The sequence below is a fragment of the Natrix helvetica genome (genome assembly GCF_964273705.1).
Source record: "Natrix helvetica genome assembly, chromosome: 1".
In the NCBI taxonomy this organism is placed as follows: Eukaryota; Metazoa; Chordata; class Lepidosauria; order Squamata; family Natricidae; genus Natrix; species Natrix helvetica.
The window spans coordinates 126,869,066-126,940,968 of NC_138548.1; the positions used below are offsets into that span (position 1 = coordinate 126,869,066).

General features: G+C 43.1%; 2 protein-coding genes and 1 long non-coding RNA gene across 3 annotated transcripts; 1 reads left to right on the plus strand and 2 right to left on the minus strand.

The window, feature by feature from the left end:
- Positions 1-20,266: 20,266 nt before the first annotated feature.
- On the minus strand, positions 20,267-33,484 carry FEV (FEV transcription factor, ETS family member). Its single transcript, XM_081939949.1, has 3 exons — positions 33,148-33,484; positions 32,614-32,688; positions 20,267-22,251 (listed from the first exon to the last, which is right to left on the minus strand). The coding sequence occupies exons 1-3, from the start codon at positions 33,194-33,196 to the stop codon at positions 21,749-21,751; spliced, it is 627 nt and encodes a 208-aa protein (XP_081796075.1). The 5' UTR covers positions 33,197-33,484; the 3' UTR covers positions 20,267-21,748.
- LOC309385449 lies at positions 32,931-44,354 on the plus strand. The gene is made up of 4 exons (XR_014174218.1): positions 32,931-33,154; positions 41,899-41,991; positions 42,774-43,023; positions 44,262-44,354. It is a non-coding gene; the product is annotated as an uncharacterized lncRNA (long non-coding RNA).
- CRYBA2 (crystallin beta A2) lies at positions 43,123-51,150 on the minus strand. Its single transcript, XM_081939950.1, has 4 exons — positions 50,928-51,150; positions 49,904-50,045; positions 44,299-44,441; positions 43,123-43,278 (listed from the first exon to the last, which is right to left on the minus strand). Exons 1-4 carry the CDS (start codon positions 51,080-51,082, stop codon positions 43,131-43,133), a joined length of 588 nt encoding a protein of 195 aa, XP_081796076.1. The 5' UTR covers positions 51,083-51,150; the 3' UTR covers positions 43,123-43,130.
- Between the last annotated feature and the right edge of the window lie 20,753 nt (positions 51,151-71,903).

The following is a 71,903-nucleotide window of genomic DNA, read 5'->3' on the forward strand; positions in this document are numbered from 1 at the left end:
CAAGGGATGTAAAGTCCAGTGCTCCCCCGACAAGCGCACTGAAGATGTCTCCTCAAATGGGGACAAAACATTTGTAACCAAATTGCCAAGCCTGGAGGTCAAACCAACAACATAACTACCAACCTGAGCTACTCATATTCAAAGACATGTCAAAGCTGTCCCTTTGCTGCGTGTAGAACATTCAATAATAAGTTGGAAGTGACCTCAGAGGTCTTCTAGTCCAGCCCCCTGCTCAAGCAGGAGAAACTATATCATTTGAGACATATGGCTGTCCAAGCTCTTTTTGAAAGCCTCCAGTGATGATACACCCACAACTTGTGAAGGCAAGCTATTTCTTTGGTTGATTGCTCTCACCATTAGGAAATTTCTCCTTAGTTATAAGTTGCTTCTCTCCTTGGTTAGTTTCCCTCCATTGTCTTGCCTTTTGGTAAGGATCACCTGCATGTACCTGTAGGATGCAGGTGAGGATGCTATTTCAGTCTCAGTCAGGCTGAGGAATTGTTTACACACCAAGAGATTATCAAAGCACTCCCTTGACCTTCTTTCTAAAAATACCCTGTAATTCTGTCACGTTTTTTCCCCTTTATTACTCAAGCAGAGTGGACTAATCCTTCTACTCAATGTATAAACCCAATAACTATATTGGGTCACACTGAGGTAAGGGAAAATGTATGAAAGTGCCAATCATGTGCCTTCATATAAGTGAATGGGGTAAGAAGCTTTTTCCAAGTGCATTTGCACAGAATGAAGTGATGAAGGCACCTAATGTTAAGCAAACATTGTCTGAGTTGGAGGACATTCTGGGGAACTTTTAGGAGGCGAGAATTGATATCCCCTCCCATAGTAGTGTCATCTTATTAAGGCTGAAATGGGGAAAGAGTTGTATGTGTCCCTGACCATGCAAGCATGACATGAACCAAGGACAACAAGTGCCCCACCTCACATTATCAAACCCTAAAAACTAGTTAGGCCCCTTAACAAAGCCTTCCCTGAGCCTTTTCTTGATGAAAAGAATGAAGCCTTTCCTATCATTAACAAAGCCAGAATGAAATTCAAAGTGAAATAATTTTGAATGAATTCAATGAATGAAATAATTCAAAACATGCTAAGTAAACCAAAAGATCCAGCAGCCATAGACAAAAAGAAAACAGGAGCCATTTAAAACATACTGGGTAATGACTGCAACAGTCCCTATGTAGGACAAACAGGCAGAAGACTGGCCAAAGGCATCCATGAACACCAACTGGCAGTCAGAAGACAGGATGAAAACTCTTTAATTTTGTAACACGTGGACAGGCTTAACCCTAGTTTCCATTGGGAAACTGTGATCATCCTAGACCAGGCCAAGTGCAAAAACCACAAGGGAATTTCTAGAAGCCTAGGGCACAAATTAGCCATCAATAAACACAGGGGCATATCTATATGCAAAAGAGACAACCAACAAGCCAAAAGGGAACAAAAGACCAAAACATCTCCCCACCAGCAATTAGCAGCCAGATGAGCATAGATTAACTCCAAGATTAACATCAAACTAACAATCAAGTAAACAATACCTCAGTCAAGGAACTGCCAAAAAGCCAACAGTGAACAGCCCAACCAAAGAATCTCTAAGGCCAGCCCAGGGCAAGCCACTAGAATGTAAATTGAGAGCAAACCCTGTTCCTTACAAACAGTGATGATGCTACCTAGTTTGGGTAATAAAATGTCTGCAAGAAAACAACCAAGCTCAGAGAGCACCAAGGACCCCTCAGAATGAAATTGACTAAAAGCAGTTGTGCAATTGACTAAGGCAGAACTAATAATCACATTGCAACAAAGTACTGGGTGATAAGTGCCTGATCCAATCAATGATTCTCTGCTTGCTAACAGGAGACAACTGTTATTTTTAACTGCTGCTCCTTTTTTAAAAAGGACATTTTTCTTAACAATAAAATGAGTTTCCTTACGCAAGGAAACTTACCTTGTTTTCTCCATTTCGTCCTAAGATCCTGGCCATGAATCAGAATCCCAGAATTCCCATTCTGCAATCCAAAATCCTTATAAAAGATCTTACTCTTCTATTGTTCTCTGACCTTCTCCTTATCAACCCAACCATTGCTGAAATAAATGGTTATTTCTAAATGTTATTCACTCTTCTTCTGAATTCCTTGACAGTCCATGTCTAATTTTTATTCTGCTGCTGATGCCTGACGAAACATGGATCTAGGTTGGGGGTGTCAAACTTGTGGCCCGCGACCTGGATGTGTCATGTGCTCGCCACACCGATCCCCATTTTAGTGAAGGGGGGGGAATCATGATACGTCACATGACTAGAGGTGAATTGGTCCCGGTTCAGCTGAACCAGTAGTGGAATTCAGGCTTGGGTCACAGAACTGGCAGTGACCCAGGCCTGCCATGCCCCCAAACCGGTCCCCTCATTGATGCTGGGCTGACACCATTTTGGATTTTAGTGACTGTGTGTGCGCAGTTCACTGTAAATTGTTCTGGGCATGCACTATTTATATTGAATAGTGCACGTGCACAGGTTGTGAACCAGTAGTAAAACTGGCAGCAACTCATCCCTGCACATGATGTCAGTTTGACACCCCTGATCTAGGCTCTCTAAGAGTTTACAGTCCTCTGCGCTTGTATCATAGTTAAGAACACATATTTTCTTGCTCCTGATGCAGTCTTGCATGTGCAAACCTATGAGATTACAAATATCCTGGTGTCAGGGAAAGGATGCAGTAATACAATACAATACAATACAATACAATACAATACAATACAATACAATACAATACAATACAATACAATACAATACAATACAATACAATACAATAGTAGAGTTGGAAGGGACCTTGGAGGTCTTCTAGTCCAACCCCCTGCCTAGGCAGGAAACCCTATACCGTTTCAGACAGATGGCTATCCAACATCTTCTTAAAGACTTCCAGTGTTGGGGCATTCACAACTTCTGGAGGCAAGCTGTTCCACTGATTTATTGTTCTAACTGTCAGGAAATTTCTCCTCAGTTCTAAGTTGCTTCTCTCCTTGATTAGTTTCCACCCATTGCTTCTTGTTCTACCCTCAGGTGCCTTGGAGAATAGTTTGACTCCCTCTTCTTTGTGGCAACCCCTGAGATATTGGAACAACGCTATCATGTCTCCCCTAGTCCTTCTTTCTCTTAAGATAGACATACCCAGTTCCTGCAACCGTTCTTCATATGTTTTAGTCTCCAGTCCCCTAATCATCTTTGTTGCTCTTCTTTGCACTCTTTCTAGAGTCTCCACATCTATTTTACATCGTGGCGACCAGAACTGAATGCAGTATTCCAAGTGTGGCCTTACCAAGGCATTATAAAGTGGTATTAACACTTCACGTGATCTTGATTCTATCCCTCTGTCGATGCAGCCTAGGACTGTGTTGGCTTTTTTGGCAGCTGCTGCACACAGCTGGCTCATATTTAAATGGTTGTCCACTAGGACTCCAAGATCCCTTTCAGTAATATAGGTTAATTCTGTAAAAATGCAAGATGCAAATACATGCAAGCAAAACTTGTTTGTACATACTTGGAAAAGTAGGATACGTTTTGAAATGGTCACCAGTTTTTTTGGACTTAGAACTGGAAGTAATGCAACTCAATTTTATTCATTCCACTTATTATCAGAGTTTTGCAGAAGCTGTGGATACTGAACGCTATTAAAGAATACAATAGTATTTTCTTTAAAGTGCATAAAAAGGGAGCAGATGCAGCTATCCGTGTATAGACAGTCTGTTTGTCTAGAGACCTTCTTAAAAGTGACGTGAGATTTGGTAAATGTGCTGGGGGTTTTTTTGTCCACAGATGTAATCCAAAAATTGGCCATTGGACAGTGACAACAGCAACAGGAAAGAAAGAATATATCCAGGTAATAGGATGATTTCTACCTAGTCGACAGCTGGAATGGGCAGACATTTATTTATTTGCTTGTTTGTTTATTATTGCCCTTTTTCTGGGCTTGAAAGTTAAACAAATTTGAATCTGGTTAGCATTTGGATGAGAATTTGAGAGTTGTAGCCTACCACACTGATGAATTGAAAGAACAAAAATCTAGAGAATAGCCAAGAACAAACATCCTCATTGCTGCTGGCAATGAAAGCTGCGTGATTATCTTTGCCCTACCTTCCCATTTTTCTCCAAGCAATTCAGTGTCCTGCACATAATCCTAGAGGATCCCTTTATCTTCTCAATCACTATGGGAAGGAAGTTATGTTGAGAGCCAGGTTACTTGGCTCACAGTGACCTCGGGAATTTTATGGCCATGTAGACAGTTGAACCTGGGGCTTATTCGCTTTCTTATACAGGCCGCGTTTTAATTTATCAAGGGCTGTTGGCCAAGGGATTGGAGGTTCCCTTTTAAATATAAATTTTTAATTGCATCGAGACCATTACAAATATGTGAGCAGACTGAAAACCTCTTGCAGGGGTTTTTACAAGGCTGTGCTGAAAGCGACGTAAGTGGTTGGTTACCTAGAAGAGAAGTCGGTGGCGTTTGCCCAATTCATATGTGATGCCTCTACAGTCCCGTGGATTATTCTAAATCCTACAAATTGCTGGACTCTTAGCTCAGATGCTGCTGTTCAGCATCTTTGCCTGCGTGCCCAGAATCAGTATGAGTAGATCCAAAGCCCATGGAAATGCATCACTTTAGCTTTGAAACAGGCCCTCTGGAGGGGTGTTTGAAGCTGACGGGGGAAGGTAGAGGTGAAATCAGAGGAGAATAACAGAAAAGGATGACAAAAATCCATGGATCTTACACCTGTTTTAGTCTATTTCTTTATGCCAGTGTGTGTGTGTGTGTGTGTGTGTGTGTGTGTGTGTGTGTGTGCAAATACTGTATGCAGCATTTAGTTTACTAATTTTATTTTATATTTTTTCCTTATCTTTCTTTAGAGTGTTCCCTAAAGCTGGAATGAGTACAGATGACTCTCTTTATCCAAAATTGCCTCCATTTATCCTTCCCTGGGATATCCTTTTCTAGCATTAATGATTAATCACTGTCACTCTCCAGGGACCTACAATTTTGCCTCAAATAGGCTGTGTTTGTTAGGCTGGTCGTTCTAGAGACCTGGATAATAGCCCTTGTCCCAGATATTTTCTGTATTTTACAGAAAGGCACAGAGACAAAATATGGGTCCTTATTAGGGGGGGATGATGTTTTGTGCAGTTCTTTAAAGCATCTCATTATATCCCATTCCTCCTATTAGCACCTTTACTCCCCTGAGGGTCTGAAAAAATCTTCCCTTTTTCCTGCAACCTCACTTTCCACTTAGGTAGCCAGATGTCACAGGCAAATGTGCCCAGAAAGACAAACCAGGCTCCTAACAAATATGGAGATGGGAGATGCCTCTTTCTATTCCATCTCCCCCCTCCTCCCTAAACGGCCATTTGTTTGCTTTATTGCTTCCTTGGCTATGGAGTAAGAGGAGCCCCGCCCTGTCTCCAGTCTGCAGTAGCTAATTGTAATAGGGCGGGGGCTTCATTAGGGATTCCTTTCTGAAAATTGTGAATAAAGCATGCACCACATGGCCGAGGGAGCGCCGGCTTTCTGATTGGCTGGATTTTGCTGCAGTCTGTTCCAAGCTGTCATTTACTGACTGAAACATGCATCATACTCAATGCCGTGGCTGAGTCAGTGGATAATGGAAGAGAGCCACGGACACATGTTAACGATGGGCTACTGCTGCTGAGAAAAAGCATGTGCATCATTGTATATAGGTGTACAGAAGTGAACGTGTCTGCACATATTTGTTCAAGGCTGTGCTTATTGAGCCTAACAATGGTTAGGATTCTTTAACTGAAACATCCTTGGTTCCTATGGTAACATCACCATGGTATCATTTCCCAGCATCACTGTTTAATTGGGTATCTCCTTGGCTTCTATCACTGAAATGCCTGAATGTCTCCTGGGTGCTTCTAATACAAACAGACCCTACAGTTCAATTGTTCCATGCACTCAGAAGCAAATGCTAACTAACTTGTCAGTACTCCAAAAGCTGCTATTCATATGTATTTGGGGTGTAGGTGGGTATTACAAGGTAGACTTCATGTCCAGTTGTGAGAAATCTTCTCTTTGTAGGGCCGTGTTGTTCTTAAAAACAATCCAAGTAGTTATTTCTAGAATGACAAAACAAAAGGCAGAAGTCTAATCCTCGGATTTATAATTTTAAACACTAGGTAAAGGCTTTTAAATGGGCGGATAATTTTCTTCATGCTGTGAATGTTTTTCCTGATTCATGGCTTACATAAGCAGGGGCTTTTCCCCCAAATAAAAAACCAAGTACCTTTGTAGCCTCAGCGGGATGCTAAAGAGAAAAGACGTTTAGTAGAGCCTGTCTCTGCTTCTTCCAGTTGTCCAGCTGACCCTTCCTTACCCTACTACATCCTCTTTACTCTGAGAACTGGCAGACACCAGCTGAGGGAGTGTCATTAAAGGCACATGTGGAGGCCACGTGGACACACAGATAAGATTTTCAGGAGCTGCTATCCAAAGAAGCTTCTGTCCATGGTGCTGACGTCCTGGGTGACCCATATCACTTAATCTCCGGACATATTTCCATCACGAAAGCATTTCCTCCCTGGCAAAAAAAAAAAAAAAAACCCCACCCACAACCCCGCAGAAGAATATCTGGCCTCTTTTCAAAAACAGTTGAAATGAGTAAAAGAAAAAAAAAGATCCTTATATTGAAATGCTAATCTGTATCAGACACACCTAAGCCTGTCTCAGACTGCTTAAGATGGTTTTAAAGGAGCCGAGAGATTTGGTTTAGTTTTAATGGATTGCGCTCAGAATGTCTTATTATCGTCTTCAGAATTATCTGATTTCTACAGAGCTTCAGCTCTTATGTTACTTATGCTCTCACAATGTTTTATTGATTTTTAATGGTTTGGAATTATTTTTATTTTTCTGCTTTTAGGCTGCTCTTGTTTTTTGAATCAATATATATCACTTTGATCTCTCTTTGAATTAAGGGATTACAATGTCGTGAGGGAATATTTATGGTTTCTTACCATACCTATGCCATTGGTTGGTTAAAAAATAAAGATAATAAAGAAATCACGATCCTGTTTTTTTATTAATTATATTGACTACTTCAGGCTCTATATAAAGAATTTTTGGTGGGTGGGAAATGTACGTTTAAAGGTATTATTAAGCCATAATAATCAAACTCTAGAAAAACAGCTCAGACATAACTGTATAGATTACCCAGAATAAAAATTCAGGAAGCAATTGCTTCTTCCTTTTTAATGTTGGGAAACTCATCCAGACCTGGTTCCTGAAATCCTGACTGAATCTGGTTTGAGAAGACTTTTCCAAGCTGAAATTGAAGGATGCCAGATACCTTTCAGGAATCAGCCCATTTACACTTATGTTCCCTGGGACTCACTCATAGCAGACACAAGGGACAAGATTATAGCCAAGAAGAAATAGGGCAGCCAAACAGGAAGCCCAGGTCAAAGGACTACCCCTTTTAGCTTTTTTTTCATTTTTCAGGAACAAAGCAGAACCTGGGGCATGTAGTCCATTCCCCCCACCCACCCACCCACCCACAATCTTTATTGCTGTTCAAGGTTTTTGTTTTTTTGCGAAAGCATACCAGCCTGGAGTTATCTAAAGCCCCTAGAACTTTATCCTGCCAGTTGCAGATACCTGGGGAACCTTGAGCATACCTGCTTGTGATTTAGGATAGTGAAGGCAGGAAGGAGACAAGTTTCAACCAAGTATCGGAGAATGATAGATTGCTTAGCAGATGCAAAATGGTTCTGTGATTTCTAAAAACCCAGTTCCACTTTAATAGTTCTCCCTCTCCAACCCGCAACCACATCTTTTAGCAAACAATATACTTTAGCAATAGCTTTTGCAGTTTTTTTTATCATTTGTGACTTGGTTTCTCCTATCAAAGAAGGACACAATCATATCTCAGAGAAAACAAAACTTCTCTGGCTGTTGAAGTTAAAGAAAAACATGTGTTGACTTTAGAGAAATCAAAAAAGAATCTGTCTATCAGTAAACCTCCCACCATCCTGTGTCATCACACTACCTAATGGGAGATGCATTTCCTTCATCTGTTACTTAGGTCTGTGTTTGGATTTGTCACATATAAGAGCAACATGTTCAAATTGGTTGATTCTTCACTGGTTTTCCTAAATCTAAGACCTGTAATCTGAAAAGAAAAAAAAATAAAGAAAACAGACAGTAGGGTGACAAAAGATAGAAACTATTTGTATAAATTCATGATTAAAACAATTTGATTTTGTTTCCATGTCTTTGAACAGGAGTTGTTAGGGAAATAAATATCTTTGCAAATTGCTGGAGTACAACTCCCGTCAATAGTAACTATTTTCCCATGCTGAATGGGAAAGCTGGAATTAGAATCTTAAAAATCTAGACTGCCAGATTTTCTTCACTTCTTCATTAGATAATTTGTTCCATTTTTACTTTATTTTTCCCCCATTTAGGAATAAAAGGTAGAACCCACTATGGTTACTCTGCAGATTATGTAAAAGGGAGAAGACATTGGGAAGCTCGATATAATCAGGTTCATATATATTAACAATTAATAATTAGCAATATGCATGTAGCTTATCCCCCAAAGTCTGGAATGCCTGCCCGCTCATGATGCCTGCCCCATACTAGGCTAATTTCAGTGACTTCTATTATTCTGTGCATATTTTAATCATCTTATTTGTTGGAATCAAGCAGGTATGATCTCTCTCTCTCTCCCTCTCCCTCTCTCTCTCTCTCTCTCTCTCTCTCTCTCTCTCTCTTTCTCTGTGGATGAGAGAGAAAGAGAGAGAGTCAGAGAGAAAGAGAAAGAGAGAACATATATGTGCACAGGGCAGAATTGAGGGATATCAAGAGAACCAGTTGTGATGTCAGCAAAAGGATAAAGGACATCAAAATTGGAATTTGTTTCCCCCAAAGGGGAGAGTGATCTGCAATGCATTCCTCACTTCCTGATGCAAGTGCATGCACCTTCTGTTTGAAGAACATCGTGAACTGGATTGTGTTGCTAATAAAACAAAAGATATGCTGGAGAATAAATTGAAATGTGCTCTGTAACTTACGAAAGTCCTAAAGACAGCAAATAACTAAAGGATTTTAAGGGTGGTAGAACATTTGAATTAGGCAAGTAAGGTAAATAAGGTAGATGAAAATCAGTAAAGGGCAACATGTTGTGTGAGATGAAATGGAGAAGATTAACGGAGATGATTAAGCTAGATGAGGCGTGTGATGAATCTGCTTCCTGTCCAGATTTTAACATCAAGTAGATCCTGAGAGGAAAGAAGGGGGGGGGGAGTGTGTGTGTGTGTGTGTGTGATATGTTAGGGATGATCAGTAAAGAGACATATTCAATAATATAATTATATCAATCAGAGACAAAATTACCAATCAAATACTTCATGAAAATAAGATAAAGGAGAAGATGGTGGTCATTTTTATTATTTGTTTGTTTGTTCTTCTGTGTGTTTGTTTATTTAGACTAAACAGTCTTTGCCTTCCCTTAATAATGATTGAGTCATAAATAAGGATTTTATGGAATTGGTGAATGATTGGCATTATGTAAGGAAGTTACCGCATATTACATATCACCAGTGCCCAGTTGCTAAGTGATGGAGATTGTTCCTTACGTGCCATATATGCACTCTGAGAAAATAGAAGGAATAAGCCATCCCTCTGGCTAAAAGTCATAGGATTAGCCAAATGGCGAGGTTATGTTATCATTCACAGCGGTATCAGTAAAACTCCAGTCCATCTGGGAGCCCAGCAAGATCTTACTGGAAATTAAGAATGGTGTTCTCTCTCCTGATCTACTCATGGGTAAATATAATTATTGATTGCAGGAGAGTTCAGTTAAAGGGGGGGTTGATTTATTGTCTAACGTGTGTACCAGGGGTGGCTCATGGCCATGCCGCCACCGCGTGGGCTTGATGCACACTGCGTACCAGTGACGTGCAGTCAGGTGAGGCAAGTGAGGCACAGCCTCACCGCTCTCATCATGAAAAGAAAAAAATGTAAAAGGAAAAAGCTGAGCTAGTTGCTGCCTCACTGTGGATGACTCTGCTTAACTGTTAAAAAAAGCCTCTAAAAAAGCGCCCTCTACTATGAGGCAGGAGAACTGCATGCCTCCTCTAATCTGACTTTAGGCGTTTTATGATCACTCAAGCAGAGTTAAGCAAGGGTTAAAAGCCTAAAAAATCCTGACGTAGTTGGGACACACAGTTCTCCTGCCTCATAGTAGAGAGCACTTTTTTAGAGGCTTTTTTAACAGTTAAGCAGAGTCATCCACGGAAGCCAGGCAAAGAGTCATGTAGTGTGTAGCACACACACTTTCCCCCAGCCTCTTTCTTTTGGAAGGCTCAGATTGGCTCCCCTCCGGCTTCTCTGCCTCTCCTCTCACCCCAGCCTGCCAGCAGGAGGTGAGTGGGTGGGCTTGATTGCGTTCCAGGCATTTCCCACCCAGACAGCAGGCTGCATTTGCAATGGTGGAGGTGTTTGGGGAAGGCAGCAGGGGAATGTGGGTGATGGCAGAGGAGCTGCTTTCAAGCCACTGGAAAAGATATCCAATCCAACTTGTGTGTGTGTGTGTGTTTGTTTGAGAGTGAGTGAGAGAGGGAAGGGGGTAGGAGAGATAGTCCAATCCAACTTGTGTGTGTGTGTGTTTGAGAGAGGGGGAGGAAGGGAAATAGAAACAAATGCTGTCGTTTTAAATCGGAACTGAGCATGCCTGGCTGTGGAATTCTGGGACTTGAAGTCCACAAGTCTAAAAATATTTGAAACCCACACTGTGTCAGTGCCTCACCAGTCATAAACCTCACCGCACGTCACTGCTACGTACGCATGCACAATGCAATAAAAATTACTCTGCACATGCGCAGAAGCCAAGAACAAGATCCGGGAGAACTGATTCAAAGGAATGGCAGGCCTGGGTCATTACCAGTTCTAGCACCCCAGGCCGCCAAACCACTACCGGTTCAGCCAAACTAGTCCGAACCAGTAGGAACTCACCACTGTTGTATACCTACCGTGTTTTCCTGAAAATACGACAGGGTCTTATTTTCTTTTTACTTACAAAATATGGCCTTGGACTTATTATAGGGGAGGGCTTATTGTTTTGGGGTTGCCGGGCGGCTGCTCACTTGCGAACTGGCTCCCGAAGAGCCAGGCACAGTCTCATGGGCGAAGCAGCCATGAAGTGACCAAGCTCACGAGCAACCGCCCGGCAACCCCCCTCTCCAGCCGGGCAGAGCGCCATTCACTGACCTAGGGGGTATCACTAAGGCGCCAAGCCATGTGGCACTCTGTCCACCCCCCAGCTCCCGCAGCTTGGCACATTAGGGATACCCGGTAGGTCAGTGCATGGAGCTCTGCCCGGCTGGAGAAGGGGGTTGCGCGAGCGCCTGTTCCGCCTCCAGCAGGCATGCCTCCTAGCCTCAACATGTCCGGGCTCAGCTCTCCCTTCAGCAGCAGCCGCCACCGCCACGCTCCGAGCATAACGTCTTCTTTGGTTCCAAACTCCAAAACTCGGCTGCCGAGTCTTCCAGCAACGGCCGCTCTAGGAGTGTGCTCTGTGGTTGTGGGTTGGCTGCTGGAACTCTCTGTAAGAGAATCTTCCGGACAGAGAGTCTTCCAGCAGCCAGCCACAACCATAGAGCGCACTCCTAGAGCAGCCGCCCGGCAACTCCCCCGTCCAGCCAGGCACAATGCCACTCCCCAACCTAGCGGTATCCTGAAGGCGCCAAGCAATGTGACCGCCTTTCTTCCCCCCCCCCGGCTCCTGCGGCTTGGCGCCTTCAGGATACCGCTATGTCGGTGAGCAGTGATCTGCCTGGTCAGAGGGGGGGGGTTGTCCTGGGGGGTTATTTTCGGGGGTGGGCTTATATTTTTGCCCACGCGAAAAATGTGGCAAGGCTTTAGTTTCATGACAGGTCGTATTTTCAGGGAAACACGGTATATAATTTGTTTTATATAATATAGGGTAATATTTATTCCCTAGTTTCAGATTATTCAGAATGCCTCCAGAAGTTGCCCAACCTATTCTTACTGGCTTAATTGTGAATAGGAAGGGTCTACGGAGGATATTATAGACTTCATGGGCATTTAGAAGTTGTGAATATTGCTGTCTGATTGCATGGCACACACAGATTACATATCAAATCCAGCCCCACTGCTAAATAAATAAAGACTCTCGCTAATTGGTTGCCCTTCGATACATACTGTACACAATGCTAACGCAGCCAGTCGTTCTACAGCCATTATGCTCCCATTAATAAATGAGGCCAAAAGTGACCAAACTCTATGATAGTTCTGTACCAAATTCCAGATTCATAAAAAAGAACAAGCAACCAGATATTTAATTGTTTATACTTTCCACCTTGAGAGGCCTGGTTCACACCACACATCAAGTCACAATATGGTTTAAGATTGGCATTTTGTATCCCTTCCATCATTGTGAACTTATTGAGTTATAGTTTATTCAATGACCAGTGATCAAAATCAGATCTCAGCAGGGTATGTGAGTCACTTGATAGCCAACAATGATTTGGGTGAATATTTCAGACAATCAGAGATGGACCCAGGGCTGTGATGGCAAACCTATGGCACGTGTGCCACAGGTGGCACATGGAGACCTCTCTGTGGGCACACAAGCCGTCACCCAGCTGAGCTCCACCGTGCATGCGACCCAACCGGCCAGCTGATTTTTGGGTCTCTGCTGCACATGTGAGAGATGCTCGCACATGTTCAGGGGAGGCAGGGGTCACGTGTGCATGTGCAAGGGTTGTGCATGCATGCGTGGGGGTGGGGTAGTGCAGTGCGCCCCTCCCATTTTTGGTTTTAGGAGGCTTCAGGGAAATCTGCTAGGCCCAAAACAGGCCATGGGGGGAGGAGGAAGCTCCACCCCCGTGCGCCATTTTTGGTCCCAGAAGGCTTCAGGGAGGCCAGGTTGCAGGGAGGGGGGATGCACACATGCACAGAGGTGGAGGAGCATGGGTGGTGTATCGCATTGTGGGTGCACATGTGCATGCTGTCACATACACACACACAATTTCGGCACCCAAGGACAAAACTGTTAGCCATCACTGACCTAGGGAATATGATCTCTTGTTGTGCTCATGAGGAGGTTTGGGTTGATGGAGACCTTAATAAATCTCCAGCTTCATTCACTCACTTCCTGAATATGTTTGACATTGCTTTCTATGTAATTATAGGTAGTCCTCAATTAGGACTGCCTCATTTAGCGACCATTTGTAGTTACAAAGGCTATGAAAAGTAACGTAATGACCAATCCTCACATTTAGGAACTTTGCAGGTCTATAAAGCAAAGGGAAGGTGAAAGTAATATCAGAAGCAAACATGTTTTCACAAACATGTTTTCATGTTTAACTGCTTCACTTAGTAACTGAATTGTGGGTCCCTATTGCTGGTCCCTCATTTAGGATATCTTAAAAGTAGTGTACAGATAACCAAATAAAAATATTAAAACAAAACAATATCATAAATTAATAATGGTACAAATACAATTTATTAGTATAAATATAAATATGAGAACATTAGTATAAATTCATGTATATTGGATAAAAAGATGCAAGGGGGGGAAAGTCATAAATTTCAGGGTAGCCCTGGGTAAAGGAATTCATTTCAGAAAAGGAGTACCTTCCAAAAGCTGCCCAAAGAAAAGGCAATGAGCTTTCAGAGACAGAGGAACCTCAATGGAACCCCGAGTCCTGTCTGGAGAGGGAGCGGCTAATAAATTTAAATTTATTATTATTATTTATTAATGCTGGCTAGAAGTCGGGTCCAGTGCCACATTTCATTCAAGAAACTGGTTTATAAGCACTCTGTCCTGTTTCCTTATGGAATGGAATGGAATGGAATGGAATAGAATAGAATAGAATAGAATAGAATAGAATAGAACAGAACAGAACAGAACAGAATAGAATTCTTTATTGGCCAAGTGTGATTTCTCTTTGGTGCATATATTCTCAGTGTACATAAAAAGACAAGTTACATTTGTCAAGAATCATGAGGTACAACACTTAATTATAGCCATAGGATACAAATAAGCAATAAAATCATACTACGAAACAATCAATATAAATCATAATGATACAAGCAACAAAGTTATAGTCATACAGTCATAAGTGGGAAAAGATGGGTGATAGGAACGATGAGAAGATTAATAGTAATAGTAATGCAGACTTAGTAAATAGTCTGACATTGGTGAGGGAATTATTTGTTTAGCAGTGATGCCGTTTGTGGAAAAACTGTTCTTGTGTCTAGTTGTCCTGATGTGCAGTGCTCTGTAGCGTCGTTTTTAGATCCAGTTTCCAAGAGAGGAATAATTTTCAAGAGCTGCCAGTTCATGCAGAAGTTGGAGAGACAGCAAGGAGAGCTTGATCAGCTTAGCAGTTAGCGCATCTGTCCCCAAGTAATGGCAGGCTTGATGCATTGATGGTCCCATGATTCTGGGTATTATTATTTATTATTATTTAGCACATTTAGAGACCGCTTATCTAACTTACAGAACAACTCTGAGTGGTGCACAATCACAAACATATAAAATATTACATTTTGGTCAAAAAAAACCAGTTTAACCAATGAGAGGATAATTAAAGTTAAAAAGGCAGGCTTCCAGATGCAACCAACTCCAAGGTTGCAGGCTGATCTACTCATCCCAGGTGAATCAACAGAGTCAGTTCTTCAAACTCTTCTGAAAGACAGGGGAGGCGGGGGGGGAGAGGTTGCCTCACCTTGATGGGGGACAAAGTTATTTTAAAAGATGAGGGTGATGACAGAGAAGGCTCTTTTTCTGGACTCTGCCAGTTGAAATTATTTAACTTTGAAATTAATTATTTAATGAGTGAACCGATAGTAAACAAAATTGAAACCCACCACTGGACTAGACAGTTTTGCAGATAACCTGGCCCACGCCATGTGGGACTTTAAAGGTCATAGCTTGAATGGGAACGAGAAGCAAGCCAACATCCAATGCAGCTCATGCAGCAGAGGTGTGATATGCACCATATTTGGGGTACACAAATTTGCTCACGCAGCAACAGTCTGTACCAACTGAAGCTTCCTGATATTTACCAACGGTAGCCCCATGTAAAGCCCACTGCAATATTCCAACCACAAAGTATAGCCAATACCTCTCTATGGTACTGAACAACAAACTGGCTCTTTGGGAGGCTGTTCTAGGCAGCTGTGGCCAATTGTCCCATTCCAGTTCTAAGTAAAGGGACAATATGTCTCTGCTCTTCCCCTCTCTTGCAGAATGATTTGGACAACCAGCGGCTTTTGGCTGAAAGCCTTAGGGAGTCAGAGCATCTGGCAGGGCGCCAATTACCAAAGTCGCACAAGGAGAAATTATGTCAGCTCCAGGAAATCCAAGGATGAGCCCCATGCCCTGATCCAGGCAACAAGCTAGTGGATGCAGGAAAGAGGAAAGACAGTGACTTTTGCTCAGGGAGGACCTATGAAGAGCAGAAAATGTGAAATGCGAGCACTGGGGGGGAAAAAGCTGGCTTGCATATGCTTCCCATTTATTTGCCAATGTCTATAGCTGAATTCTATCAATAACATTATATATTTCTGTCTGGAATTGAACGGAGTTAATCCCTTATCAGTCAGTCTCTGTATGCATCAGAAAAATGCAGATTGACAATGATATCACGTTTTAATCAGTTGGGTTCCTCCGCTTTTGCTATTTTGATGGCTGAAACTGGCAGATTTAAAAGAAGAAGAAAACGGAAAGGCGTTTGCAAGAGTGATTTCAGCGTTGACCTGAGATGCTAAAACAGAGATATAAGTAAAGACGTACAGCCCTCCATGATACAAAATGCAGCAACGAAACTAAAGAAAAGATGGGAAAGCAGACTCTGTGGAAGCATGCCAGGTAATGTGGTGAGACGGAAGGGTAGAATTTCAAAGCAGAATGGGATAGATGGCACAGTCTGCACTTACACAGACAGAAAACAGAACGAGCTGAGGTGAATTCCATCGTAGCCAGACACTATTATATTATGGCAGTCTGTGGCCAGAGATGGAATGCACAAGCTCTATTGTTTGGTTTCGCCCTCATCAATAACAAATCCTTTCCTGAATTTATGATGCTCTGATAGTGGGACATCGTGTGGTAGGTTCTTGCATCACACCTGCATTGCTCAGAGCATATAGCAAAAGCTGGGAGGCAATTTTTGATCAAGATATGTTGTGTGTCTTATGTGAAGTGCTGTTTCTCTGCCTTTGCTGCCTTTTTGACTGTTTACCACATTCCTTCTACTTCCAGGGTTATTAAAAAGGGCCCCCATTGTTTTCCGTTCATAGCAGCAACAGAAATTAAAATATAAAACATGAAAAAAATGTAGTAGTAGCCCAGACTGCTTGTACAGATTTACCTCAGGGTTCTTGGGTCTCAGAAAAGCTCTGCGCCAAAATATAAATCACAAGTGGTAAAGACCATTCACTCTGCATTCTAGGAAAAACATTGATTAATGCAATGGTCCAGAAAAGGAAGGTGCCTTGCTACATTTATAATTTTTTGTAGGATTAGACTTCTCTGAGGCGGTTAGTGATTAGATGCTTCTTGGGAAGTATACCAAGATGACTGCTCGAAGAACTTTCCAATGTGTAATTTCAAACATTTATTAAATTGTAAATAATAATTTTCCTCCGTTGAGTTTAAAAGAGTTGCATTAATTTGTGAGGTAACTGAATTTTATATGTACAGGACTACTTTTAGTCCTCATGGTATGTCAGAAAAAGGCGATATGGTAGGGTTTTTTTCCTAACCAGATGAAGCTTTTATAGGGTAATGTTCTACTTAAAACAGAATTTTATGGGAAACTCAAAGAATGGGGGCACTACTCCTAGAATATAATCTTTTATTTCTAATTCTGATTCAACATGCACCAACAAGAAAAAAAATCATTTAGGACAAAAACTGGAATCATCTTTGATTGGTATTATAGCAACCACCCATTGTATTGTATTGTATTGTATTGTATTGTATTGTATTGTATTGTATTGTATTGTATTGTATTACATTACATTACATTACATTACATTACAATACTATACTATACTAAACTATACTATACTATACTATAATAAATATAATAATATAATATAATATAATATAATATAATATAATATAATATAATATAATATAATATAATATAATATAATATAATATAATATAATTAATATAATATAATATAATTAATATAATATAATATAATATAATTAATATAATATAATTATAATATAATATAATTATAATATAATATAATATAATTATAATATAATATAATATAATATATATTATAATATTATTACAGCAACCATACATGGAATCAAACTGCAATGATTTATAAGAATAACCTGGAGGAAGAGGAATAAGAGAATTTATTTGATTGATTGATTGACTGATTGATTTCTATTTGAGAAAACATCTGGCTTGACCATCCACAGTTCTCTTTAAAATAAAGGCAGGGAGAGGGGAGACAGATTGAAACTTACAAGACTGATCTCAGCTCTTTGACATAGACCAGCTCTTTCACGTACAAAACACCACAATCATAAATACCAAAACTACTTTTATTATTTATGTATTACTTAAAGGGTGACAGTATCAGAATCTTACAACTCTGGATGTGCCTCTCCATCTCTTTATCCCAAAGAGAACCAGAAAGGTTCAATTCTGAGATGCTTTCTCAAATTCCATTCGTCCTCTTCCTCAAGGTTTTTTCTCCTGGCCCATTACACTTACCCACTATCTCCAATTGGATCATTTTAATCTTTAAATTGTCTTCTTTCCTGATGATCCATCTGCTTTATTCTTATTCAAACTTTTTCCTTCTTTTAAATTACGTAGAGATGCTGATATCTGGAATTTGTCATAATTTAATAGTATCTTGGGGAGAAAGAGAGGAGGGTAGTGATGTGGCACTACTGCTCCCTGCTGGACAATCAAATCCAGCAATTTGGCAAAACAGAAGCCATTCTCAACAAAGAAGCAATTCTGAACCTGAGTACAAACATTTAAAAATAGAAGAGCAGCAGTTTAAGGTGTTGGTGATTAGAAGCTAAAGAAAGAGCGTGTAAAACACACCATTTCATTGTTATTCTTGTTCCCAAGCATGCCTTAAAAAAACCCCAACATTGCTTGCCCAGAAGAATGCCCTCTGGTTTAGTGCAACTGGAACCCATATTAAAACATGGAAAATGATCCAGACTGCTTGCCAGTTTTAAACCCCAAAATTCTGAGGTGGATGAACTTTTGCATTGCCTTCCAGAGATTGCCAGAAAGGAAAGAGGTTCCAATTCCCAATCACCAGCATGACTGTGGAAAAGTATCCACTGGGAAAGTTATTAAGTATATACTGGAATCTATGATAAAATAAAAATGGCTCGCTTGCTGTCTCTCTGTCTGTCTGTGTGTGTGTGTGTGTGTGTGTGTGTGTGTGTGTGTGTTCCAGCATAACTCTGAAATGCCTCAAGCAATTTCAACCAAACTTGGTACACAGATTACTTATTCTCTGGAAACAAATACTGGAGGGGGGGAGAGAGAGACCCCTAACACCCCCCTCAGGGTGCATGTTAAGATACAGCCTGTTGTGCCTTAAAATGACTTCTACCGTACTGCCTTAAAATGACTTCTACTGTACAGCGCTGTGGAGTTGCCATGGTAACAGCTTCACAGTACTCCACAAGGGGGCTCCCTATGGTAAGGGGGAAAAACCAACATTAGAAATTGCAGTGACGAAGGACGGTTGGAATAAATAAATACCTGGGCAGCGTTGGGTTATCAGCTAGTCTACGATAAATGAAGAGAGAATACCATGCTAAATTTAAAGGACCATCACTGGAAACTTGTGTCTGAGGATCCTATAGAGGAGATGATGGGGAAACAGAAGCAGCAAGGAAGACAAGTTGCAAGGGATCCAAATAGGTGAAGGCCCCAATGGGTCCAAGCCAGGTTGGACAAGCAGGAGATGAATCCCACCATATGGCATGAAACAAGACTCATTCAAAGGATCATGAAATTGCTTCTGTCACTTGATTATTTACAAAGGAGACATGGTATCCTATACTTTGGATCAGGGGTGAAATTCAGCAGGTTCTGACAGGTTCTGGAGAACCAGTAGTGGAATATTTTGAGTAGTTTGGAGAACCGGCAAATACCACCTCTGGCTGGCCTGCCCCCATCTATTTTCTGCTTCCTGACTCCCAGCTGATCGGGAGGGAATGGGGATTTTGTAGTATCCTTCCCCTGCCACACCCACCAAGTCACGCCCCAGAACCGGTAGTAAAAAAAATTGAATTTCGCCCCTGCCTTGGATAGATAAATGTGTAGACGAGGATGGCAAGCTACTAAGCCTGCAGAAATGCTATCTTTTAATTTAATTAACCATTAAAGTATTAGAAACACCATCTTCTTTCAAAGCAGGGCTTTGAATCTGGGGCTGCAGAAGGAAATTACTTCTTGGGAATGGAAACAGAAGTCAAATTCCAGCACTCTTGAAAGGTACCCTTGACTTTGCAGAAAGCCTGAGCTGAAAAAACCCTAACTTGGAAATGGCAAGGAGAAAAGTGCTCAAGACTATAACTTAATTGGTCATGCAGTTAAGAGATAGTGCTGAGTCTGTTGAAGGAACCATTTCAGCTGTGAAAAAGATGGAAGCCTCTATACAACGTGCTTTGGAGTTCAGCATTTTCTAATGATCAACAAGGGCCAGTGTTCATTCCCAAAGGCTCCCGGTCCCACTTTTCTTTCTGCTTTCAGCCCATTCACTGGCCTGCTATAAAAGACAAGAGGCCCCTTCCTTCACTCTCCTAGCATCTGTCCCTCTCCTAATGACCTCAAAGGGAAGGACCATGGCAGAAGTAAGGAAGTAGCTGCTTGAAGGGGTTTGCCCAGCTGCTTCTCTGTCCTGATCCTGCAGATGTCACTGTAGGATCAAGCAAAACCAAAGCAGAAATCAAAGTAATTTCATTCATGGGAATGGGATTTCTATCCAGTACTAATTAGTCCTGTGGGGCAAGTATTCACAAAGAGAATTCTTCTGTTCCCCGGACTTGTATTTAATATCACACTGGTATTTATCAAAAATCACTGCACTTTTAAAATTTGAGTTTTGCCTTTTCTAAACTGAGTTTTTGAATGTTCTGCCTTTTTTTAATTGAGTTTCTTTTTTTTTAAAAAGGAATGACAGGTAATGTGTAAATTCATAGATATGATTGCAATTTAATCTTTAAATAATTCAGAGTAAATATTTTAATGTCATTTCTCCTCAACCTTCCAACACATATACATACACACAGAAACCTGGAACAGTATTTTTATCTTACATCAAGGGAAACAGTGTGAATGTGTAAATGCCCATCAACCTAAGAATGGAACCAGTGGGGATGGTGTTGTGAAGGGGAAGATCATAATCCAAAGCCAGAGGGGAAAAATAACAGCAAAATCATACTTTGAATAATAATGTCCAAGGAACGGGGTCTTTTTTTTGTAAAAAGAAGTATCTCTAGCATTAAAAAAAATGAACATGTGAAGAACAGGAAGCCTTAATTTGACTTTTTGGGACCTAATAGAAATTTGTCAACCAACCTTTTAATACTTGAAGTTTTCTAACCCTTTCCAATTTCTGATTGAACTTAGAACAGAAAGCAAAGGCAAGATGTTTATGATACATTCTTGCCAACGTAGGATTTATTTTTTATTAAACTCTCATGAAGTCCCACATGGGAAAGCACCTTGTTTAAAAGGGCAGCATTTATTTGTCTGTTGAGCAGGAAAGTGGATCATTCTAGTTATAACCATGTAAGTCTAGGCATGTTCTTCCATTCGACACAACTGTAAGCCCTAAAGAACCAGTTAACATTTAGAAATTGAGGAAAATAAAAAACATTCGTGTAATTTGAATTTTGTAAGGCGTTGACCTCTAGATCAATGTTTGGTAAATCTCTGTTTGAAATTGAAAGCCAAGTGGTGGTATATACTTGACAGTATTGTATATGATCTGTGTGAATTATAATAGAATGGTCAGAGATAGCTTCGCCCATTTTACCCAGAGATATTCAGGCTTAAATGGATATCGCTGTCAGAGTAAAGTATCTTGCTGGTTCTGATGCTTCTCCATCAGTCTCTTAGGATGTTTGATTACATCTATGTAACTTTGCAGGGGCAGAGGATGTGGGCTGTACAAATTTTCACAGTTCCAAAAGTTCCAAGTACAAGACAGTTTCAGAATCACTCTAATATATTGTGGGTTTTTTAAAATGAAAAAAATGGGGAAATTACTTAAATGTTCCCTGGAAAATATGGATTCATTGGGGTGAGAATCCAGTCCAAAATGGCTCTGGGTGGATTCAACTCCTGTGCTGAGATCCAGACTGTCTCAATAAAGTTTATCTTTCCACTTTACAAAATAGCTTAGATTCAGCCATCTGCCTAACCCCTGGTCTGTTTCACTGTTGTTATTGAATAGGTCGCAGTGGCTGGATTGACACATTGTGCTATGCCACAAACCATAAATAGCTGGTTTCATGTATTACATGAAACCAAAACCAGGCAAAAACTACTTTGTGTTTTAGCACGATGGGTGAAGCTAATAAATATTCTTTTTTTTCCTGCACTGGAAATGTCTTAAGCTGAAATTTAGGGGTCACAAACTTTATTCTCCCAGCTCCTCACCACACCCCATGCAACCAGAAGAGGTCTAGTGATAATGGCTGTTCATGTTGTTGATATGGGATGTTGCCATGGTGCCGAAGGGCGTTGAAGCCTGCAAGCCATGGCTGGGATACAGGGCAGGGGCAGAGCCTGGCCAGTAGGAGAAACTGGTTGGGGTCACTCCTGAAGCCATGATGTTGAGTTTGGAGATGCCAGAGAAGGGAAGGGGTGCCTGGAATTTGTACAAGGTGTGGTCAGGTGTGGCTGGCTGGCAGACCTGGGCCAAACCTTGGAAGTCAAACTTGTAGGCATAGCGCTTGCCATGAACCTTGGTCATGATGTTCTTGTCGTAATAGTAGCGCAGGGCCCTGCTCAACTTGTCATAGTTCATGTTAGGCTTGCTCTTGCGTTCGCCCCAGCGCCTGGCCACCTCATCGGGATCGAGCAGCTTGAATTCGCCATTGGTGCCCTCCCAGGCAATGCAGTTGAGGTTGGCCCGGTCCGAAAGCAGCTCCAGGAGAAATTGCCACAGCTGGATTTGCCCACTGCCTGTAAAACCAAGGGAGGGGGTTAGAGAAGCTCCCCCTCTGCCCCCTTCCACTCCCCAATGAACATAAGAACCAAACAGAATCAGACACTTTGCTGCAAGTCCATCTTATTCAGGTTGACAGCCAGAACAAGATATTCTGAAGATAAATAAGAAAAATATTAGTTGGAAAAGTTACCAGGGGAGAGGGGAAAAAGTGGAGGGGGAATTTGGAAATATGCCTAACCATATGTATTTAAAGTTACAACACGAGACCTAAAAATATGGGGGCTTAATGATGAATAACTATGTAATAGTATCATGAGGATAGCTGGAAACCTGAATCTGTCTCATACTTCAGCCAAAAAAGAGGCTTGGGGGGTGGGGAGGAAACAAATAGAACTCGTATATAGGTATACCTTTAAAAAGAGAAGCTATGTAAAATTAGTAATATGGAAAATAGTTTTTTGGAATATAATTATTAATGCCACCGATACTGAATGGGGTTTGCTGAAATGTTGAAATACACCAGGCAAAATAGAGATTGGAAGGGAGAAAAAGAGAGGGAAAGAGAGAGAGAGAGGAGACAGGAGAGAGGGAAGCAGAAGGGAGGAAGGAGAGAGGGAAGGTGTGGAAAGAGGGAGAGGAGAGGAAGAGAGCAAGGGGAAGTAGAGATGAGAGAGATGTCAGAGAGAAGAAAGAAGGTAGGGAGGAGGAGAGAGGGAGAAGAGAAGGGTTGAATGTGATTTTAAACCAAATACAAACATAGTACAAAAATAGTAGACCAGGAAACAAAGTCATTAATATACACAGGGTCCCAGGCCTGGACACATAATCAGGTCTTATAAATATCCATCCGGATCACAACCAATTAATCTCAGGAGACAGGATGTGTTGAGGGGGAAGGAGCAATAGCAGGAAAGGTACATCTGCTGTTCCTTGGCAGCTGACATTCCTTGGCTGATAGGATCCAAGAATGCTCATCCTAGAGGACCAGAGTGGATGAATAGAAACCCCAGGAGAATATAGTATCTCAGATATTCCCATGCCACGAAGGGCTTTAAAGGTGACAACCAGGATTTAAGTTGCTCCCAGAAACACACTGGCAACCAATGCAGTTCATGAAGCAGTGGTGTTACATGTGTTGAATAACTGGCACCATTTACTTACCTGTGCTATTCTGCACCAGTTGAAGCTTCCAAATACTCTTCAAGGGAAACCCCATGTAGAGTGCATTGCAGTAGTCTAGATGGGAGGGTATGAGGGCACGAGTGACTGTGAGCAGAGGCCTCCCAGGCCAGGAATGAGTGCAACTGGCACACAATACAAAGGTGCACAAAGGATACCCTAATCACGGCTCCCACCTGCCAGTATATATATTTGCATGTGTAAGCTTCTACTCTACTTTGGATCCTCAAAATAAGACTTCCTGCTTATGGCTTCCAGACTATCTTAATATGGGAATTAAAGAACTGATTTTCATTCAGCACACTCCCATATCACACTAACTTCTGCACAGTGCACTTTTATTGCATACAATACTGTACTACACCACAGCTGTGTTAACACAGTAAGATTCCTGGGCAACCTCTGGCTCTGTCTGAAAACCAACAAATAGCATAGACTTTTCCCAGCAATGATGAGATTTGAACCTGAGACTTCCTGAATGCAAAGCACGTGATTTCTGATGAACTGCACTAAATTAATTTATTCTAATTTCAGTCGGCATTATAGGATTAAGGCAGTGCTATGTTTCAACCGGCTAAGATGATTAAACATCTAACTAGGATTTAATTTGATGCTTCTAATTTCTACCCAATGTTTTGAATAGGATTATTCCATTTGTTTATCATTTTTATTTTTGACGTCCTGAAATTGTACCTAACATTTTGCAAAAGCATTTAACAATTTCAGACAAAGAATTATAATATCACTTACTATTTAACAGTTTAATGTATAGCCTGTCCTACTATTATGGCAAATTTTTAAGGCAGCCAAACAATAGTTTGAAAAGATTTTAAATAATGTTAGGACATAGATTACGATAAACATGAAATTAGATACTCCAATCATTTCACAATGAAAAGCTGGCAAAAGCGATACAGCATGACTAAGAAGAGGGTAGGGAGATGTGAGCAAATTCATTCCAGAGCTAGAAGAGAAACACACATCCTTCTGTGGAAGCATATTTTTAAAAGCTTCCCTGAGTGTTTTTATCGTTGGATGCATTCTGCCATTCAGTAAACCCATTGTTCAGGGTCTTTCTTTCTTGTAATGAATGCAATAAACATGGTTTTTTATCCTCACATGGGTTTTGCTCTGTTCTTCTAAATTTTCCATAACAACTATTACAAACTCAGGTAGAGAGTTACTCTCTAGACTTACATGGGTTGCGGCAGTGGTGGGTTCCTACTGGTTTGAACTGGTTCAGCTAAACCGGTAGTGGTTTGGTGGCCTGGGTCGCTGGAACCAGCAGCGATCCAGGCCTGCCACGCCCCCGAACCGGTTCTTCGGGTGGCGCTGTAGGCTCCGCCATCTTGTTCTTCAGTTCTGCGGCTGGACAGAACAATTTTAATTGCACTGCACATTCGCGCACTGCACATGCCTGCACAGCGCAAACATAAGCGAAACGGCAGAACAGCCTTCCGGAACCCACCCCTGGGTTGCTGATATTAATTTAAGACAGAAATATGCAGCTGCCAGATCCGGCTTTGAAACCTGGGTCTATTCAGCATTTTCTGTTTGGCACAATCACGTGCCTTTTTCTTCTTGGAAGAAGCAGCATTACTTCAGAAGCATTCCTTAATGGCGAAGGAAACTACTGACACTTTAATGGTAACAAAGTTACATTTTGTGTACCTTTTGAGTGTGGAAATAATCACCAAGTACTTTGTTATTTTCTTCTTTTTCTTCTTCTTTTTCTTCTTCTTCTTCTTCTTCTTCTTCTTCTTCTTCTTCTTCTTCTTCTTCTTCCTCCTCCTCCTCCTCCTCCTCCTCCTCCTCCTCCTCCTCCTCCTCCTCCTCCTCCTCCTCCTCCTCCTCCTCTTCCTAGTCTATCTTCCAGCATTGAGTATTGATAGGTTTTGCTCTTACTTAGCTTTATATGAGATAACTAGAGACTGGACATGGTGACATATAGATGAATATATGCTTATAGCCTGCCTGCTTGCCTGCCTATCTTCAACTGTATCTACCTATTTACAATAAGGACATGGTTTACAATTATCTGCTTCCAGAATTTTGTTTTCTTTTATTTCTCTAACCTATGATCCCAACCCCATTTAACTTGAGATTCAACAGACAGGTGAGCTGTTCGAATTATAGAAGATACAATAACTTTTTGATATAATCTCCAAATCTTAAAACCAGAGGTGGTATTCAGCAGCTTCTGACCAGTTCTGGGGAACCCATAGAGGACATTTTGAGTAGTTTGGAGAACCAGTAAATACCACCTCTGACTGTCCCCATCCCCATCTATTCTCTACTTCCAGAGTCCCAGCTGATTTTACAGTATTCTTCCCCTGGAGTGGGGAGGGAATGGAGATTTTACAGTATCCTTCCCCTGGAGTGGGGAGGGAATGGAGATTTTACAGTATCCTTCCCCTGGAGTGGGGAGGGAATGGAAATTTTACAGTATCCTTCCCCTGGAGTGGGGAGGGAATGAAGATTTTACAGTATCCTTCCCCTGGAGTGGGGAGGGAATGGAAATTTTACAGTATCCTTCCCCTGGAGTGAGGAGGGAATGGAGATTTTACAGTATCTTTTCCTTGCCACGTCCACCAAGCCATGCCCACCAAGCCAGGTCCATCAAGCCATTCCAAGCTCTCTGAACCAATAGTAAAAAAAAATGAATCCCACCGCTGCTTAAAAACCATTTGTAGGTGGGAAGAGCTGACAATTGTAAGCATTTGCAATATAAAAATCAGAATAGGTTTTGTCCTTAAGATTCCTAACTTCCTGTTGGATGCTTGAGGTGATGACAATTCTTAGCAAAGGGAATGGGATTTTGCAGTATCCTTCCCTTGGAGTAGGGGGGGAATGGGGATTTCCCTTCCCCTGCCATGCAAACCAAATTACGTTTGGTTTGGACATTTTCCACCTATAAATAAATACCCAGACAACACCGGGTTATCAGCTAGTCATTAATACAAATAACTAATAACATTCATTGTTAGATGAAATTTTAAGGCCTATACAATAATACAATACAATAGTAGAGTTGGAAGGGACCTTGGAGGTCTTCTAGTCCAACCCCCTGCCTAGGCAGGAAACCCTATACCGTTTCAGATAAATAGCTATCCAACATCTTCTTAAAGACTTCCAGTGTTGAGGTATTCACAACTTCTGGAGGCAAGCTGTTCCACTGATTAATTTTTCTAACTGTCAGGAAATTTCTCCTAAGTTGCTTCTCTCCTTGATTAGTTTCCACCCATTGCTTCTTGTTCTACCCTCAGGTGCCTTGGAGAATAGCTTGACTCCCTCTTCTTTGTGGCAACCCTTGAGATATTGGAACACTGCTATCATGTCTCCCCTAGTCCTTCTTTCTCTTAAGCTAAACTATCTTGAGTAAGGATAAAAACAAAAAGCCCACCACATCAAACCAAAATCTTGCTAACCAGACTAAATAATAAAAAAATTTTTTACTGCAACCATGGAAAAAAAGAAGTTCAGCTACCAAGGGACAAAAAATGAAAGAGTTTATGGTCGAGAGGCATTGGGGAAGCTAAGTATTAATAAATGCGATCAATCCAATCCTCCTGATATGGAAGTTGGATTGTCTCTTGGCTTATTTTTCTAGGGCTGAATCACACATTACTAGGGCCTTGAAGCTTCATTGCCACAGCTATGGGAGTAACTCATGATGGTGGGTTAACTCACCCTTAAACCAGCAATTTTCACCAGGAGTATTTTGAAATAATGTGAATTTTAATAGGGGGTATTTAAGCTTTCAATTTTTAACTCAAATCTAAACAAAGATTTTCAGGCTTGTAACAGGATGAGTAGGTGGAATTTCACAATGGATGTAAATGAGAAAATGGCCTTTAAAATCTGAGGGCATCTTTTAAACTTCTGTGTACCAATAACAATAATGAAAATGCAAGTAGTCCTCGACTTACAACAATTCATTTAGTGACCATTCAAAGTTACAATGGCAGTAAAAAAAGTGACTTATGACTGTTTTTTCCACAGTTACCTTTGCAACATCCCCATGGTCATGTGATCAAAATTCAGATGCTTGGCAACCGGTTCATACTTATGACCGTTGCTGTGTCCCAAGGTCACATGATCCCCTTTTGCGACCATCTGACAAAGTCAATGGGGAAGCCAGATTCACTTAACAATGGGGCTGCTAACTTATCAACCGCAGTGATTCATTTAACAACCGAGGCAAGAAATGTTGTAAAATGGGGCAAAACTCATTTAACAAATGTCTCACTTAAACAACATAAACTTCCATTGCGGTTGTAAGTCGAGGACTGCCTGTACTACGTTAGGGGAACGGGTGAGCCACCTTTTCACTTCTGATCTATAGGTTAGTTAGTTGCAACTCTTCCCAATGAATAAATGAAAGAGAGGAGTGTTGGGTGGGACCTCTTCTGCAAACTCCTTATTTGCTTGTGCAAACCAACCCCAAGATGTAGGAAGGAAAGAGCTGCCCTTTCAGAAGGTCTGTATCACCTCTACTTTTGGAGAACCACCAGCCCTTTTGAGGAACCAACACAGTCACCAAGCTGGTGGACCACGGGTGGGTTTCAAAAATGTTTACTACCGGTTCGATGGGCATGGCTAGATGTGGGAGGGGGGTATGTGACTGAGTGAGTGAGGCCAACTTGACGTCACTCATGCACACTCAGTCACATGACCCCCTCACCAAGCCAAGCCCACCGAAACAGTGGCAAAAGGTTTTGACAAGTGGGGGGGGGGAGAGTCCAGCCTCACCAGAGCTAAGGGAGCACCTGCAAACTATTCAGTAAGAAAAAAAAGTTTTTGTCCTCCCTGGCCCCCAGGAATACTCTGTAAGCTTCCACAGGGCTGGGGGAAGGGAAAATGCCCGTTTTTGCAAAAATGGGCAGAAAACGGCCTGTTTTTTTGCAAAAACGGGGACATTGTCCCCTTCCTCCAGTCCTGCTGAAGCCTGCAGAGTGCTTCTGGAGACTGGGGGAAGGGAAAAACACCTCCGTTTTTGCAAACAAATGACCCATTTTAGCCCGTTTTTTTGCAAAAACAGGGGCATTTTCCCCTTCCCCCAGCCTTGCTGAAGCCTGCAGAGTGCTTCTGGAGGCTGGGGGAAGGGAAAAACACCTCCATTTTGTGAAAAATGGCCCATATCTAGGACCTCTCTGGGACTGGCATGCACACACCATTAAGGAAGGGGGGGGGGATTACATTTTTTTCAATGAAGATTGTTCTGCGCATGTGCGGAACAGAAAATAAAGATGGTGGCGCGTTTGCCTGTCTACACATATTTTACACTCAAGGGTACTGTGTGTGCTTCCTCTTTCCCCACTTAAAAGAGAAAAAGAATAAACCAGGTCCAGCCAATGGACTCCTGGGCCTAGAATCAGCCCAAATCCAGGAAATGCCCCCACCTCTTGGCGGATGGAGCAACCTGCCCAATTCAGGGATTGGGAGGGCGGGAGCTAGTTCAAGAAGGAAACGAAGGGAGGGAGCGCAAAACATTACTCAGAGGATAGATTTTCCCCCCCCATCCTATTGTGAGTTTCTGTCGGGGATATTGATGGTAGTTTTAGCATGGTTCTTGGTTGTCTCTCTTCCAGAAGGATTCTTGAGGGTCAGCCAGGTGTGAGCTTGGAGAACTTGTCTCTGGAGGAGCCAGGAAAACAAAAGCAAATTTCAACTTCTCCCAGCAGTCGCATGTCTCCTCCTTCCTCCTCACTTTCCGAGGCAAAAAAATTCCAGGCTAGCTGGATGCGTGGGAATCGGTCGCGCTGGAAGCTGGAGGGTTTCTTCCTCGCCGAGAGGGGGGGGTGGGCTGCGCCCGTTCACACGGAGCCTTTCCTAGACGTCGCCAGCCGACCTGCCTTGGGCATAGCTGACCTTCCTCTTCTAACCTTCGTTTTCCCGGTTGGAGTGGGGGGGAGATCCTTTCAGCCGATTTTTGAAATGCTTATAAAAGATCTACAAATGGGAAAAAGTCGCGTTCGAGGCAGGGGTTCCGTGAAAGGAACTGTTTGCTGCGCGGCTGCTTCTTCGGATGCTGCTGACACTGAAGAAGAAGACGCGTCGTGGTTGCTCGGGGAGCAATTTCGGTCAGGGATGGGGAAAGGCGGAGAGCAAAGCCTTCCAAGCGGGGATGGCTGGCGCTGGTCTGGTTCCTACGCCGCCGCTTGATCCGGGAGCATTTTCTCTGCGGGTTCAAGTAAGAGGAGAGTTTTCGACGCCCTTCCATACTTTTGCAGGGCCATTTCTTGCGACCCTGGCTGGCCTCGTCGGAAGTTCATTTTGAATGGTTTCCAGAAGGAAACCTTAGTCTTAGGGAACCTTAACATTCTCCCCGTGTCTCTTTGCAGGAGCGATCACAGCGCGCCGGTCAGACGCAGGGAAGTAAAGAAACCCCATTCCAACTGTAGATTCTGGTTTCTTATCTTTAATCCAATTTAGCATGTCTCGGTCACACCCAGCTGCAGACGACTCTCTCGGCAACCTTTCCCCATTATTTTTCTCTTCCTTTCCATTCACCCACCCACCCCTATGCATAATGTTACCCTTTCCGGAATGTATTCCCCTTATGAGAAATGGGATCAAGAATAGATACTAAACGTGGCATCCTTAAGAAGCCGCAAGAATCTTCGTTGGGTGCATGTCCACTCCTAGGCAGAGATGTTAAAAAGGCGTTTAGCACCCCAGAAAGGAGGCCCGTTCCAAGAGAAGCCGATTTTCCCAAACCCTTTAAGGGAATTTATGTTTCCAAGGGAATCGTCTGTTTTAAGTGCTAGTGCGAAGCACTGGATCGTTGAATGGGAAACTCCCGTTAAGGAGGATACCACGTTAATCAGAAGACGTGGTTCTGGAATCCCGGGAGTTTTTATATCTTTATTTTTAAGCAATCCGATCTCCCCAAATTGACGTCGTTTTCAGAGAGAAAAAAATGTTTCCCCCTTTATCAGGAAAGCAGCCTTTTGAAAGGTCGTCAGAATTACTGTGGCGCAAATTTCCAAGTAATACATTAAAAATAAAACGAAAGCTGAAAGTAAATCTGCATTAAGTGCTCTGGCTCGGTTAGATGAGGTTGTTCGTTTGCTTTGCGTCAAGGTGACTGTAATGCAGGTAAACTTGTGCGTGTGTAAGATAGAGGCACAAATGAAGTTAATTTGATGGTCCGCTGGATAAAATCTCTCTTCAAAGGAAGGGCCATATCCGTGTTGCTGTGACTTTTTGAAATAGTCATCCTTGCATTGCAATGTTCAAAACTACTTTTTAACAATGATTTCTCTTAATTCCAGGTTGCTTTTGTATTTCAATCCTACGAGGCATTCACCATTCATTGGCATATTTTTTCTGGGGCTATATAAAATTCAGCTCTGATTTCACCCAATCAAAATGGGTTAGAGATATTTTCCACCTTGGCTGTATCTACCACTTTAGGCAAAGGATGTCGGTAGGCAGAGAGAGAAATCTCCTAATATAATGTAAGAAGGAAGGAGAAGGGAAGAAATACGGGCTTCTATAAAGAAGGGGGGGGCATCTTTTGTTCTTGGAAAATAAGTTGACCAATCGGCCAGCGCAATCCCCTCCACACACACACACAAATCAAATTTGTCCACACCTTTTTGCACCATTTGCAAACAAGATTACGTACGGAACTACGGACCTCGGGAGGGGGAGTTTTGCAAAGCTCTCCTAAAATTTGGAGCTTAAGGGGAAAGGGAGACAAAGGCCCCTTGCGAGCATTCACCAACTCGGCACCACCCAAGTGGCCTCGGCCTTTAAAGGATTCTGTGCTGTTCGGTTTCACCAGCTATTCAAAGGCATACAGAGGAACGGGGGGGGGGGGAGGTCCCTCTGGATGATGCCTGGCTTCCGTGCTGGCCACTGTGAACTCTTCGTTCAGGACAGGATGGGCGATAAATGCGAGTTTTTTGCATCCAAACAAAGAGTTAGAGAAGGAAGGATACCAAGTGATGAACCTTTGAGCCAAGAGGAAGCAGTTTCCCTTCCATCAGAGACAGCTTCTTCCCAAAGCAACTCTTTGGAGCAAAAACTTGGGTGCGCCGATCTTTAGTAAAAGGCATTTTAGAGAAGGAGGACAGCGAGCACACTTCATGCATAAATGTGGGCCATCCAAAGTATGGTTCCGAATTTAAGACAACCCGATAGGTCGACATTCCCATTTAAAACGGTAAAATTAATCAGTTAACAAAAGAATCCCAATATTTTGTCCACAAGCTTGGTTTGCTTCTTAGTTCCATTTATGGGATCACTGATTCCAGTGCTCAAACTACATACATCGATAAACTATATATGTAGCGATAAAGGAGTGATTGGAAAGAATCACATCATCTTTCAAAGATGACCGGGAAAAGTCTTATCAGGTTCAAGCATCAACATCTAAAGAGAGGACCCTATCAGTTCGCCTGCCAAAGGGGTTCTCACAATACACTTACCCGACCGGTTAGAGACTTCGGGGCTGCAGGAAAAAGCATGCTAAGCTTGACTAGCGTTGAATCTGGTTAGTTTGTTTTAAGAGAACAGGCCATTGAGTTGCTAAACGAATAAAGAATTGTGTGAAATCAGAAAGTGAGTTAATTAAATAACCTGGGCATTCAGGTTAGGGCTAAATGGCTCAAATCTCTAACTGAGTCGAAGGGGCTTTCGGAGCTAAGCTTACGTTAAAACAAATAAAAGCCAGCCTTAAGAGGAGAGTGTTAGAAGTCAGATAGTTCCAACTCATTGGGCTTTCGCGTCGGGAATAGCTAACCGCGGACATGGAACGCGTTCTAGCTCCAACGCGTCTCTTGGTAAGAATCAAACCGTTTCTCTCTCCCGGATCAGACTCCGCCTTCGGCGCATTTTGGCCTAAATTACTCTTCGCGATCGGTGCCACTGGTCCCTCAGCATCTCCATGCCGCTTCCGTTGGCTTCGAGACCACCAAAAGTGAAATAAATAAAAGTGGAGCAGGGAAGAAAGCTGCCCAATGCGCCTTTTTCGCCATTCAGAAGCGCTGTTCCCTCTCATACCTGCGAAGTGGGACTCCGACCGACGGGACAACCAAGACCCGTCGCTGAAAGCGGGCGCCTACCCTTAAAATGAAGCCCTTCGGGACAAGCCAGTGAGGTCGCCAGATCCTTAAAGCTTCATTTCCGCCCTGCTCCCGATCACTTCTGTAACAAACGTGGGGAGGGGGACCCCAACCCGCGCTTACCTTTCTGAACGCCTGGCCCCAGCGAGCCCCACGTCTGGCTTTTGCCTTCTTTGAACAAAGTTTCCCCAACCGGATCTGCAGGGAAAGAGGAAAGGGGGGGGGGAGGTAGCTGAGGTGCACAAAACCCCAAATCGGAGCCGATCCCCGTCCGCCGCCTCGGTCAGCTCATCCTTTGGCGGGAGCAAAAAAACAAAACCCCGCCGTTCCCCGAAGGAGCCTCGCCTTCTTCCTCGTCCCCCGCCGCCCGCCTCTGCCGCTCCCCCGCCTCCCCGCCAAGCCGCTATGAAGCCAGGAAACGCGTCCAGGAAAAAGGAAATCCGACTTCCGACGGGAGCCGTCGGGGCCGCTTTAAAGAGGGAAGAACGAGGCGGCTTTCCGCGCGCTTTGCCAACGGCTAGCGAAGAGACAATCAAGGGGGAGGAAAGGGCTCGATTCCCCCAGCCTCCCCCCGCCACCTCCGGCGGCAAAAAGCAGCCACGCCGGGCCCGGGGAGACTTTCGAGCGACTGGGCGGCCGAGCCCGCCTCTGCCCTACCTGGCAGGTACATGTTGAGCAGCAGGGTCCGGGCCGCGCCGCGTCTCATGGCAGCTCTGCGCGCACCCCGCGCCCGCGGGGGGTATTATGGCCTTCGCCCGGGAAGAGGGTGGCTGCGGCTGCGGTTGTTATTATTATGTATTGCCATCGCCGCCACCCGCCGAGGCCGAGCGCAGGTTCGGGGAGGAGGAAGGAGAGGAGGGGCGAGGGGGGCGCAGCAGTAGCCTGGCAACGCGCGAGGGGCGCGCGCCTGCAATTTCCTCAGCGCTTTAATTAAAGGCGCGGCGCGGGCGCTTATCGGCCCATCAGACTTTAATAAAGTTTCCCCCGTTAAAGATCGCCGTTTCTATGGAGAGAGGCGGCCGCGGCCGCCGCGTTTTCCGCCTCCTTAACTCTTTGCAAACAGGCAGCGCCTGGCCTGGCCTGGCAAGGCCCGGACGGCTCCGGCGGCGCTTCTGCTCCAGCGCTTCTGAGCCAACAAGCGCGCGAATCTCGGCTGAGGGACGGGGGCCGGCCGGGTCCACTCCACCCGGGCCAAGAGGAGAGCTCCATTTTGGGCGGGCGTGGAGATGGCGGCGGGATGGGAAACCTGGCCGGAGACTCCAACGGAGCCTCTGGGCCTAAACTTTTTTATTCGGTGATTTTTCAGCTTTCTGTATCGAGAAAAAGCCCTCTCCAAATTCATTTGGCTTTAGAAGGGCAGCAATGTCATTCAAAGCCTAGTGAGAAATGCCAGTAATAGAGTAGCTCAGCTGAGCCCTGTAAAGCCTACTCTCCCCCCCCCCCTCTCTTCTGCTACTCTGAGACTGTCTGGTTTTCTTCTGTGGTTTTCTTAACAAGGTTTTTCAGAAGGGGTTTGCCATTGCCTGCTTCCTAGAGTTGAGAGAAAGTAACTGGCCCAAGGTCACCAAGCTGGCTTCCTGACTAAGGTGGAACTTGAATTCCCAGTCTCCTGGTTTCTTGCTTGATGCTTTCACCACTACACTAAACCGGCTCTCAGAACCTGAATAAATGGGGATAGTGGGCACTTTGGTGCGCTTATGCACAACCCTTACAGACCTCTTAGGAATGGGATGAGGTCAACAGTAGACAGTCTAAGGTTAAAGTTTTGTGGGTTTGGGGATGAAACCACAGTTGTGCATTCCAGGCATTGACCACTCTGTTGCTGAAGTCATATTTTCTGCAATCAAGTTTGGAGCGGTTTACCTTGAGTTTGTATCCATTGTGTTATATCTATTGAATATTGATCTAATTGATATCCTCCATATCAATTAGATTCCAGTCTCTATCACTCCCAGGAATACACCAGGAGTCCATATTACACTGTTAAATGCAATCAGTACCTATATGAACAGCCTGTAATGCAAGGTGTTTAATCCTGTTTCACTTCTCAGGGAAATCTCACAGACCTCCTGGAGTTCTGGCATTGAGGTCACTTAGATTTCAGGCTTCACGGTTTTCGTTTGTTTTCATGTCCCTGTATTTGTTCACCGGCTTCTAACTATAACCTAACAGGGAATAACCGTAGAATCATAGAGGTGGAAGGGAACTATTTTAGGCCATCCCACTTTCAGCGCTTGCCTGTTCTGTGTAATAATCCAAATCAAAGTAACCCAAAGAGATGGCTGTTTAGCCTTCACTATGCATCTGATGAGGTTGCTATGCATAGATGTACCCAATACCCTTGGTAATCCTTGGGTCATTTCTATTCTGTAGCTGTGGAAGGATGCTGGAGGCCTTTCCTCTTGTTCCTTGAGATGGCAGAAAACTATTTGACCTCCCCCACATCTCTGTCCTGTTTCAATTCCCAGTCACGCAATCACCTGACTTCTCTCCAAGGCAATGCAGGATTGAATCTAACACCTTGAGGTTGCCCTTAGAAGGTGTCAGAGGTGGGAAGGGGAGGAAGAATACTTAACACCTGTAAAGCTAAGGATGACACAAATCTGTCTCATTCAAGGTAAAAGTAATGTTTCACAGATCCAGCAGAAACGTAGCATTGATGGGGCATGAGAGGTTTTTTTTGCCATGAGGAGATTCAGATGAGGAAAGGCTCTCAGTGTGCAGTGTATCTCTTAATATGATTTCATTTCATTTTCCAAAAATCAAGACTTCAGGGAAATTTTCCCTTGATTTAAGGCTATTCCATTGAACAACTTGGGTACCATAGCATTGTTCCTGATTCATAATAGTGGATTATTGTGAGTTCCACATGATGTTCCATTGGAAACAGAGGTAGAAGAATCGCATTGTGTTGTTTGCACCATGGTTTTTCAAAACTTTTTCACAAAAAAGCTTTTTGCAGGGATTTTTTTTTAACCAAGTCTGTGATTTCTGTTGGATATCTCCCAAACTTACAATAAACTACGATTTTTGCCAAAGATGCAACAGCATTGTCTAAAAGCAGAACCTGACTCCAGAGGTTTCACCTAACCCCTGTGTTAAAACACAGGCACAAAGAGTGGATTGAAAAAATAAATATTTATTTTACAATATATTATCAAAACTTTTTCTATCTCCCTCCACCTGCTTGAATCACCCTATCTTGTTCACCAAATTCCTATTATTTTAAATTTGCATCTCTACACAGCAGAGACATCTAGTGGCTGCTTGTGGGGAAAGTGAGGTACATTTTGTGATCCAAGAGAGCAAGTGGCAGCAGTAGAAAAGGATGGGTTTTGGTGAAAGAAAAGAAGGGAGTAGAGTGGAGTGGGGAGGGGTTGGTAGGGGGAGGGGAGAAAAGAAGGAGGGGAGGGGAGGGGGAGGAGAGGAGAGAAGCGAAGAAGGCACTTCAGAAATAGCTAAAAATCCTATGCTTTCCCCCCCCCCCCTTATCCACATGGGTTGTGTTTATGACACCTCGTGAATAAGAAGATGGCTGCATGATTTACAGTAATTATGGGTGCACTTCCTTTACTGATAATATGGATCAATGGCTTTGTTCAGCTGGTGCTCACATGTTCTCAAATGCTGCAACATAGACTGCTGATAAGAGTCCTCAGTGCCTGTTCTGAGAGATTTTCAAGGGATTCTCTTCCCTATAAACTAAAAATGTAAAGAAGATCATTTATTTATTTATTTATCATATGTATATGGCCACCCATTTCTGGTGATATGACTCTGGGTGCATACATACAAACAAACAAACAAACAAAAACAATTTTTAAAATATTCAGGAAATACAAAAATTAATATACTATAAAAGTAACATTACAGATTATATTACAAACAATGGGGATACCCCATAAGACACCCCATCTCTCTCTCTCTCTCACACACACACACACACACACACATCCTCAGAATTGGTCCTGACGAATGTCAGGATTGATGGTATCAAAGGCCAATGATAGGTCAAACAGAGCTAGAATGGATGCACCATCTTCATTGTGCTTTTGCCAATACTGATAAAAAGCACAACCAATACTGATTCCATCTGATACCCAAGGCTGAAACCTGAGTGAAATGGATACAAATAATCTACTTCATCCTGGAACCTCTGAAACTATTGCACTTACTCTACCATCTTGTCCAGAGGTGTTATTCAACAGGTTCTGACCAGTTGAAGAACCAGTAGTGGACATTTTGAGTAGTTCAGAGAACTGGGAAATACCACCTCTGACTGGCTCTGCCCCCATATATTCTCTGCCTCCCGAGTCCCAGTTGATCGGGAAAGAGTGGGAATTTTGCAGTATCCTTCCCCTGGAGTGGGGAGGGAATGGAGATTTTACAATATCTGTCCCCTTCCATGCCCACCATGCCATGCCACGCCACATCCACAGAACCAGTAGTAGTCCTGGAATGGGACCCTGGGCCTGCATTCCCTGAGAACAGCCTGCTCTGCCATTCCTTTCTTATGGTTCTTCCTGCTTAAAATAGCAAGAAAGAACAAAACAAGATTGGAGACTGGCTTTCCCGGATAAAGGTGTTTCTAAGGTAAATAAATGGGTTGTACCTTTTTTGTAAACACAGTAGGTGAGCTTCGCTAGAAAAACAAACACTTGGGAGCGTGTGAGGTTAAGTGTTCAAACCCAGTTGGTTTCCATATCATTAGCGCTGCTGTTGTATCACTCGGCCTTTGGCACTTTGCCTCTGGCACTTTCTTAAATATCAAGAATAGGACTGGTGGGGCGTGGTTTGGAGGAGAAGTTCTCTGCTTTCCAGCACACTTTCTTTTTTAACCACCATACAAAACCAAGCAGGCTATAGTATTTCCTTTCACCCTTGAAAAAAAGGCTTCTTGGACTTGCCTGAGGCATTACCCACTAATTCTATGGTAAACCCACAAAAGCTGAAGGAAATGGGCAACTCCTAAAGGTCCTTTTTAAAAGTGGGAACATTTACTGAAGAAATGCCAAATATCATCACATTTTGTGATGTGATTCCTTGTGCCCAGCATATACAGTGTCAGAAGATTGCACCCTGGACATTCTCCTCGGTCCCAGTGTTTGGAGGGCTTCTCCAGCCAAAGGCCCCTGTTGCATAATTAATGGAAGATGCATTTCTGTTGATTCACCTTTCATGCCCCAGACTTGCTTTAGCTGCCTGAGTCCTATTAGCCAGCCGCAGGCAACTGAAAACAAGCCCAGTACAAGTAGGTAGATGACACAGAGCAGTCGTGATCAGTTTGGATTCTTGCTTCCCAAAGCTTCCGATAGGGTCTCTGGAGAAATGCTGCCCCGAGCCAGTAATGGACATGTGGAGTGGCTATTCAAGGCCTTCTCTACCTGGCTGAGCAGCTTGATTTGCAGAACAGGCAGTCAATGCATCCTCAAGATCTGCTTGAAGGCCTGCTCTCCAAGAGAGGTGCAGCATTCTAGATACAATCAAAGTGAGGTTGATACAAGGAACTCTGAGAGCAACATCTGGAAAATCACAGATTCTCTCTTCTCTAAGTTCTAAGTTCTTAGTTCTAAGGCAGATACTTTGAAGAGAATCTTCAACATTGGTGAAGAATCGTCTGCTCTTTCTGTCGTCACTGTTTGAATTCTGCCCATGCATAGGACATGCAGGGGTAATGCAGAGATTTGGAACAAACCATTTTCATTACTAGGGAATAAGGAGGATGGGTAAAAAAAAAAAGAGGTTAGGAATAAATATTTACCATCGCCTGCATAAAACTGTGGAGCCTTATGAACAAACATCTATCTCAAGATAAAATTTGAAGCCCCCAAAGCCACATCAATTGAACATTACTTCTAACAATTTGATTTTGCTTCTGCTGGTGGTATGGAGAGCTAAGGAGTCTCTCTATCACAGGGAATCCTCTTTCGTGCTCCACCTCGTTTCTGATATTCTCTGCCCTAAACCAAGTGCTGGGTATCTCTGGCAAAAGCCTGGAAATGAACTGAATTACAGGAAGAGCCCTGGGATACGTAAGACGCTTGTAGTAAAAGAAAACCCTGCTAAACAAATTGGGGTCAATTTGTTTTGCCCCCAAACCAATTAGGCTGAAGATTAGGACTGCAGCTGGGAGTAATCTGGAGATTTGGGGCTGAGGGAGTGAAGCAGAGAGGCAAGATAAATTCCAGCTTCCAGAAATGTGGCACCGGGAGGCAGGAAGGTGATTTTAGCCCAAGCTGAGACAGGCATGATATAGTAGTGGCCAAAATTGTGGAAACCTTTTGGGAAAAGTGTATTTTTGAGGTTTGATGGCTAATAAAACCACTTTTTTTGGAGTTTCAAGATAATCATATTCCACTGCTGGAATGGCCTGGGAATAGGCCAGACCTTAACCCAACTGAAAATCTATGGAGCTGATTAAAGTCCCAGCAAAATATCCAGTTAATAGAAGCAATCATTCAATCTTGGTTTCACATTATAACAGCTGCAGAACTAAAAGACTTGGTTCTCTCCATGGGAAGACATTGTAAGGCCATAATTCATGCTAAAGGTTACCCAACTATTAACTGACATGATAATTTTTGTATATCTCATTTTTTTCTATGGTAATGATTTTTGTATATCTCGTTTTACTTTTCTTCTTTATAATTGCTATTCTAATAGCAAATCCTTCATAAAAGTTATTGCATTACGTTTTTGATTAAATTATCTTGCCATTGATATATAATCTTATGGTACTACTGCAAAAAAAAGTGATGTTATTAGCTAGTTTTAGAAAATGGACATTTCCCAAAATTTTGGCCACTACTGTAAATTACACAGCTTGTGAACTTTTTTTTTCCTGTTGAGATCAAGAAAACCATAATCTATGGCTCTCCCACATAGTTAGAAGTAGCTGGCTGGGTAACTAGTACTTTACCTCTATGTACAGATCAAAAATGAAAGATTAAACCACTTTGGTTATAAGAACAGTCCAGTTTGCCTGACCTGCCCTTTCTCACCAGAATAAAGCAATCTTGTGCACCTGCACTACTCCAGGAAGTTTTCTCTCTCTTGAAGCAAGAAAGTGCAGTGGCTCCTTCTGAAACTCTCTTCCCTTCTCTCACGTATCAGGCATTGGAGCATATACCCATAGCACAATCCACCACATTCCTTGTTTCTACTTACCGTTAGGACTGCTGAAGGCAGAAGCTGACGTGGCCCTGGCTGAGAGAGCTGCAGGTCTGCTACCTGTTTGGGAAGGGAAGGGAGGGGAGACCACAGAGCTCAGGATAGGAGGCTGGAGGTGCAGAGGAATGTTTGTGCAAGGGGAGAGGCCTGCAGCCAGCACTTCCTTATTGGAGACTGGAAAGGAACAGCCTCAAAATAGATTGTCTGTGCCAAACAATACAGAGGAGGAGGCAGCCATCTGTTTTGGTTTCAGAGGCTGTATGACAAATGAAAAGAGATTAGCTGAACCAGACCCCATTATCACAGTGCCATCAAGTTAGCTGAGCTGCTATCAGTGGGTCATTGGTAATGGTAGAGAGGCTTCTCGGAATAGTTATTCGACAGTTTTCCTTTAAAAAGTGTGCACCCCCTTTTGCACACACAAATACACCATGGCTAAGCTTCTGTAGACTTGTGTCATTTACAGGATGGCAGAACTGGTTCCCACTTTGCAGACCAATCACTTTGCATACAGCAAGATAAATCCACGCACTAAGTTTAGCATCTTAGCAAACTTAGCGATTGTCTTTGGAATGGTAGTAGTAACCAATGGAGAAAGCAGAATGTAGCCGGCATTAAAGGTAAAAGTTCCCCTCGCACATATGTGCTAGTCGTTCCCAACCCTAGAGGGCGGTGCTCATCTCCGTTTCAAAGCCGAAGAGCCAGCACTGTCCGAAGATGTCTCTCGTGCGGCTGGCATGACTAAACGTCAAAGGTGCACGGAACACTGTTACCTTCCCACCAAAGATGGTCCCTATTTTTCTACTTGCACTTTTACATGCTTTTGAACTGCTAGGTTGGCAGAAGCTGGGACAAGTAACGGGAGCTCACTCCGTTACGCGGTGCTTGGGATTTGAACCGCCGAACTGCCAACCTCTCTGATCGATAAGCTCAGCATCTTAGCCAGTGAGCCACCGTGTCCCTTTAGGCGGCATTAAGCAACTGTACATTTCTTTACAATGTTGTCCATGTTGCTAATCTAAGATCTCAAATCCTTTGGGTTGTATGATGTTGGTGCTTATTAGCTTTTCGGGGTGGGATAGCTATTACTCTTTACTTGTTTGGGATGTCTGTATTTATGCTGAATTTGTAACTTGAAGGCTATCTCCCCCGAGAATCAGATAATAAGAAAAGCTGTAGCCTTCTGTGCCATGGTTTTAATGATGGGTTTTCATTCCAGTCATGGCTCTGAGGTTGCCAGGGGTTGCTTCTTCATTCTCACAGTGTGTCTATGGTGCAAAATGCAGTTGTGTAGCTCCACCTCTTCTGGACACGAGGTTTGCCTTGGAAGCATCGCCTGCATTCGGGTCCCATTGGATTTCCGTCAGATGGTGGTAGATGGGCTCAATCTAAAGCAACACAAGTGTCGTGTGCTGCCATGTGAGATGACTAAGTTATATAACTACAATAGATAAATAAATACTATCCACCAAGATGAATTGTGCAGAGCTAGCTACGAAGTCTGCTTCTATTCAGACAACGTTCTACTTGCAGATCAGGAAACTGACACTAAAAAAACAACAAAAACAATCTCAGGTAGGTATTTGGCAGGAATAATATTCTTAAGGTGGGACATTGCAATAGACTTCAGCAGAGGGGAGAATTTTTGTTACAAAGTCGGTCCATTGTTATAAAATTAAACTATTGGATTGCAGGGGCTGCTTACATGGTGTGTGTGTGTGTGTGTGTGTGTGTGTGTGTGTTGGGTGTGACCAGGTAAGGTGGGGGGAGGGGGTCAGAGAATAAGAGCATTTCTCGGCTCCATTCCAGGGTGTTTGCATGTTCTTCCTCTATTCAGGGTGGAGAGGCTCATTACTAATCAAAAGATTTGTCCAATCCCGGATATCTAGGCGGATATGAACTCATAGCTGAACCTGAGAGGGGGAGCCAACCAGGGCTACTGTTGGGGACGGTATGCTTCTGTGTGCAGGACTCACTTATGTAATTTGCCAAGCCACATAGAAAGAGGAATGATTTTGCAAAGGCACAAATGCCTCTCCTACTGAAAGCGAAACTTTCCCATTGGCGTCAAAGCCTGGGCTACTGTTCTCTCACCCTGTATAAAAGCATGCTCCAAGCTCTGTGGGCAGACATACATGAAATGTTGTAGGAACAGCCTGTGTGAACCCCTTTCTTGGAATCAAACAGTACACCAGCATGACTTGTCACCAAAAAACCCATGACTTTTTCTTTCAACAGTTGCCATTTAACGCAAATCATTGACTGGGAAACGCAGCCAATCGGTTCAGTCTTGAATTAAAAATGAAGAGACTGCCTCTGAGCATCTACAAAGTATGTTTTTTGTATTATCGTGTATTATTGTACTCCTTGTTATTATCGTAGATCTGGGAACAGCACTAAGCTCTTCCAGTTCGGAAGGAGATTATGACTGGTATACATTTGGTTTACGTGTTTTCCAATAGCCACCCTTCCTCCCAATTCAGGAAGCCCACTGAGATGCTATAATGAGGCTGCATCTGCAGAGATCTTGGGCTGTCTAGTTAGCTACTGATGCCCAGCGATTCATGTATGAGTAAGTGAGCATGGTTTCATCACAGTCTTAAGTTCTGCAAAAGGTTACTGTTCTAACAGCTGATCCAGTATTTTTAGAAGTGAAAAACTTTTATCTGCTGATCCTGCACATCTAACAACTATCCAACCCAGTAAATTTAAGGAACATTTGTGCCTGCTTGGTTTTTTTAAAAGTTGGTAACCTTATCCCAAATTGGGCAAGTCCACCCTTCATCATTTTAACTGCTGGGAAAGAGGCTACTAAGTAAACATCATTTGCCAGTCCGTGTTGCTCATAGGGCTCTTCAGTGTTATAGCTGAAGGATGAGGTTTTTTTGACCAAAGTTTATGCAATAATAAATCAAACTTCAAATTGCCAAAAAAAAAACCTTTGTTTTTGTATTTGTATGTGCAATAAAATATTTATATGATTAACCCTCTTGGAAATACTCTCAGTTCAGCTTCTTGCTAAATGTTGCTTGTTCGTTTGTGGTCCTGATCACGAGCCAATCTCAAAGTAATGTGCTACCTACCGTGTATTGACTTTTTTTTTCTTTTTGTAGGAGAAGGAAAGCAGGTAGAATCCATTTTGCAAACATTCATATTCTGGCATCTTTTTTCTATTGCAAAGGGATTCCTTAACCAATCCTCCCTGGACTGTAGAACCAAATGGGATTCTCATTTGTTGATTATTTTCAACTTCCCACAGTAACTGGACCCTCATCGGCAGTCTGAGGTACGAACTCTAGCAACCCCTAAGAATCGCGGCACAAAGTTTTCATGGACAGATGGACAAAACGAAAAAGAAGTTTGGTAAATGCCTTTATTAGCTACTGGGTGCAGGTCTACTACTTGGCCAAAGTGAGGGTGTGGGTTGCACAGGGAATATAATGCTACTGTTTCTGCTGCTAAGACCTGGCTCAATGCTGGACACGGCGGATGGACTGGATCTGGCTGCTGTGGGCTTGGCTGCTGTAGTCGGTGTACTTCCGATATTCACCACTCTGTCGGTCCCGTTCCAGGATATATTGGTAGCCTCGGTAGCCTGGATATTGATATGCCACCCACCTAGGAAGATAAAACAGAACATAGGGGTGATAGGCAATCTGACACATGTTCCTTTGTTGGAAAGGGAGCAGCACATCTTTTCCTAAGCTGGTGTTTTGGGAATGTGTTGATACTGCAACGCCTGAGTTACGTTGGTTGTGAAGGCTAAGTGATATAATCCCAATGCATCTGGAGGGTGGCAGGTTGGAGTAGCATAGTACCTCAATGGTCTTCAGTCCTTTGGATCTCAACTCCTCCAGTCCTTGGACTAGGTAACCAGCCCCAAGGGAGATGTACCATAAAAGGGACTGGGAGTAGGGGAATGAGACATTGTAGCACCTGTTGCTGTTTTGAAATGCAGAAATCAATTTTGGAAAAATTGCATCCGTGGATCTGTTGTATTTATATTTTTTATATGATGGAGCCAGTACTGTAGATTTTTATGCAGTCCTTTAAAAAGCCACCAAGCACTGTGAAATATATTTCATCTCATACAATATGAGAACAAAATTTGACACAAGAAATGAAACTTGCTTAGGTCTCTTGAAAAGAGTTGGCTTGCTGTGCTTTGTTAAATAAGTCGCTATGGGAATGCTCAGTCATAAACCATAATTTACCCACCTCAGTAACCAGTTCAATATGCTAAACCAAATAACCCCTTGTGGCTTAATACAATGTGTGATCAGAAACAGAAGAAGCCTGTTTCCAGTTCAAACCTGATTATGGAATTTAAAACTATGGAGAAGAGTGACCAGCAAACTCTCTGCTAGAAAAATGTAAGATCACCTTCCTATTATGGGGATCTTCAGATCTACAGTGATACTGATCACTGTAGATCTGAAGATCGCCATACTAGGAAGGTGCACCATCATCATAGCTATTTTGCTTGTGAGTGAAGTAGCCCAATACATATACAGAAGATACCAGAACTGTAGGGCGGAGGGTCTCATTAAATCAAGGTAATTACTCAACAGGTGCTCTCTGATACTTATTACCTTAAACAGAAAATTGCACCAAGAGAAACTGAAGGCATTCACTTACGCTCCAGAGAGAACTCTGATGGAGGCTACTTCCTTGCTGCTCCATCCCATGGCTTGCAATGATGGATAATCATCAGTCAGCTCAAACTTGTATCCTTGGAAGTTCTCTGACTCAAATAGGGTCACTCTGCTGTCATTATGATTCTGCAACAAAGCATAAAGTGGAAGATGTCTCAGAGTAGGAATAAACACAAGCAAAAGAGATCACAATGACTTTTCCAAGTCTCAGGCTTCCTTTCTCCACCTGGTACTTTTAGATATTTTGGGGATGCCTCTCCACAGATAGATGTATGTATGTATGTATGTATGTATGTATGTAGATATAGATGATATAGATATAGAGATAGATAGATAGATAGATAGATAGATAGATAGATAGATAGATAGATAGATAGATAGATAGATAGATAGATAGATAGATAGATAGATAGATAGAGATAGAGATAGAGATAGAGATAGAGATAGAGATAGAGATAGAGATAGAGATAGAGATAGAGATAGATGCATGTTGGTAGCTCCCAGATCTCTTTCCACCTTTCCTCCAGATTGTTTAAAGATAGGGCAACATGGCTCATGCGTATTGCTTTGACTTGTCCTGGCCATCCCCTTCCTAATATCCTTTATCCTTCCTTCAGCATGTAGGGATCTCAAATAGCAGAGTTCCCAATTAGAAGCCTCAATGACTCTATGGCTGACAGTGACTGTCCTAAAACACAAGTGATGTCCCGGTGTTTGGAAGCCGTCGGGGTCTGGATGGGGGACAACAGACTCAAACTCAACCCCTCCAAGACTGAGTGGCTGTGGGTACCGGCACCTCGGTTCAGCCAGCTGACGCCATCGCTGGCCATAGGGGGCGAACAACTGTCCCCTGTGGAGCGGGCGCGCAATTTGGGCGTCCTCCTTGATGCCCGGCTGTCAATGGAGGACCATGTGGCAGCCGTGGCAAGGGGGGCGTTCCACCAGGTTCGCCTGGTGCGCCAATTGCGCCCCCTACTGGACCGGAGTGCCCTGCGCACGGTCACTCATGCGCTGGTGACGTCTCACCTGGACTACTGCAATGCCCTCTACATGGGGCTTCCCTTGGGACGCATCCGGAGACTGCAGCTAGTTCAGAACGCAGCCGCGCGGGTTATCATGGGGAGTACACGTTACTCCCACGTAACACCTCTCCTGCGCGAGCTGCACTGGCTACCTGTGGCCTTTCGGGTGCGTTTCAAGGTACTGATCACCATCTTTAAAGCGCTCCATGGCATAGGACCTAGTTATCTGCAGGATCGCATCCTTCCACACACGTCCCTGCGACCTATCCGCTCACACAGAGAGGGACTCCTCCTGGTGCCGTCCGCTAGGCAATGCCAGCGGGCGACACCTAGGAGTAGGTCCTTCTCTGTGATGGGCCCAACCCTCTGGAATGACCTCCCCCCCGACATTCGAACTACCACCGACCTCCGTTCCTTCCGTCAGAAATTAAAGACTCACCTATTTCAATCAGCTGGCCTGGCACTCTCTTAGTTTACCTCCCGGGATATATCTTAATTGGGTTTGGGTTTTAATTGGGGTGTTTTTAGGGTTTTTTATAGTCTATTTATTTCTTGTACAGCCTTATCTCCTCCATCCAAATGTATTTAATTGTTTTATATTACTATTGTATTTTTATCTGCATTTGACTGTACACCGCCCCGAGTCCCTTTCTGGGAGAGGGGGCGGTTTAGAAATCCAAGAAATAAAATAAAATAAATAAATAAATAAATAAATAAATTACCTGGGGGCAGCAGAGTTGGAGAAGGCCACATCTACTTACCTTGAGACTTGCCCCTGTTTTAAAGCTTTCTGCCTCCTATGTCAACACAGTGCACAACAGTATTAATTGCTTTGCTGGGTCAGAACCAATTGGGAGGCTGGGCTAATCTGCCAGTCCAATAACAGTGGCCAGATGCTTTCAGGCATTCATAATTTAAGTGAGATTATAAACCCTTTCAGTATGGGGGGCCGGGGGGGGGAGGAAATAAAGTTCCTTGGAGATAAACAATTGCATCAGTTACCCCATAACTTTCGTCATTCTTTCTTTTCATTTTCGTTTCCCCCCCCCTCCTTCTACTATTAATCCTCTTTTCTATTTCAGTGGCCCTCTAATAGCTAGATATTGCAGAATTAATGAAAAGGAGGATAAGGGCTTCTGTGAATTGTAGTTTAGACTTTGTATACATAATGCGCTATGCACAAGTGAATCTCTAGCAAATTAACTCATAGTTCATTTACTACATTTATCCATCATCTCATTAATCTTCTGGATTTATGCGATTCATTGTGTCCAAAATGATCCACAGAGACCAGATTCAGACAACCTATTAGGCTAAAATTGACTAATGTATGGGGGCCATTTATTTTTGCCTCCTAAATTAAGGTCGCCAACTCTCATGTAGCTTAACTCTGCATCGTCCTTGGATAACAACTTGTGTTTTATCACCAGATAGCCCTTGTGTTACAACCATTCGCTTAGCAACCATGCGAAGTTACAACAGCACTGAAAAAAGTGACTTACGGTTGGTCCTCACACTTACGACCATCATAGCATCCTCACACTCTCACAATCAAAATTTAAGCCTGTATCTACAACAGTTGCAGTCAATTTACAAGCCAGCTTCTGACAAGCAAAGTCAATGAGGGAAGCCAGATTCTCTTAACACAATTCACTTAACAACATAATTCACTTAACAACGGCAGTGATTTGCTTAACGAACATGGCAAAAAAGGTCATAAAATCGGGTGCAACTCACTCGATTACAGTCTTGCTGAAATTCTGATCCCGGTTGTGGTTATAATTCTCTCCAAGCAGCTGTTGTGAGTTTCTGTCAATTACTGTGAGTGTGCATGCATGGAAACATCTGATAACCTGCTTCTCAGGCGGGGGGGGGGGGGGGGGGGAATTGAAGCCCTGGATATTATATGTAGAAAATGCCTTCCAACATATCAAGTGTTTAGGGTTTTGTAGGTTTCCAGGATCCCATGGATTTAAGGGGTTAAGCTGGCATCATTCCATCTCCCTCTCTTCCTTCCATTGCACGCACGCACATGCACACGCACACACACACACACGGCAGCCTGAACTCCGCCAAGTGATCCTGCCAGCCGAGAAGGAGATGCTATCTTGCAGTCCTTTATTAAAGTGCAGACATAATCTGACTGGTTCTTATTAAAGCCCACAGATGGGGACGTGCAGAGATTTTAAAGCCCAGTTCAGAACCGAAGCAGCTGCTTTAGAGATGGAACGATACGTGCTGGCTATATCTTTGTAGCAATGGGTGTTATACATCCTGACTCACATACACACACACACAAAGCTCCCCATTATCCCTCTTTTAAAACCCTGGCAGATAACACTGTAGCCCATACTGGTTATTTGCTTTCTGGTAGCATTGTAATATATGGCTGGTCTTCTTAAAATCAAAGTGCCTAACTTACTTGTTTGTCTTCCACCCAAGACTAAATTATTATGAATGCATTAAAAAAAAAAGTCCCACAAAGGTGATCTTAGCCCCACCCAGTCATCTTTTGGATGGGCAAATTTGGACAGGATTAACACAATCCAAGGCAAAAATCTGATTGGCTGGTTTAATGTAATAAATGTAAGTTCTCAGGCTGTAAAAGCAGCAGTGAGAGAACTTACTTTCAGACTTGCGGGATTCTTTTAATGTAGTTTTACAGTAAAGTAGAATTAGTTTACCTGGTTGCGTTTCCTGTCTGGTCTACCTAGACAGGCTGACATCAATCTTGCAAGTCTAGTACTCTTGTACAAAGAGAGGAATTTCAAGAATGACTTCCTAACCTCAAGGAACTCTGCTATGTGCCAAGCACCTGGCTGTTTTAGTGCTACACCAGCAGAAGTGGATGCATAAATGATCAATTTGCAGAATGCCATGATATAACTAATGCAACAGAGCTGGGGCAGAATTTGATGTGAATGTGAACATTTTTATGACAGGCAGGCCCGGTGGCGTTTCCCACTGATCGCACCAAAGTGACTTTTGTGCTAAGCTTGCTAAAGAAAGCAGCAGTTAAGTAGGCAATATTGCTCATGAAAAACAACAACCTGGTGCAGGACAACTTATCAGGATTTCATGCATAAACTTTGAGGACACTTTGGGGATCCCATACAGAGAATTATTGCTAGGAGAGAGAGCTGGAAGCTCAAGCAGAGACAGAGGAGAGTAAGGTCATATATTTTGGACTTTAAGTTAGTTGCTGGCAATGCAGGGTGGAATGACTTAGCCCTGATTGACCTGGGACTGGCTGAGGACCTAAGAGATGAGCTGATGAGGCAAGGCACCCCAAATACACCCTGGAAGAGCTGTGTTAGCATTGTGTACTAATGGGGTGCTGACCAGAAAAGTTAAGGCAGGGAAGGAACAGTAAGGGGAAAAGAACCCACAGCCTGTCTCCCTCCCAATGGCCTCCTCAGAATCCAGCATGGGAGAAGCCATGCATATCTGAGCAGCCGAGAGACCCCCGTCATTGGGAGAGAAGCAAAGAAGGAGGGATCGAGGACTATGATTTTACTGTGGGACCCCAGGACACGTAGCCAGATTAATGCTCAGCGAAAACACCAGTGAAGTTCCATCAAACACAGCAATGAGATGCAGACCTTGTACATGAACAAAGGCACGTAGCCAGCAAATGCCCAGGTCACTCTGAAGCAGCACTTCCAGAAAACTTCATTAGTCGTGTCCCCCCCCCCCCCAACTCCAAAGACCTCTGAAGGAGGACCCTTCACAATTTGAGGATAGTTCAGACAGCCAACAGAAGACAAGCATATTTAAATACTCCTGTTATTTTAGATTCCAAGCGGAGGACGGGATTTTCTGTTGTTGTAGAGTCTGGGGCAACCACTGGTTTCATTTGATATAGAAACAATACAGAAGCTAAAGTTGCATACTCAAGCTATAGAAAAGCTCAATAATAGTTGAGATGATTGATAGGCAGCCACTAAGAGCACAGCCAATTCTGCGGCTCACGGCTCCTGTGCCATCAATGACCACACAGCATTCATAATGCTCTATGCCACCTGCCTCCTTCAACTGCCCACCGTCTTGGGAATAGAGCAGCTTCAGTTGCATGATCCACAATATAAGTTGGGACACAAGTGACCCTCTCATTCAGCTCCCCTAAAAGGCCCGCAACATTGCTTGCAGGCAATGAAAGCTTATCCTCCACCTCACCCCAATGCAGAACAAACCAGAAAAATATGCAGACTTTGCAGATATGTTTGGAGAGGAAGAGAAAGGTCTGCTACCCAACCCCTCCCAACTGGGCTTGTGATTGCACCATCAATTTGAAACCCGAAGCCCAAATCCCAGCAGAGAGAGCATTCCATTTCTACCTGCAAATTAGCTATTTTCAAATTAGTTGCAATAGTCTTTCATGCAGTTGTTTTTCTAAAAGATCAATTCAATGAAGCATTTGTCCTCACCACCACCACCCTCTGTTTTGGGCTTTCCTTGTCTGGTGGCCATCTTTTTAAACAGAAAGGATCCTTTTGCCCATGGGAGAAATTGAGGATGGGTCCTGAAGAATTTAAAATACTTTCAAGTATTTTAAACAGCACTCACGGCACATCTGATAGTCCGGAAGGAGAGTAGATGCTCGGTCTTATAAGCACTGTTTCCACTCCAGGCCTCCCAGTGAGGATAGTCTCCTTTCTCCAAAATGAATTGCTGTCCTTGATATTCAGGATACTCAAAGCCTACCCAGCTATGGGTCAAGAAAAGAGAGGGGGAAAAGTATGAGGACATGTGGTTTCAGATTCTAAAATCAAACTCAAATTCAGCTCAAATCTTAATAGCATCACCCAAAAAGTTATGGAAAAAAGGTATACGATATAGGACATTTTTCCCAATTTCTCTTCCGCAGTAATTATAACAAATGCACTTCTTTTTTAGTTTTGCAAATATTATTTGATGAAGCAAGTACTCTCTGTGCCTCCTTTTAATATAACTACCGTGGTAAAAAATATATACATGTTCTTTAAGAGTTAAAAAAGATCGGGCAGCCTAACTTCTACATATGTGATCAGCTTCTCTGCAGCACTGTGATTGCTGTAAATATTATTTGATGTTTGGGGTAAACACAGAAGAAGTTGCTTTCCAATCAAACTATTGTCCTTTGTTTGATACATAGATTCTGACTGCCAGCAGGGTTTCAAGAATTCAAGCAAAGTTATTTCAAATGAACGACTATACACTACATGTAGCTGGCAGAGATGGCAAAAATGACTGTTCTAATGAAAGAAGAGAATTTATCTAGTTTCGTTTCCATTTGGAAACCTCTTCTGGATTTTGTACTCAAAACTGGAAAAAAAAACCAAAACTTTGTTTTTGCTGTTATAGAAATGGCTTGAAACATTTAGAAATGCAAAGCAAAAAAGTTGAAATGGTAACCATTTTTGTATTCTACTGCCCTGAAAAAATGGGAAGCAATTACCTTTTTTCTTTTTTCACCTCTTTCCTTTTTAGCTTTCCTAATTTGGTTTTTACTTTATCTTATAAACTTTAAAAAAAGAAAGACTCAGTTGAAAAGACCAGAAACTGCTGTGAGCTTCCCAATGTACACTGTGAACTGCAAAAAAAAACTTACGGGCCATTTTCCACTTTGATGGAGCGAATCTTGCGGAAACCACGTTCCATGACATTTGGGCATTCCATCAGGAATTCGGAACGCTTCCCCTGGAAATTTTCTTCTTCCCAGACAATGATCTTGAATTGCCCCATGCTCTCCATGTGGCTGGTCATGGGTAGATCTTTGGCTGTGGAGGTGGAATAGGATGGTTAAGAATCCATTTGTGGAGCAGCTGGAGATTGTATGTGTATGTGGGGAGAGATGCTATGTGTGAGTCACATCTGTCCCTTCTGACAAAGCCCCTCAACTATGGACCAAGATGTGAAGGAGGAACAGTGGCAAGCATTATGCAAGATTGCCAAATAGAGAAGAGGAACATTTAGAGAACACCTGACAGGCCGAGAAAAGGAAAACTATTCAAAAGTTTGTTTTTGAACAAAACAGGATTGCATGGCTATTGGATGGATTGCAAGTTGAAGGATAGCACAGGTATCCTTCTTCTCCCTTCATGTTATTTCTCTTTCTCCCTGACCAATTTACACAATGCAGCACTATTTTCTACTTGCCATCCAGAGACCAAAGTCACACAGGGAATTAAGAGTGTGACACCAAAGAAGGCCTTAATAGATTCATTCACGGAATGACATGGCATCTCAGCTCTTACACATCATGTAGTCTTGTATATTCTCATACAAGGCATTTTTCGTGTTCTAGACTAAACCATGATTTACTGATTATGCTACCATTGGCTGGATTCAAACATAATGCTTAGCCATAAACAGAGAAAGCATAAGTGAGGTCACGCAACACACCAAGACAGAATCAAACACAGCTTACTGTGATGCTATGCACTCACCATAAAGATCTACACATGCCAAAAGTAACTATATTAGACTGGAAGGAGAGTCTTAGCACGAAGAGCATGTTTAGGAGTATTATTCAAGAGCAGCATAGTCAAAAAGTTGGCATTATTTATTAGTGTTATTAAAATTGCCAGCATTCACTCAATATTCAATCTACTGAAGAATTAGTGGTTATATTCACACAGCATGCTTTAATCTTGTTTAAGGTTGAGCAGGGTTTAGTATGTGGCAAAGATAGCCTGAACATACAGTAGAGCATAGTATTTGGGCAGAGGCATTTTAATTTTGCTGAATTGGGCGCCAAATGCCTTCAGCAATCGCCAATCCTTCTTTTAATTCATAAATCCCTGATCCGGAGGAACACCAGAGGATTCTGGAATAGAAGGAGGCCGGCCAAAGGGGATTCCCAAATTCAAGGAATTTTCTCTTGCCTCCCAATTGCATAAGGCGAGCCGAAGCCGAGAGCCTTTCCTTTAAGGCTGCCTCGTTCGCTACCCTGGTGTCAGATTTGCACCCGCGGAATTGTACACACGCCTCCCAGTCCTAGTGTATAGTACACATTTGTGAACGCACGGCTTGTGTAGGCATGCGCTCAAATGTGTGTGCGCGCACACACCTGCAGACCTCGGCGCTCCGCTTCGTCTCTCTCGCTCAGTCGACATAGTCTAATAGCCCTGCTGAGAATATGCGAGAGGCGAAGAATTAGAAAGGAAGGTGAACAGCGAAATGCCATCGGACCCCGCCGGCCTCGAGGTCAAGCCGTCCAGTTGCGAAAGAGGCTCCCCCGGCATTCCGATCGCAGCATCCTGCCCCAAGCCAGCCAAGAACAGGAGCAGCAGCCATCCAGCGCCGGCGCTTCCAAAGGACTTCTAAGGCAATCCAGGCCAAGAAAGCGCCGCATCTTGGCTGAGTGCGCTGATCCTCCGCCGACTGACCAACTGCAGACTTAACGTCCCAGAAAAGCCACCGCCGCCACCATTCACCACCCACCACCGCCACCCCTCAGCCCACGGCAAAAAAAAAAAAAAAGCGCTTCCCCAAACCCAGGGAAGGCGGGCGAATCCTCCAAAAAGAGTGCCAGGATACAAAGCAGCGCGCAGGGACTTACCGTTAGCGGAGCAGACAAGGGCAAAGATTGGAGATAGGGGGCTGGAGGTCCCCGGCCGCATTATATAGCCTGGCCTGGCCAAGTGACAAGGGGAGAGCACAACAGGTTGCGCTGAGTCAGCGAGGGGCAACTATGGGAGGGCGGTCAGCCGGGCCTGTCCATTCCTCTTGCCCATCCTGGCGAGATGCCTCGCCTCCCCGAGGCCCATAAAGGGATGAAGCGGGCATGTTAGCTTAGCAGTCGAAGAGCGAAAGATAAAGGCCCTGACGCACCGATTCCCTTTCACCTCGGAACAAAGCCCAGGCTCAGCTGGAGGATTAAGCTCGCCGCCCTTTTCCCAGGCCATTGCAAGGGAGGGACCGGCCGCCCTTCCAAAGCGCAGGGAGACAGCGCCAATGGCGCCGCCGTCGCGAGGCGAGATTAGCGACAGGCCTCCCTCGAAATGGCCGGCCTTTTCCCCCTTCAGAAAGAGTCGCGCTTAGCTGGTACTTCGAGGACCCTCCACATTATTTGGCTTACTACCTAGCAGAGGGGGAAACCGAGCTGGCCTGCTTCGATGGTTGCTTTTCCCTCTTAATCACACCCCAAGGAGCGGGCTCCACGCTTCTCAAGAGCACTTTTACACGCGTTTTTGTTTGTTTTTAAACTCGTGGGAAAGTTTTCCTTTGTTTCACAGCAGGAAACTTAGAGACATTCCCCAAATCAGCAGGCCTCGCCCTGTGACAGAAGGCACATGCAAACGGGGGTCGGGAAATCATGCATAAAATGTCAATCTTTTCACAACCACCGGGGTTTCCCTTCCATCTGCAAAGTTCATAGTTGGCTGGAAAGTGAGCAATGCTGGATCCTTTGCATTTCCAGAGAAGCCCTGTGGGAGCCAGGCTGGATTTTGTGTCCCACTAAGATTTGCTAGTAATTGTACAATCTCTTTACGACCCCACTAGAGGGCATAAAAGGGCAGGAATTGTACATGGAACTGCAATTGAGGCGACTTGCTGGCAGTTGTTTCCTAAGAAGTAATTAAACCTTCATTTTCTCTAGTGGAGTTCTCCCTAATGATAATTCCCAAATACATGTATATTAAGGTGTTTATTACCTCTATTCTGGTAACCTTCCAGTTCTCCTCTCAGATCTTTTGAAAAAAATGTGTACATGATCCTGGGGCTTTGGGCAATTTTGTGTAGCATTTTATGTATTTTAAACATTACAATGTGTCTGAAATTTGATCTGATCAAAATAAACCTGAAATAAATTCAAGAAGATATCAAGCTAATCGGGATTTTGCCCAGGGAAATAAAGTAATATCTTTTAACAAACTTTGATCGATTCTCCTATTGAAATATATTTATATATTATAATCAGGCAGTGCTTTAAGCTAGAATGGGGTGCATATTTTTTTTAATTGCCCAACCTTTAGTGAGCTGATTTATGCATGGAAATGGCATGTCAAATAATTCTGAGGGCCTTATAGGAGACCTGTGTTAATCTATTTTAGTGAGAGACTAGTAGCAGCTTTTTTAAGCTCAAATTTAATAAATTTGCTCATTGGGAAAGCTGCTACCAGAAGCCCCTTGATTTTTGTTTAAATGCTGACTACAAACACTTAAAACAGCTTTTTTTTAAAAAAAAAGTGTTTAGGCTTGTGTATTTGTTTTAACCTCCTTAGTGGGATGAAAAGGTGAAAAAAAATCCAATTCCTGAACAGTTCGTGCCCCTGGGGAAAAAGGCTTATGCACTGAACAAAAATAAAGGTTCCCCAAGGTGAGGCACAAAGCATGGCAGATAAAGAGAAGCGCTATACAATGTAACACACTGCTTTTTTTCTGGGATTTCCTGCCTAATTGTTTAGGACTACAGTGGTGCTACTGGTGTATTTTATTTGAGGCCCCTTGCGTGTTTTCTTTGTGTCATTCTGTGCTTTACCTTGACCCTAGGCTATTCACAGCCTGTCCATCACTTTGTTGCTTGCCTTACTCTTTAAAGGGATATGGATTGGTTGTGAGTTGTGCTTCCACCCAATAAAAAGCCAACATCAGAGGGAGAAGTGGACTTGAATCATTGTGATTTTTTTTTTATTCTTATCAAGAAAAAGGAGGTGGGATGAAAGGGGAAAAATTATCTGTTCTCTAGCATCTTTTGCCTGATTCAGTATCTGAAGATGTTGGAACATCTAGAGATGTTTGACTCCAGTATAATTCTTAGAACCTTTAGCAAACCAAATCTCGTCTGGAAATTGTGGGAGGTGTAATTCTACATCTTGGAGAACAATTGCTCCATTGTGGCTACTTAATGTTATCTCCAAGATATTCGCAATAGCCATCTAGCCTCGCACCTGCAAATCTTTTCTTTCTGATAAAGTTTTCACTCTCCCTGATTATGTCAGGGCTAATCGCTACTTCTCCCAGAGATAGACGAGTCTCTCATTTGCTGGTGGACTTAAACAGGCTGGATGGCTATCTGTCATAGAGGAGACAGTTGTGGACAATTGCATTGAAATGTTCTCTGAGCTTTCTTGCTGCTTTTACATTGTTCGGTTCTGCTGTGTAAGTCAGTTGCATTGGTCCAACCCATTCTACACTGCAGGAAAACAGAATGTTATACTCAGCAAGAAATAGTTTAGGTAGACCTTGCTTAGTGACCACAATTAGACCTGAGAACTCGGTCATAATGAACTTGTTGCTAAGTGAAACTACAACTGCTTATTTTGCCTCAGCTTTTCTTTGCTTTACAGACATACAAGATTATAAGTGTGAGGATTGGTCATAAAGTTACTTTTCCATCACTGTCCTAACTGTGAATGGTTGTTAAGCAAAGATTACCTGCATTTTCCCCTAAAAACAATGTCAGTGTTACATGCAGTGGTGGGATTCAGCCAGTTTGCACCTATTCGGGAGAACCGGTTGTTAACTTTCTAAGCGGTTGGGAGAACCGGTCGTTGGAAGAAATTTCATTTTGCATTTTTTCCACTTTACAGGGCTAATCTTGTAAGAGAGGCAGGAAGGAAACATTCTGGTCCTAGCCTAATCTTTATTGCCCTGCTTACAGAAACTGCCTCTCCAGTTAACCCATATTACATCGTAACAGCTAAGGCAAAGCGCCCATCGACCTGAGTGATGTTGAGTTGGCCACGCCCACATGGTCACATGACCACCGAGCCACACCCAGCCAGCTGGGCATTAGAGCAGAGAACCAGTTCTTAAATTATTTGAATCCCACCACTGTTTACATGTTAAAGAACAGTCAATTTGGTGTACTGGTTAGGGGACCAGGTTAGAAACGAGGAGCCTGTGAAATGTAGTCTTTCCCTAGGCACAAACTCACTTGGGTGATTTGGGGCCAGTCACTGCCTCTGATCCCTAGGAAGGACCCAATGCAGTGGTGGGTTGCAGGCGGTATGCCCCGGTACAAGCGTACCGGAACCTGCCGGAGCACCAGGTACTGTTCCGGTACTGTGTTCTGGAGGGCCCACTCATGCTCCTTATCTGTCTTTAAAGCCTTTTGTGCTTCCGCGCATGTGCATGGCGCAAACAGCACCTGCTCCGCCGAGCAGCTGGAGCGTCACTGGAAGGTAAGATGGATGCGTGCGCTGTGCGTACGCCGCACATGTTCCCGGTTGCAACGGGATCCAGAATGCACCACTGACCCAATGGTAAACACCTTCTGAAATCTTGCCAAGAAAACTGCAGGCACTTGTTCAGGCAGTCCGACAAGTCAACCCTGATTTGAAGGCACACATTTCCGTGCCCACCTAACCCCCCAAACTATATTAAAGGGCCAAGCTACTTATATAACCTCTATTTTGACCTTCCTATTTCACTGTCCTTTATGCTTACTGGCTTGGCATGATTGAATAAAAGACTGACTTCACTCTTTGTGTTAAACTGTTGTGTACTTTGTTCATTAGCTTAGTACCATGTATCCATTATGCCTTAGCATTTTATGCAAAACAAGGCATTATGCCTTGTTGAAGAAATTATCACTTAAAAATCCTGGGTTGATGATTTTTTTAAAAATTTTTTGAAGATTTGCTTGGATTTAATTTATAGGAAGCTCTAGATCAAATTACCACAAAGGCTGGTTTCAACTGTAGGAAGTTATCACCCAGCCCTCTCCCAGAAAAATGAAATTTCCTAGGAAATATTGATAAGGCAGAATATTATATTTTCCTGGATGTGAAAAAAGGGAGAAACACATTTTAAACACAAAGTAAATTCCTGCAGCTTCCTGCCCATCCCCACTTTGTCAATGGGCCATTAAGAAGACCAAGTTAGTCCACTTTACATAATAAAGAGTTCTCCCCTTCAGCTCCAGGGGGATGGGAATGAAGGCATGATAATATAAGCCTTTACTCAACTGACCACATGGCATCTGAACTCAATCAAACCTGGATTCAGAACTCAGCCTAGAGGGTTGCCCCTGCATGGGCCCATGTGAGTCTGACAGCCAATCAGAATACATTTCTTACACAGGAACAGGAAACAGAGAGGTGGGACTGAACAGGTTATAAAAAGCCTAGCAAGCCCCTCCATAGCCCTTCTCTTCTTCTCCACCAACATTGAAGCATGTGATCACCTTTTCTGTTCAGGACTCAGGCCATGTGGTCCTATCCACCATTAAAACCATCTTTCCAAGCAGCCTTCAAGTCTCCAGTGTCTTTTTCCCCACTTGGAGCCGAACCCAGAAGGACATTTCTTTCATCAACATCACCAATTTTTAAGCTGACACCCCTCCCCCCCAATCTTGATATTCTCCAAAAGCAGTGAAGCAGTCTCACCATCTTACCAATATTTTTTAATATATATTTTTTATTTTTAAACAAACAAAAATGAACAAAAAACATAAAACACATACAACCTTCTTTCATTTCATATAGCGTGTCGTTAGGTTACAAAGATTTTGTGCGTCCTTCCCATGGTCACCACTGACAATTATATATCGAATCACGAATTGTTCATTAGATAAACATAAGTACATTATTATTAAATGTCAATTTTTCAACTGTAATTATTATTCCTTAATTTTAAACAAGAAAGTCTGAATATTGAATCCATACATACAACATCATTTTACATCAATAGTTGCACTTTCTTGCTATTCTCGTCGGCGGGGGGGGGGGGGTGTAGATGCCACCTGTAAAACATCTTATACAAATTTTCTTTATATGCTGTTGACATTGTCATTTTGTAATTTTGGGACCACAATTTCTGCCACTTCTCTAATTCAATCCCATGCCCCAAATTCCCCCCCCCCAAGCTATCATAGTTCCTTTAACTTGTTCTTCTTCTAACTTAACCTCTAGTAAGTGTCCATAAAGTTTTTTAATTACTTTTTCATCAGTACCCATCAACAATTTTATCTAAGTCATTTTATCATAAAAATCTTCCTTTTTACAGTCCTTGTCATATCTAGATTGTATTTGCACATATGAAAACCAGTTCATCTTTATACCTTCCTTTTCCAGATCTTGCATAGATTTAAGTTCACCCTCTGCATTCAATGTTTCACCATATCTAACTGTTTGTTCCTTTTTTGTATATTATTACGTATGAAAAGGCTTGGATAGCCAGACTGGAATTTTTAAATAATATTGCCTTTTAATCTTCTTCCAATTTAGTAGCAAAGCCTCCCATAGATAATGTCTTCTAAAATACCCCTGTGTTTTAGTTCCCTTGTACCATAAAAAGGCATGCCATCCCAACAATAGATCATGTCCTTCAAGAATCAATAATCTGGTATTCCTTAGTGTTATCCATTCTTTAACTCACATCAAACTTGCTTCCTGGTGATATAGTTCCCAATTGGGCAGGCCCAATCCTCCTCTTGTTCTTGCATCTTGTAACAATTTTAGTTTTATTCTTGCTTTTTTCCCCTGCCATACGTATGTACTTCAACACTATTTTATTTAAGTCATCAAAATATTCCTTCCCTAATCTAATTGGAATCGTCTGGAACAGATATAAAATTCTAGGTAGAATATTCATTTTAATTGTAGATATTCTCCCTATCTTCGAAAGTTGTAGATTTTCCCATCCTACCAATATTGATGGAAATATTCAGCAGACAAAACACCTATTTTGAATTTAACATCAGTTTAAAAATAATAGTTTGGAAATTTGTTTGTATATTATATGGAATTTGTTTCATTTAATAAACCTCTAGGGGATCTACAAAGAACAAAATATTATTTACTTTGTTTTCTTTTATGACCGACTGAAGTATAACTTACAAGGCATAATTTCATTTGCTGAGCTGGGTAATGAGACCAAATCTTTCATTTCGTTAAAAGTGACCCAACCAATGAAGCAGTTTCTTCCATATCTTGTGACTGTTTCCATAGCCATTTACATTGCACTTATAAATTAGATGCACCTTCAATAAGGAAGTGAGGCAAGAAGAAATGCTAAACGAGGTAAGGAGGATCCTTGTCTAGATTTATATGGCCAAAGGAGCTGGAAAATACATTATGAAAAAGTGTGATACTACAATGTTGTACAATAAATGTTTTGAGCCCTTTGGGGCAACATAGACTGTTTTCCACTTTCTTCCAGGGGGAGCAGTTTTTCTTGAGCCCCATCTCATCCTTTCCTCCTTGCCTGGAGCAGATGGAAGTAGCGCCAATCCCTGTTTATTTTGCCACCGGTTGCCCGGTGCAGTGTTTGCTCCAAAAGTTGTTTCCTGCTGCAGGCAGAGGCACAGCTGGGTTTATTTGCCAGGCCTGGTTGATTAGATCAGGAATCCCTCCTGCTGCCGCCCTTCGCTCTCTCCTTCTTTCCCATCTCATTTCACCAAGGGATAACTCTGCACCCAAAGGAAGAAAATGCAGAGAAGAGAGGGATGTGATTTCTCCTATCATACCAGGAGCAAGAGCAGCAGTGGAAGGAATACTGCCTTCCCTTAGGCTTGAGATAGCCAAGCCAGACATTCAAACTGTGTTTGCATAACCTGCTTGACCACGGTTAATGAAGCCATCATTTCTCCAGTTGCTCCGATTGTCTCAAGTGGGGATAATATACCGAACTGATGTTAACTAGCCCCAGTCCTCCAACTGTGCTTCTAGTTCTCAAGCTTTGCTGGATGGTTAGAGCCAGGCCTTTCTACCTGTTTGAGCTGCCTGACATATTTTTTCAGCACAGCAGTTTCCACAATTCTCCTGTCTTGGCTATCTAGTCTTTCTTACCAGTGTAAATTTTTGGAAGAAAATATAGACCAGGCTTGCCTTCACAGCCTTTGTTCCCACTGGCACCATGGGCTTGGATAAATGGGTGGATTCATGATGCCCTAAGACTCTAGTAGGGAAAAGGTCTCTTATTTTGGCCTTTGCTTGGGCCTATTTGAGGATTGTCCAATGCGGCAAGGTTGATGATGATGATGATGATGATGTTATTATCTATCCAGTCATGTCCAACTGGCAATTCTATGGACCCGATCTCCCCCAATCATTCTATCTTGCACTACTTCTTGGAATTTTTCTATGCCCTGGTTGGTGTCAGCTTTGAGGGTTACGATATCTCAAATAATGATGTAGAAGAAGGGAATTTTGCTAATTATTCCCTTATTATAAGCTGAGAAAAGCCACATTTTCTGCTATAGGTGGCCACTACATATTGCTGTTTCTGCTATAGGTGGCCACTACATATTGCTGTTTCTGATAGCCTATCTGATGGGAATGTGTAAGCCTCTTGTGTCCTTAATAAGTACCTTCTGCCTTTCCTTTCTTTAGACTCCAGCTTTCCTTCAGCTCTCAAAACTAGAAGACAAAAGGAAGTCATATCTAAACCATTTTAAACGGGGAGACAAAAACAACAGTGAAATGGAAGAGATGCACAACATTTTCAGCATCCTAATCGGGTGGGTTCCAGCAGGCACTACTGCCGGTTCGCTTGTGGGTGTGCTGCGCGCAATAAAAAATGTTCTGCGCATGCGCAGAAGCAAAAAACAAGATGGTGGCATGGCGCCATAGGTGCCACCCGGAGAACTAGTTCAGGGGTGTGGCAGGCCTGGGTCACTGTCGGTTTCAGCAACCCAGCCTGACATACGGCTACCAGATCGAATCAGTCCAAACCGGTAGGAACCAGCCACTGATCCTAATGCCAAAGGGCATGATTAATATTTATGGGCGGTGGGGCCTGCAAAACAAATGTCGCACCACACATGCAAACGTGTCTTCAGTTTTTAGTTATGATTTGCCTATTTTACAGCTTATATTATTCTGTTCTGCTTCCCACATCAAAATGGTGAGAAACTGAGTTGTCCATCACAGTCCTAGGGAGCCCTGAGGGTTGTAAAACATGGCTATAACTAGTCCAGTCCTGATTTAAGTGAATCATGGTTTAAAGAATGTTTACAGAGCTCTTTACCAAAGAACACATTACATATACATCAGATTAACCCTGACAATCTTTTCCTGTGAGGCTGGGCCAGGGATTGCAGATCAGGAAGAAAGGTGAGACAGCAGTTCACCTCAGGGCGTCCACTGAAATCTGCCTATGTAAAAGCTGGATCTGCTGTTTCACAGCCTACCTTCTTCTTGATTGCTTCTTGGGTTCTACCAAGAGGGAGCTTTGGAAGAAGAAGTGGCCTTTGAAGAGCCATCTAAAAGGAGTGTTAGTTTAATGTTTGTATTTGGATTCTGAGAAACATGTTACTCTGCCCTTGGATGTCGGAAAAGAAACAGGGCAGCAGACATCCTGAGAATAACACACACACACACATACACACCTCCCAACATGAGGTTACCTATCTGGCCTCTTTGATTGCTATGGGGACTAATCCACCTAGAAGGTCACAAAGGACCAGCCAGCTGTTCCCATGCAGATGATGACGTCTCACAAGGCCTGGCTACTGGAACTGAAGCAAGGGTGTCTAATTGATGCCATGCCTCGGTTCAACCTGTCGAACTCCATAGAATTGCATCAATAAATGCACTGAATTTTAAAGAATAATGCTTGTTTTTATTATTATTGAATTTTCCTTCACCTGAAAATTTGTTCCTTCTCTCATTCAAATAAAAAGCCCGGGGGAAAAAATATGTCACCATAAGGATTCATCCCTAGCTCTTTTAAAAAAAAAAACTGAATCGCTGGTAAAGTTTTTGATACACAGAAGTGATCATCTTCTTATGTCTGCAGTTCACACTGATATTCATGGCCCAGAATAAATTGGTAAAGAAGTTGGCAACCCCAGGGCAGAAGATGCCACTTATTATTATTATCATCCGAGGCTTTGTGTTTTCAGTAGCTGCATGAAATCAGCAGCGGTAGCCAAGAAAGCATTTTGACTAATAATTTCTAACTCTTCCTAATAAATAAAATGGCAGTCTTTTAAGTGAGGGAAATAGAGGTTGCTTTGGTGAAAGAATCAAACAGATTAGATAATACGGGGAGCAGAACAAAAAAACTTGATATCATCAGCAATAAAACCTGCCTGCAATATCTCATGAATGAAACTCTGCTAGGTAAATCTGTTCCTCCCATCCATGAAAACACACAGGGAAAATTGTGTGAGAACAGAACATTCTTGTGCCTGAGGGCTCCCAGCCTGGCAACTGGGCTTGGAACACAGGGTTGATACAGTTCCTGGCTATTTTGTCCTCCCTCCTTCATTCACCTTCTCGGTTCACGGCCAAGATGTGAGATTAGAACCAGCAGCAGTTTCAAGTGTGTGTCCTGTTCCTGAAGTATCTGTAGTTTACCTTTCCATTCTTTTGAATTCGTGGCTCTTTCTTTTTTTTTCCATTTCCTGTTTTTGAGATTCAGTGAAGACAAGGTCTATCCTGGCTTTTTCTAAGATGAACCTGTGGCTTTGTTCTTTTTCTTTTTAAAGAGACTTATAGGTTCTCCGTAGATGGGCTGCAAAAATCTGAGTGACCCCTCAATAGCAGCAAATAGATTCAGGAAACACAGCCTCTTTGCTACTTTCTAATGGTCTTCTAAAGGGACGTGGTGGCTCAGTGGCTAAGATGCTGAGCTTGTCGATCAGAAAGGTCGGCAGTTCAAATCCCTAGTGCTGCCTAACAGAATGAGTTCCCGTTACTTGTCCCAGCTTCTGCCAACATAGCAGTTCGAAAGCATGTAAAAATGCAAGTAGAAAAATAGGAATCACCTTTGGTGGGAAGGTAACAGCGTTCCGTGCGCCTTCAGCATTTAGTCGTGCAGGTCACATGACCACAGAGACGTCTTCGGACAGCGCTGGCTCTTCGGCTTTGAAATGAAGATGAACACCGCCCCCTAGAGTCAGGAACGACTAGCACACATTAAAGGGGAACCTTTACCTTTAATGGTCTCCTGGATTACTTCAGGCCAGAGTTGTGGCAGGGAGATGGTTGGTTATATAAAATTAAGAAATAAATAAACACGGCATCCTAAACATATGGCTTGAGAACTAATTTGTGAATGTTAATAAAAGTTTCTTGAACTGGAAAGAGGGAAAAAGCAGAGGAGCCCAGATACGCTAACACAATTCCATTTTCATCCACCACTTCACCCTAAGACAAAGCATTGTTCTTTTAAAAACTTTTCTCCCTTTTATGCCCCCAACAGAAATCTCTTCATGTGAGTCACACCATTGTCAAAACGGATTCACTGATCTGCTCATTGAATAGTATTTAGTTTGGATGACCCCCAACATGGTTGGGGACTGCAGCCACTCCCTATCTCGCAGCCAGGACATTGTCTAAAAGAGCCTTAGAAAGGTAGTGCCAGGTACTAGCCACATAGGGTTAAGGTGACCTGTTAGGGGTGTAGTAAAGATCAATCACCCTTGGAAAGTTGCTCACTCAGTTTTTTGTTTTTTTTTTACATATACCACTTCTTGCTCTAACGAGGTAGAAGATCTACGACTGCAAGAACATTCTGGACCCCTCAAATGCAGGTCTGTGCTAAAAGTTAGAATAACACACCTGTCCCTAGGCTGTTTTCAAAGCAGATAGCAACTTGAAGCCATAACTATTACTTCCTCACAGTCCAAATTTTCACTAGTAAGTTTTCTCAATGCCCACGGAAATCATTCTTCAGTGAGCTGATAGTAGAGGCGATAAGAAGTGAAGTATTTCTGTTGCCTTATGAAAGCTAGAGGGGTAAATAGGGCTGGCCATTGAAGAGAACGAAGTAGCTCTATTTGGAGGTAATGCCAAGAGGTTGGAAGAGAGGACTGTATGTGTTTATACGTCAATGGCCTATCATTTCCCTGGTTTGCCAGCTGTCTGCCATGTGGTAAAAAGATACTGGCTGTTTGCCAACATTCAAGTAAGGTGCTCCTGCTAGTCTGACCAGCTTTGTGCATTCATTGGAGGAAATGCCTCCTTGTTCTTCACCTCAGGCAGTAAGATGCAAGTCCTGGGAATAATGCTTAGATATTTTCGGGCCTGGCTAATTTGCTTTCCTTCCTTATTGCATGTTAAAAGATGGAGGGGAATGTCTCCCTTTGTCAAACCAGACAGCAGAAGCAGAGTTAGCTGAGTCTGCCTATGGACATGTGCACTTCACATTTGATCGTACAAAACTATAAACTTTTAATAAAATTTGGTGGTGCCACCAGGCTGATTTTTGAATGCCATAAACCGACACGGAGTTCCTTCTACAATGACTGGAAACAGAAACTCCACCTTTTAAATCAATAATCAACAGGCACACATTCAGAAAGTTCGGGTAGGCTGTTCTTCTTTGTGCAACACTCAAAATACAGCATGCACACACACCCAAAATGTTGTACAGATAGTCCTCGACTTACAACAGTTTGTTTAGTGGCCATTCAAAGTTACAACGGCACTGAAAAAAAGTGACTTATGACCATTTTTCAGAGTTACAGCCTTTGCTGGAAACACCCCCCCCCCCCAATGTTCATGTGATCAAAATTCAGATGCTGGGTAAATGGTTCATATGTATGACCGCTGCAGTGTCCCAAGGTCATGTGATCCCCTTTTGCGATCTTCTGAGAAATAAAAGTCAATGGGGAAGCTAGATTGACTTAATAACCGTGCTGCTAATTTATCAACTATAGCGACTCACTTGACAACTGAGTCAAGGAAGGTCATAAAAAGGGGCAAAACTCACTTAACAAATGTCTCACTTAACAACAGAAAGGTTGGGCTCAGTTGTGGTCGTAAGTCAAGGACTACCTGTACTAACATGAAAGTGTGCTTTCTAGACTGTGGGGAAAATGCATGCTTCTAAGATAACAGTATAAAATATCTCTGGCAGCAGTTCTGTGTCTTCAATGGCTATATTGCTCCAAAGTATCATAACAAAAGCCCCCCTCTTCTCCAGTCATCCTCTGCATGAAGCACAGACTCTTGAAGTATATGCTGTAGACAACTCAGAAGTGTCACTCAGCATGACTATTTAAAATACGTATATTCTTTTTCAAAATCATGGTTTGGTATTTACTGTATATGGTTGGTCTATTTAGTGCTCTTGTGAATCCAAGTTATTCCAAATTTTACTGGTTGTGGGACATGACAAGAGAACTATCTTCTACCTGCTCCCAAAGGGTAACAAATCAGAGATTAGGGTTGGTAGGAGCATGAGGAGAATCATCATTTCTGCTTGATAAGACACTACTACCAAGCCTCGCCCCCGACCCCTTTCTTCTGTCAAGACACAGGAGCTTCGCTTTCTTTTCCATCATGTGAAATCCTATTTTGCCTACATTTGCCTTCCTGCTTTGTATTTGCTTGCCTAATAAGATGTCAAACAGTCTAGAAATCGCTGCAGGATGACCACATCCTGGTGGCTCACCCTACCAACTGGGAACTTATCTTCACTATTTTTTCCCCTTCTGAGTGGAAGGGTTTTAAAAAAACTGTCAAAAGATGCCAGTTCAAAAATGTAAAAACAAAGGCCAGCTCTTTGGGAGAGAGGGGCAAAGTTCAGATTCTAAAAGAGCTCCTTGTTTCAAGCCAGCTTCATTGTCAGACAGAGGGCAGATGCAACAGGTAGTAAGGTGGGATTCAGAGGTGGGTTCCTACCAGTTCTCTGAACTGCCATCTTGTTTTTTGTTTTATTTTATTTTTTAGAACTGTGCATGCGCGCAAAATGTGCATCAAGCGCACACAGCGTGTCCCTGAGTGAACCGGCAGTAGCAGCAATTGGAACCTACCCCTGGTGGGTAGCAGTTGTCTATTTGTCAGAGGACAAACTTTGTGTGCCAGATGGGTGCCTCTGAAACTAGCTTGTCTTCAGACGTGATGGAGGATGCGATTCTTGACCAACATTAATCAATTCTCCCCTAAACGTTAATTTTGACACACACAGGAACTCTTACAAGATTAGAGGAACCTATGAAAAGCAAGGCCTTCTTTACATTTTATATTGAATCCCTGGGGATAGTATGTTGTGTGAAAAAAAGTCTGAGCTAATTGTGGTTTCTGTCTCTCAGTTATCTCTCTTTTGGCATTGTCCTTTGCTAGACAGAGTCACTTGGAAAAATTGAGTTGATGGGGAGATGATAGGAGATACATTATTGCTTGGCTATTTATCACTTTGATTCAAAGTGGCTGTTCTGAAGTGCTTTCCAATTTAGCAAACATACAAATATTACAGGCGATAGAATATATTTCTTTTTGTTTCGTGAAACAAATGGATCTTCTTCATATCCATTTAGTGAGGTTTTGTCCAATGAAGCTGAATGATGGCAGATGTAGGAAACACCAAACAATTATTTGTACAGTGTCTGGCTAAACCAGGGTAGGTGATGTAGGATCCTTTGGCGATGACTACTGTTTTCAGCATCTTTAACAGAGAAACACACTGATACATCACTAAAGACATTGTAAGTGATCCATAGCTAATAAGTGTTACTTTTGGAGCCAGGGCCAGTTGAGGATTCTTCTACCTGTTTATTTCCCCTGGGGAGGCCCATAGTGGGAAACAGGAGGCTGGATTAAATAGGCAGAGTTCATCACGTCGTCTTACAATAAAAAAGTAAGATTTGCTACCGTTTCAGAGGAGCAGCTCGGCTTTTTAGTGAGTGGGGTAAATTTCCTAGAGATCATCTACATTTATGGCTATAATTTTTAGATTATGCTTTGGATCCGGGAAGCATAGCAAACATAAATTAGCATTTTCTGGAGTTGGATAATTTTGAGATCCTATATGGGTGGAATACACTACGTTGGGGGAAACTGAAATTATCTTTGAATAAATCAGCCATTTCTCTGACAATATTTTTCTTCACTATTTCTCTCTCTCTCTCTCTCTCTCTCTCTCACACACACACACACACACACACACAGAGAGAGAGAGAGAGAGAGAGAGAGAGAGAGAGAGAGAGAGAGAGAGAACTGCTTTTTTGGGGGGGAGAGAAGATTACTTTCTGTTAACCACAACACAATTTTCAAAGAAATTATATGTGAGAAACAAAGGCATTGAAACAATTAAATCCCATCTCTACACAATGCCGTGGCAACTCTATATTCTGACACTTTGGATTTGAACGCTGATAAGTGAACCAAGTTTAATAGCTGGTTAACTTGATTTTGTACGGTCACTAAGGCACCAAGCGCTCCTGTTTGAGTAACCTAAACTGAATCTTTAGGGAAGGGCAACAGAAGGCTGAGGCTGATCACCAGGAGGATAAGAAATGTCTTGAACGCACTGATGCCTGTAACGTCCACTTGATGCAAGAAATCAGCAGATACAAATCTTTACAACTTGGAGATCAGCATCATCACTTGTTAATATCTGCACATCACACTCTTCAAGGTCTGCTTGGAAAGTATGGTAAGAACATTTAGTGGGTGTTGTGCAGAAGCCCCATTTAATTGCATCTGAACGAATTACGGAGCTTTCTGCTGTATTTATGAGACTTGGGCCAAGGTTTCAGGAAGAGGGGTGGCTATTCATTACAGTATAATGTTTTGTATACATTTTTCCCTATCCATGCTTGAAAGAGCATCATATTTTTGAATATCTGTTTGTCATGGGTTTAAAAGTAGAAAAATCCTTCCAGGAAAATGGCTAATAACAGCCCTAATGAGCTCTGACAAAAATAAGAAATTCATATTGAAGTTGAGTCCTCGCTTGCTATATATGAGTTGTGAAACTGAAACTATTTGTCTTCTGAAAATACAGGGACTTGGATTAAGGGAGCTTTTTATGCCCAATAATAAATATATGATCATGCATGAAATATTAGATGCCGTCTGATAGATTACTAATTGTACACCATTTGTTCCAGGTCTCTAGTGTATTTGTAGGGGGATTATAACTAGAACTTGATATGGAAGTCTGTAAGACCTAAAAGAGAAATTGTCTTTTTTTTTTTGGTGACAAGAAAAAACTAATTACAATAAAAAAATATCGTGTGGAATTATTGATACACTCGCTAGAGTTCAAGAGAGCACTGTGCATGTCATTTATTGAAATGTCAAGCTAGTATGTAAAAGACTGGCATCTTTCAACCAAGATCATATGAATATGTACCTAAAACAATGGTACCAAGGAGATATACATAAGGAATTAGTCTGTTAATCAGATAGCTTTGTTCAATAAGACCCGTGTAATATATCAGCCCTAAAATCTTTATCTAGTTGTGCTGAAGGGAGTCACTCTCTTTTCTTCCGATCTGTAGCAATAGAAATGGCAAAAGTTACTCTGTGTAAAGAATTTACTGACATAGAATCATCACCCTCCTTGGGTGTGTATTTTCTTGCACATGTTAGTAAGTCTATCACTGTGCTCTGATGTTTCCCAAAATAGCTCACAGCCAGGTAATTTTTTATTCAAAACTAGAGCTGGCTGCACTAATCCTTCCCAGATGCAAACGACTCCTCTGGTTTCTCTCAGAGGGAAAGAGACCTTATGTAAAAGAGAAGAACCTCGGGGCCCTTTTGCTCTCTACCTGAAGCCCTCTAGGAACTTTCTAGAATGCTGGACCAATGGGGCTGAGGGGCCAGGGGGTGGGTGGGATGTCCTCAGGCTCACTTATCCAGCCATTCTATAACAGCCTGCTACTAGAAATTCCATTCCCACTAGACTCCAATCCACATCCCTTGATTCCTAATCTAATTTTGTGTCTGAGCAGAAGGGACTGGTGACCCTTTTTTGAACCCCTCAAACACAGCCTGTTTTCTCAGTGGCATCTTGTAGCAGGCAAACCATTTGGAGGGAAAGAAAGAACTGTCTCTCTTGTCGTACCCCCATAGGGAAGGTCATCCTTTCTGTCTAAAGGATAAGCAAAGTGGGAGAAAGAATCTGAATTTCTGACAATGTGAATTCACCAGCCAAGAAAGCTAAGGAAAGCAAAGGATTGTAAGTAGAGATAATACCGCATGGAAGGTCTTGGTGGGGTTTGGGAGCGAAATGCATTCAGTTTCCTTCTTTGAAATGAACCCCAAATCTCTTGGGCTTGGTGGGAATTCAGAGAAACTGATGACAGGGACAGAATTTGGAATGATTGAGATAAGTTAGTAGATGTTGCAGATGGAGAACAAAATTGGCAGCACACAAACATCCCTTGTAAAGTTGTGCTGGCTTTTGAAAGCAGTTCCTTAAGGGGCTTGTAAGCCTCCAGAAAGTCTTTCTCTAAGCCTGACTACCATGAAAAGAAAAGGGACATCCAATCTCAAAATATCCAACTGCGGATGGACTTGTATGGGACAGGTGAGCAATTTTACCAGACAATTTTATTCTACGTTCCTGAGTAAGGTACAGTCAGTGCCAAATGTGGATTTCTTGAGTCATAAGCTGCTGCAGATAAGTGTACAATTTTATATACACTTCGCATTCTGAATCGTGCCCGTAGACATGAGTGCTACATACATGCCACATTTTCACCACACGCGCATGCCATGTAAGAGGTGTTTGCAGACAGGCTGGACCTGCCTAACGCGAGCCGAACGAACAAAACGTTCACATCAGGTCTTGTGCGTGGGGCTCGACGCCAGGCAAGCTCAGCTAGCACCCAGGATGAGGAAGGGGTCCTGCACTGCCAGGCCCATCAGCCACTGCATATGCCCCCTGTGGTCTCTCGGCTCTCCTGGAAGATGGCATCTGTGAAGGACAAAGCATAGATAGATAAAGCGGGGAAGAGGGGAATAGAAGAAATGGGCAAAATTAATGAAAAAAAGAGAGAAGAAAAGAACAAAACAAACTAATAAAAGAAATGGAAGAGCAATAGCCATAACTATGCAGCACTTAGAGCAGGATCCAGCAGCTTTACTCTTAGAAGTAGAACAGGTGATCTAAACTCAAGTTTCAATTTCACTCAAAAAACTTTCTAAGTTGCTGCAGGTTGAATAATAGTAATATCAAGGTCAGAGGGGAGGATTTTGGTAGATGTAATTATTCCCACCATGCTGGCAGACTTTGTATTGACTTAGATTCTTGAAAAGCCACTAGAAGCCAAATAGTACAGCGCTAAGGCAATCAACCCCGGCAGCTCTCGTTCCGAGGAGAAGTCTTCTTCTCAGCCTCCCCCTCCCCAACCTTACTTCATAACTGAAAGGACCCCCCCCCATCACTTGGGGTGCGCAGTGGCCATTGGGGCCTCCAGTGCCCAGCCCCTCCCAGCACCCTTCCCCCCTGAAGCCTCGGGCTGGGAACATCTCACCTGGCTCCGGTGACACGTCGGCAGCTCCAGGTGAGCGACTCACCTTCCCAGCCAAGCGAGTGGAAAATGAGGGTGATGCTGGCCTGGCAGTGCCTTTTATAGGCCTGATAAAAATAGCTCTGGCTTGGCAGGCAGCGGGGGGGGGCTGGGGTGTTGGGGGCTGCACGGACGACAAGCCGGAGGGCTGTGTTGTCACCGAGAGTGCCGTCTCCCCTGCACACCTGTCATGGGCTCTGCATTTACTCAGGGCAAATATTGACACAGCAGGGCAGGAAGGCAAACCAGGCATGCAGGGGGAGGGGACATTGGGAGCCCCCCAGAGTAGCACCAGAGCCTTTGCTAATGGGGTTGATTCGAGCCAGCAGCCCCGGCAACTCGCTCCACAAAGAGCAGAGGGGGAGGGAAGGGAAAAGATGCTCATTAAACCTTCCCTGGAACAACACCAGCTGTCGCTTTCCACCCACCTGCCTCTCTCTTTTTGCTGCCCCGGGGCTGGCAGAGTGGCGAGGGAGCGGAGGCCAGGGCAGCTGTAGGGTGCTGTGGGGAACAGGGAAGGAGGGGATGGCCAGGGGCAGGCAGAGGCAGGGCAGAAGGAGGGTGGGAGGGAGGGGGAAAAACGTCCACATCCTGGTTTTGGGGGAGGGCAGGGGAGGGCTGGCAGGTGCTGGGAGGAAGTAGGCTGAGGTTCGGGAGAGCGATCAAGAGAGAAGAGAGTCTAGATCTCTTAGCCTTGCACACCTGGGAGAAGAGCAAGGCTGCAGGTTGTGGGGCAGGAAGGCGGTCGGTCTGCTCCTTCCTGCGGGGAGAGGCTGAGGTGTCAAATCCTGCTGGAGGAGGAACAGTGCCCTGGTGCTTTGACTCAGCACCCTTGGGATGGGCTAGAGGGATTAGTGAGTGTCACAGGCTGGCTGGGACTCAGGAAGGTAACAGCCCAATGCAAATAAATGCACACCACTAGGAAAACTTGCAAGACATATGGAAAGTTGTTATGCTGGTCTGTCCAGTAGAAAACAAGGGCCATTCTTCACGTCAATTGTTTTCTTAGCTTCTTGAATGCTTTTCACCGTTCGCCTTGGTCAGCCCCTGTACAATCTGCCCATTGTACAGGCAGAACTCTGAGGCTGAGAGGAATGTCCTTTTCCTCTGGGATTTCCTCAGTGAATACCCAGAGGGGACTTAAACTCTAGGTGTACCTCTGTAAGAATCTGCCATAGATAACCCCCACCCCCCCTGCTTTGGCTGAGAATATGGGTTGACAAAGTTGGGGTAACCAGGAGGAGTTGGGAGGAAGAAGCTCCTAGACTAGCTAACTTTGGCTTCTGTTCTTACCAACTAATCTTCCTTAGTTTCTCTCTCTTTTTTGGCATCATGGTGGAGCCATTCACTCTATAAAAAACTGTAGGGACACCAAAATGGCAATAAAAATAAAATGCCTATCATTAAAGCCAGGCATTAAGAACCATACTAAATCTAGAA

What these genes read in the sequence shown, in the direction of transcription:
- CRYBA2 (XM_081939950.1), bottom strand. Translation starts at nt 51,082, where the DNA reads ATGACCAGCCACATGGAGAGCATGGGGCAATTCAAGATCATTGTCTGG. An exon ending in ATCAAAGTGGAAAATGGCCC is followed by an intron (nt 50,046 to 50,927) that starts GTAAGTTTTTTT and finishes CTTGACCCATAG; the next exon opens with CTGGGTAGGCTTTGAGTATC. An exon ending in ATCAGAGTTCTCTCTGGAGC is followed by an intron (nt 43,279 to 44,298) that starts GTAAGTGAATGC and finishes TTATCTTCCTAG; the next exon opens with GTGGGTGGCATATCAATATC.
- FEV (XM_081939949.1), bottom strand. Translation starts at nt 33,196, where the DNA reads ATGAGACGCGGCGCGGCCCGGACCCTGCTGCTCAACATGTACCTGCCA. An exon ending in GCTCAACATGTACCTGCCAG is followed by an intron (nt 32,689 to 33,147) that starts GTAGGGCAGAGG and finishes CTTTCCCTGCAG; the next exon opens with ATCCGGTTGGGGAAACTTTG. An exon ending in GGGGCCAGGCGTTCAGAAAG is followed by an intron (nt 22,252 to 32,613) that starts GTAAGCGCGGGT and finishes TTGGTTTTACAG; the next exon opens with GCAGTGGGCAAATCCAGCTG.